The sequence below is a fragment of the Ricinus communis genome, chromosome 5 (assembly GCF_019578655.1).
Source record: "Ricinus communis isolate WT05 ecotype wild-type chromosome 5, ASM1957865v1, whole genome shotgun sequence".
Classification (NCBI taxonomy): domain Eukaryota; kingdom Viridiplantae; phylum Streptophyta; class Magnoliopsida; order Malpighiales; family Euphorbiaceae; genus Ricinus; species Ricinus communis.
Window position 1 is genome coordinate 18,116,783 of NC_063260.1, and position 72,089 is coordinate 18,188,871.

Here is a 72,089-nt window from a genome sequence, read left to right on the forward strand (position 1 = left end):
ATTAATAAAAATAAAATCTAATCAAGTTTATAGGAAAGCATAAAAAGAACTAATTTTGAAAGATGATATGGATGATGGTGATGCTGGGGAATCCTTAGGTTGTCACCGCAGTTGGTTGTTTTGTGAGTCTTATGAGACGATGATGTAGTTGAATCAAAAAGCAGTTGAGGATCCAGTGCTACTTTGAGATATGAAAAAGCTTACGTCATTCTCTTTAAAAACTTTCTAATTCTCTTAGCTCTTTCTTAGTGTCTCAACTTTCTCTGTTTTTCAAAAAGTATATCGACTGCTAAAAGCTTCTAAACGTCAGTGTGAGTAGCTGTAGCTTTTTGGAATTGGTATCCCCCCTTAGACCTTGGAATTAAGTATGCAATTATAGAGCTAGGGTTTGGAAAACCCTAGAAATATATCGATATGTTTTAAGTTCTTTTGAGATTATCTTTGATAAAATCAAATAGAATTCCGTATTTATCAACAAAAATCCTTCTAAAAAGTATTTTAGATGTTAAAATGCCAAGAAATAATGTCGGAACAAGAAAACCATGGATGGCATTATGTAGAGTCGGTCGTCTCGGCAAAAAGCTGATTTGGCTCTATGATGAGCCGAATGACTTTAAAGAGCAAAAATTCAAAAAACGTTTGCAATTTAGTTCATGAATTTGTAAAAATCATCGTTTTGACTAGGGCTGAGCACGGATCAGTCCAATTCGGTTATTTATAAATCACCAGTACCATACCAAACCTCGGTTATTTTAAAATTGAAGGTACCAATACCGTACCAAACATAAAAGGATCCAATATCGTATTGTACCAATTTTACGGTTCAATACAGTTCGGTTCGGTGCTATTTTCGGTTCTAAAAAATTTAAAAAATACAACTTTAATCTCATCTTTAATCAAATACATTTAGAGAAAATATGATTACCAACCTAAAAAAAGTAGTATGAAAATCTGAATTAAAATTGCAATCACATTCTTGAACAACCTGTTTCGCAATTCAGTCACTTGCAAATACAATAATTCATTCAATATTCAAATACAAACCATTAAAATATATATTACTGCTAGTATAAAAATATTTTACAGATGACAATCATTAAAATAAATAAATTTACAAACTTTATGTAGCACTAAAATAAATGTCCAAAATTAGCAAAGGAATGTTATTACCTCCCCTCAAAATTAGCTCTCCACATTTAATCTTGGCATAAGGGACTCACCAATCTCAAGATCTTGAATAATTTCTACAATAAAAGTAAAAGATTACGTCAATAAGACTTAACAGCATCAACAATAAACAAATATATGTAAGAATTAAAGAAATGTTACCTGACTCTATGCTTTCAATATCCTCTATTGATTCTTATAGTTGGATAGGTTTATTTGAACTTCTAATCCAATCTTGATAACAAATGAGGACCTATGTTGTTGTAAGAAGTAAAGAACTTCTATATTGTTAAAAGATATTTTGATAATTTTTTTTCTCAAGTTTTGTTTGATCCTTTTCAAAAAAAAAAAATAATTTATAAATATAATTTAATATATTTTTTATATTTTAATATTAATTTATAATATTTTAAAAGTTAATAAATTAATTATTTCTAAATATTTATTTTTTTAAGTTTTATTAGTATAATAATATAAAAATTATTTTATAATATTTATTTCTTAATTTTAATATTTATATAAATTAATACTTTTAGTATAATTAATATTATTATTCTTAAAATAAAAATATTATATAATTAAAAATTAATTTATTAATAAATATAGTGTAAATAATATTATATTTATATAATAATATCTTTTTATAAATCTTACTAATTTATATAAATTTTTATTAAATTAAATAATTTTTTAATTAACTTGTCAAAAATTTCTAGATAGTAAATAAATTTTAAATCTAGATTTATAGTATGTATACTAGATTACTAGTATCAATATACTATGTGATATATTAATATATAACTTATATTTTTTATAGAGTATAAAGTATATTATAATATTATAGTTATTTTTAATATGTATTATTTTTTGTATTTCGATAGCAATTGCTTGAATTATATAAATGATAAATATAAAATAATTTTTTATAGAGTATATGTATTATTTTTTTAATATATGTATTATTTATATAATATAAATAATTATTTATAAATATATGTAAAAAATTCGGTTCTACGGTTTGGTCCGGATCAGTACAAGACGGATCGGTTCTGGTACGGTTACGATACGGTTTTCACTAAAGAACCAATACCATACCGTAATAGTAAAAAAATTCGGATCGGTTCAATTCGGTTATAAAAACTTTCGATTTTTTTCGGTTCTGGTACTTTTCGGTATGGTTATTCGGTTCGGGCAGGAATCACCGAGATCCATGCTCAGCCCTAGTTTTGACCCTTAAACTTCACTTTTCTTAACAATTAAATTCAAATTGGTTTCAGAAAGATAATTTTCATTAGATTAAAGTCAACCTTAACCTCGGATTCGCCTTCCGAGACTCGAAAACGACAGTAACTTTCATTATAAGGTATTTTGTAATTCTCTCGCTATCTAGATCCAGAAAATGGATGTTGACAATGACCCATTATATTATATTATTACTCGAGTAATAAAGTTTCAAAAAATATTTGATACACTTCAGTATGAACTAACTATAATAGTCGTTCCAATGATTTAATATTTTTTATTTATAATTCCTAATTGATCATGACTAAATTGAATAAATTTATTACAAACTAGTCCGTCTAATTCAATTACAAATTAATCCATATAATGACTACCTGATCATTCCTAATTTGACCTAAAACATTCTATTATTACTCGATCAAATAAAATTTTAAAAATGAATTGTCTAGATCTTTTATTGTAAAACTAAAAATAATTTTTCTAATGTACATTATAGAAATTAAATACAAATTAAGATAACATTGATATATGTTTTTAAGAGTAATTAATAATAAAAAGAACAATACAGGAAGAAAAAATAAGTTTAAATTATATTACTTTCTATATTACAATTGTGATTTTTCTTTTCATTTATTCCTTTTCCCATTAAGGAGCCGTTCTTTTGATAGAAAAATAAAGTTAAATTTATAAGTTATAGAATTTTATAAAAATTGGTTATTTTCTAAACAATGTAAAACAAGAATTTAAATTCTTAAAAAAATAAATATATGAAAAATATAGTTTTTAAAAAGTTTTCTTTTAGAGTTAGAATTCTTCAGTTTTAGGTGATTTATCTATAGTTAAAATCTTCTAATATTTTAAAAAGAAAATAATATTAAGTATTTTCTTAACCCATTCAGTGCCCCTTAAAAAGCTTTGAGACCTTAACTACTTATAGACACCTCTTTTTCATTTTCTTGTCATTGTCATTGATGGCTTTTCTTTATCGTTGACATTAGTTAATTTTAATTTTTTACTAGTTTTTTTTTATAAATATTTTCTAGGATCTTATGTTAGAATTATTTTTGTTAGTTGTTTGTCAATTTTATTGATAAGATATTATGAGTTTTTTATTTTGTTTTCCTTGATAGAAGTTTTTTTGTTTTATGGAAATTTATTTGTCTTTCTTTTATGGAAGTTTGTTTATCTTCCGTCATACGAGTTAGAATGAATTTGAATTTGATATTTAAAATATCAAACTCGTTTAAAGACTCGTCAAATGACAATAAGTTGATTTGTGGTTCAGTATAACAACCAAGTAGAATGTGTTTTTTTACCAATGTGTTAATCGCAGCTAAGGTATTACATATAATTATTCCATCAACACATTCAATAAAGCTCAAAGGATCATCTTTATAATAAAATTAATATGTATTTATTGAATGTAGTCAGGTGAATTTCTTTATCATAAGTTGTATTTATTAATTATATTAATGAAAGACTTTTTTAATTTAAAAAGAAGAAAAAGAAAATAATATTAATATCATTTTATTTAAGTAAGTTTTTTTTTTTTTTTTTGAACTTAAGACAAAAATGATATGGATCTTTTATTCATCAAATGTAAGTTTCAATTTTAAATACTATAAATGCTACCAGCCGTATAGCACCTCTATTTTAAATTTAGTAAAAGAAGAAGCTGAAAGTAAAGTATAAATTATAATTAAAAATCACAAAATACAAATTATAGTGAGTAAGGTATTTCTAAATCTTAAATAACACATATTTTATTGTTATTTAAAATATTTATTTGCTTAACTCTCATTCATAATTTCATTTAAACTTGAATCCAAATGAACGGAGTTATCTAAATAAAGGAATTAGTCCAAATCCAAAGCCAAAGATTATATCTCATATATCCAAATATAATATTACAATATGTTCATGGGATTGCTTAACTAAGTTATAATATTAGTAAGTAATACTATGTTTCATACATATGATAAAGGTTGAGCTTAATAATCTCAAAGGCTTAGCCAATTGTTTGGTGGAAATTTTGCTGAGCGTGCCACATATGTAGGTATACGAACTATTGTAATTAATGAGTTTTGTGTTTGACTTTTTAATTAAATTTTTTATAAATTTCTAAGCTTTATTGACAATTTATTTAGATTCTCAAGAAACACCACAAAAATTAAAGTTAAATAATAATAAATATTTACAAATAAATAAGTTGAAGGACTTTTATTTAATTTAAATCTTTTTTTGTTTTGTGCTTCTGCTCTTTATAGAGAGTCCCAAATTTCACTTTTATTGGAGTTTTGCTTTCGTCTTATGTGTCGTAGAGCTCTATTATCTCTTTCTACTTGAAGAGTGGAGATAACTACTACATAACTCCTCCCATTACTTGTTTTACATGTGTGTTTTTAACTATTATCTTTAATTATCAATTAATTAACTAACTAATTAATTAAATAATTAGATTAAATATCTTGGGCTTATGGTATGAGCTGTCATTTTATTTATTTTAGCTTGAAAAATAATTATAGACCAAATACTAATCCATGAAATCAGTCTTATATAGATTTTTATATAATTACTACATAACTCCTTCCATTACTTGTTTTACATGTGTATTTTTAACTATTATCTTTAATTATCAATTAATTAACTAACTAACTAATTAATTAATTAGATTAAATATCTTGGGCTTATGGTATGGGCTGTCATTTTACTTATTTTAGCTTGAAAAATAATTATAGACCAAATACTAATCCATGAAATCAGTCTTATATAGACTTTTATATCTCTAATAAATTATCTCTAATGGAATTACTAATACTATAAACAATAAAATTCTATTTTCTAAAATAACAATAAATTACATTGACTATCCTTTAACTATGAGGTATTATTAATTTGTACCACAAAATTCTTTTAACTTTAATTTGAGTAATAAAAAGCTCCCTAATGTCAAATAATTTTTAATGAAGTAACAGAAAAGACACTTAACAGTCATTAAACAAATCCCACGTTGCTGAAAAAAAAAAAAAAAAACAAGTTCCACTTCTTCTCCCTTTACTTTTTCCCTGACCTCGTTTTATAAACTCAATCTCTATTCTTCACCTCATTTCCACGGCGAGGTGCAGTTATCATCGCAGCCATGGCCGCGTTGCAGAGGTCTAATTTCGTGCCATTATTGCTTTAAATAACATAAAGAGAAGTTGAGGAAAAAGGTCAAGGAAAATCCTCTTCTCTTACTCTAAAAATTGTTTTAAAATTTTGTTGTTAAAAATGAAAAGCTGTAAAACCCAAATAGCAAGATCAAATATTTCAGACTGAGTGAATGGAAATCGGAAGAAGAAAAAGAAAATCCAAAAATCGAGTCATCACACAACTAATGGGTAAATAACGTGGTTTGATACTAAGATCTTAGCCTATGTTTTCAATTGGTACCGATGCTTTAATTTTTTTCTTTTTGGTATCAAAATTTTAATTTCTATTACAAGCGACGGTACCTATTAGGAATCTATTCAATTTTTGATAACGTGGAGGGTGGAGCTCCACATTAGTATTCTACTTAATTCCACATCAACTTGATTTTGAGTAAATTATCTACTTAGTACTAAAATTTTTCCACTTATATCAAAAATATACCAATTCTTCAATTTGTTTTCTTTTAATACCATAACCATTATTTTTGTTTCAATTTATGGTGTCTATTGGGATTCTAGTGTTTTTTTATTGATATGTTAATTAGTGACTTGCTTAGATGAACTTTTGGCTACCATGTCAGTAAAAAATACCGAAATCTCAATAGGTACTGATGTCACCAAGAGTACAAGATAACAATAGTGTGATTTATTTTAAGTCAAAGTTTGAGGAACAGTGTATTAGTATTAGTCTCTCATTGAAATTTTAGGTGAGTATAGGAGAAGTGCCAATTATTTTCATGTCTGGCGAGATCTTAAAGATCAGGAATTCCGATCTCTCAAGAGTAGTGCTTTGTAGATGTGTAGAATGGTAGTTCGCCTATTGAGTATGTTAGTGGTTTGGACGGACTATCGAGTATTAGCGAATTCTTAACTCACATGGGAATTCACCTTTAGATAAGTTTCTATTAGCTAGCATTGATTAAAATAAAAATAACTTGTGGTCCTAAAAAGAAAAAAAATTAAAGAATTAGTACAATTTGGATATAAGTGGCAAAATTTTAGTACCAACAGGGCAATTTATCTAAAGTCAAGCGTGACATGGACAGTGAGTGGAATGCTGATGTGGAACTCTGCCCTCCATGTCATCAAAAATTGAACGGATTTCTAATAGATATCATCGCCTGTAACAAAAATTAAAATTTTAAACTCTACACAGGTGTGGGCTTACAAGGGCTAGGGCTTATAAACGCTTTCTTTCATTCATCAATAGGGCCCTGGTCGGTAACTTTTCCGGGCCGGGATCGATAAGTGGAAGTCATAAAAAAGAGATGTTTATATTCGCACCTCAGATCAAGAAGAAGGGTAGCTTGTCAAGCTGGCCTATATTTATATCCTTATATATATTAATTTTTTTAACAAAATTAAAAAATTAAACTAATTAAAAATATAAGTCAAAATTTTTGATACCGCTGCATCTATTACCACTAATCGTTTCACTATAAAGCCCAAATAAACAACAACCACCGAATTTTCAACTATTCCACTGTCATTCTTACGAATTTCTAAAGCCACTACCCAGTTGCCATTTCTTGGTGGTAATTAAGTTATTCTCTTTTAGTATGGATTTTTTGTTTAAATTGGGACTTGTTGCAGTATCTAAGTGCAAGAGATGGCTGGATTTGAGATATGGCCATAATACTATCACCAACAACAAAACATGAACAACTACTCCTCGTTTTAGTTGAAGAAGTTTCTCTGGTGAATCATCAAGATCAAGGTTGACGGTCATGAGGCAAAGTGGAAATGAGATGATGACAGCGATAGCAGTGACTCAATCTGATTTACCCATCAATTTTTCCTTTCTTTCTAGAAGCTTTATGCGTTAATGAGTCGGCGGTGGCAACAGCGATAGTGAAGCCTTCTAACATGGGTCTCGAAGAAGAGGCACAATTTGTTTAGCTGAGAATGTGCATGATTTGTTGAACTAGAAGCTGGTGTGTCTCTTATTATGATAAGGAAATTAAAGAAGAAGATGTGTTGAAGAACAAAAGCAAAATATTGAAGAACAAAAGCAAAAACCAATAGTACAAAGCCAACAGCTAAGGACTGGAGGTCAAGGCCTCAGTTTCTGTCATCACAGGCCAGAAAGCTGACACTAGGAGCATCCTTTCTTCCCTAAGGAAGAAATGTCACTTCCACTAATCTCAGTATAGTCAGAAGAACGCTGACATAGAGTTAGGGTCTAAGAATCATAGCAATAAGACCGTTAATCTCTAAGTGTATATATATTGATCATATTCATTCATGTAAATCTCAGAATCCAACATTGTATATCATCACAGATTAATACCAACTTAAATTTATGTTTCATATGGTATCAGAGCAAGTTTGATCCTGTCATCATCTACCCTTCAATCACACAAAAACACTTCTTCATCATGTCTCACAACGACATTACCAAATTAACCAACATCACATTAAAAGGTAACCAAAATTATTTTGAATGGTCAAGAGCAGTGTATATCGGCCTAAGTGGTAGAAAAAAATTAGGGTTCATCATAAGAACCCGGAAAAAGCCACAGCCAATCAACCCTAATGAACCAATGAAAGAAGAAATTGAGGCAGTAGAGGAGTGACAAATGACTGACCATATGGTCATGTCACTACTCACCAATACGATGGAGCCTCAGATAGCCAGGCTGTGTATGCTGCTGGCTTCATCACAAGCAATTTGGGACAAAGTAAAAAATCTATATGGGCACGAGCGAAATTATGCTTATATATTTAATTTGAAACAGAAACTTGCTCAAATAAGACAGGGGACTTGGATGAGCACGAGCTATGCCACAGAGGTTTTGACTCGGTGGGAAGAACTCCAGAGTTACCTCCCACCAACCACAGACCTAGAAGAGACGAGAAGAAGAGAGGAACAAAATTTAGTGCATACCTACCTGGGGGGGGCTCGATTCGAGCTACAAGGCCCTAAGGTCTCAGATTTTACTGTCAAGTAGCCTGCTTCCAATTGATGTTGTTATAGCCATAATCCAACAGGAGGAAACAAGACGAGCAATAATGAGGACTATAAGCAGTCTAGACAGCACCGAAAAGGCGTACAACTCCAGTCTCTCGCACCCCCGCGAGACGGCTCGAACGCGAGGGGTGCCTCCTAGTGCTGAGAGGTGCAGCTACTGCCGAAAGTAGGGGCACACTCAGGAGCATTGTTGGCACCTCCATCCTCATCTTCGGCCGATTCTCAACGGAAATGAGAGAGGGAGAAATAGGAGACGGGAGAAGGAAGGAAGAAACAAATTCGGCGGAATGTCTAACGTACATAACCCTAGTGGTTATGATGCGGTGTGCAATATGGGTCGGGTTATGAGTAACGGGTCAGACGTGCTTAACTTAATCCGGCCCGACTCCAACATCCTAACCTGGCCCGATACCACCAACCTGACCCAGCCCATATGGAGCAACCCGGTCCGACCCGGTTCAGGTGACACAGCCCAACCCGATTCGACTCCTTCAATTGGACTGACCCGAAATCAATAGAAAAATCCCAGATTTTTCAGCTTATATCTCAACTTCAGTCTCTTATTCAGCCTCAGCAGCCTCGTGGGACAAGTTTGGTATCGCAAAATTGCTCTTTAAATAACACATCAAATTGGATAATTGATTCCGGGGCAACGGATCATATGACATGGGATGCCACAAAATTGTAAAATTTTATTCCCATTAATTCCAACCATGTGACCGTTGCTAATGGACACCAAGCTAAAATCTCTGGTTTTGGCTCCTCAAAATTATTGCATAATATTTCTCACAATATTCTTCTTTTACCAGACTTTAAATCAAATTTGTTATCAGTTGGTAAGATCACAAGAACTTTAAATTGCAATGTTATTTTCTCACCATCTACAGTCTTATTTCAGGATCGAATCACAAGAAAGACGATTGGTGAAGGTCGATTTGAGAATGGCCTCTATTACCTTATTGATTCCCCCAACCAGTGTCTAGTCTCTACCAATCCTGTCAGTTCAGACCTTTTGATCCATCAGCAGTTTGGGCATCCGTCTGATCGAGTTTTAAACTAGCTTTTTTGTCTAAACATAAACACTAGTTTTTGTGATTTCTGTAAATTCGCCAAACATACTAGATTACCTTTTCCTGTATCTTCTACTATATCAGACAATATGTTTGATTTAATTCATTCCGATATTTGAGGACCTGCCCCGTTACTTCTTATAATCACTTCCATTATTTTATCACCTTTATTAATGACTACTCTCGTACCACTTGGGTCTACTTATTAAAAGGCAAAAATGAAGTTTTTACTTGCTTCCAATTTTTTTTTCATTTTATTCAAAATCAGTATAATGCCAACATTAAAATTTTTCGATCTGACAATGGCATTGAATACATAAATAAACAATTTTTGAATTTTTTCTCCACTAAGGGAATTTTGCACCAAACCACCTGCATTTATACTCCCGAACAAAATGGAGTTTGTGAAAGGAAAAACCGTCACCTTCTTGAAGTCACCAGATTCCTGGCTTTTCAAAATAATGTTCCTCATATCATTTGGTCGGATGCCCTCCTAACTGCCGCTTACCTCATTAATCGCCTACCTAGCCCAAAACTCAAAAATCTCAGTCCCCTAGAAATTCTCAAGAGTAGAAAAATAGAGCTAGGGCACATTCGTGTCTTTGGATGCACAAACTATGTTCATGTCAAACGTTCTCATAAACTTGACCCGAGTTCTGTCAAAACAGTGTTCTTAGGGTACTCTTCTGAAAAAAAGGGGTATAGGTGTTATGACTCATGCACACACAAGACCTATATCTCCAGGGATGTGTCTTTTGATGAATGCACCCCTTATTTTACTGACTCTCACCCCACTCGTGGGACTTCTATTTTGTTATTTCTAGATAACCTTTCCTTTGTTGACAGTTCAGTTCACACTACTCCATCGACCGAGGAGCCGCTTCCCGAGGACAATCCTGATGCCACCTCTTTAGGGGGAGCTAGTATCATTACCGAGGCCACTTCTTCAGGGGGAGACAGGTCACAGGTTGAAGAAGTCGCCCCACGAAGATCATCTCGGCCTATCAGACCTCCGGTCAGACTAAAGGACTATGTGTCCCACAAGGTGACGTATCCCATCCAACATTCTATTAGTTATCACAGTGTATCCAATTCATATAGGACCTACCTAAATAAACTCACCACTCATACTGAGCCCTCTTCCTTCTATGAAGCTAACACCGATCCTAACTGGTGCAAAGCTATGAAAAAAGAGCTTCAGGCTCTTGAGAAAAATGACACCTGGGAATTAACCCCTCTACCATAAAATAGAAAACCTGTTGGTTGCAAATGGGTGTATAAAATTAAATATAAGTATAATGGAACGATTGAGCGATATAAGGCCAGACTGGTAGCAAAAGGGTTTACCCAAATATATGGGGTGGACTATCAAGAAACTTTTACCCCAGTAGCCAAAATGAGCACCGTTCGCATTTTATTATCTGTTGTTGTTAACTCAGGATGGAGCTTATTTCAAATGGATGTTAAAAACGCATTCCTCCAAGGGTCCCTCGAAGAAGAACTCTACATGACTTTGCCTCCAGGTTACAAACCTATAGCCGATCAATCCCTGGTATGTAAGCTAAAAAAGGCTATCTACGGATTGAAACAATCCCCGAGAGCATGGTATGCCAAGCTAAGCCACTTTCTCTTAACAATTAATTTCATTAAATGTACTTCTAACTCTTCTATATTTGTTAAACACACTCACACATGCACCGTCATTATCCTTGTATATGTTGATGACATCATCATAACAGGTAACAGTAATAATGAAATTGAAGAAGTTAAACAAAAACTAAAAAAGAAATTTGATATCAAAGATCTCGGTCAGCTGTCTTCCTTCCTTGGAATAGAAATAGCCAAATCCCTTAAAGGTCTATTTTTATTCCAAAGAAAGTATGTTTTGGATCTTTTAAAGGAAACGGGAAAAATAAGGGCTAAACCTATAAATACACCAATGGAGACTAAAACCAAACTTAAACTAGAAGATGGCGATCCTTTAGATGATATAGGGCACTATCAGCGCCTAGTAGGAAAACTAATTTATCTCACTATCACCAGACCTGATATCACTTATGTGGTAAGTATGGTAAGCCAGTTTATGCATGTCCCCCGCACTAGTCACTTAGATTCCATCGATAGGATTCTTAGGTATCTCAAGGGCACCCCCGGTCAAGGTATTTAGATGAAAAATAATAATACGACTGATATAGTTGGTTTTTCTGATGCAGATTGGGCCGGAAGCTGTGACAGAAAATAAACTTTTAGATTTTGTACCTTTGTAGGAGGCAATCTAGTAACGTGGAAAAGCAAAAAATAAACTGTAACTGCAAGATCCAGTGCAGAAGCAGAATACAGAGCAATGGCATTAACGTCCAGCGAACTAATATGGATCAAGCAAGTCCTTGCAGATATGGGAATTAAATCCAAAGGACCATTGAAGATGTACTGCGATAATCAAGCAGCAAGATACATTGCTTCAAACCCTGTATTCCGCGAATGCACCAAGCACATCGAAGTAGATTGCCACTTCATAAGGGAAAAGGTCCAGTCTGGACAAATTGAAACCCCATTTGTCAGAAGCAACGAACAATTGGCAAATATTCTCACGAAAGCCCTGAGCAAATATGATCATAAAAACCTTCTTAGCAAGATGGGATCGGTAAACTTATTCGAACCCATTTTGATGGGGAGTGTTGAAGAACAAAAGCAAAAACCAACAGTACAAAGCCAACAACTAAGGACTGGAGGTCAAAGCCTCAGTTTCTGTCATCACAGGCCAGAAAGCTGACACTAGGAGCATCCTTTCTTCCCTAAGGAAGAAAGGTCACTTCCATTAATCTCAGTATAGTCAGAAGAACGTTGACATAGAGTTAGGGTCTAAGAATCATAGCAATAAGACCGTTAATCTCTAAGTGTATATATATTGATCATATTCATTCATGTAAATCTCAGAATCCAACATTGTATATCATCCCAGATTAATACCAACTTAAATTTCTGATTCACAAGATGGAGCTGACGTAGCGATAATGTTTCTATAGGCAAGGCGGGGCGGCATGCTTGAGCTATATGTTTATAGTCAGTAGGCGAAGGGCGAGAGAATTGTTAAAAAAATTAATTGGATTACAAGTTTGTTACCTAGATTAATTGGATTCATGAAATGATAATTTTTAGCTTTGTGGCATTTAGATTGATTTTATTGTTAATTTTATTATTTTTATTCTTAGAAATATACCAATAAAACATATTATTTTATTAGTTTTGGTTTATATGGCGATGTGGTGTGTAAAAATGACATATATTTTTTAAAAATATATTAATATGTGAAATGGTACATCATTTCTCTGTTTGCTATTTAATGAAAAACTAATATGAAAGAGTTTGGTGATACTCTAATTTATATTTAAAGAGTTTTTTAATAGAAATTAAAAATTAGGAATGATAGAAATATTATAGAATAAATTTGAAGGACTGTCAATATAACTTATTCCTAAAATAGTTTTGCTGTTTTTACTTTATTTATTTAAAATACCTTTATATAACCTGTTTTCTTCTCACTTTGTTGGCTTTTTAGTAGAAAAGTTTAACTAATTAATTTTTCCACCAAATGTATATAATAAGTTTAATTTTTCACCAAATTAATTAATTAATTTTTTTTGCCTTTACATAAAATGACCATAATAGTTTAATTTTAAGATTTCTTTTCTTGTACTTATATATATGATAAGTTTTATTAAAAGTCTGTGATTATTTTTTTATCTTAACTGCACAATGAATTTAAATTATCATTATTTTAAATTTAAAAAAATTATTTAAATTCACTCAATAAAATATGTGATAATAATCTAAATAAAAAATATTTAATACTTGAGAGTGAATATACCACCTTTGGACTTGTTAATAACAAAGATTATTTAAATGTACTAGGTGAAGCCCTAAAATTTTAAAGGGCTCAACCTAATTCACTCGCACAGTCAAAAGGGACAGAATTAAGACTACTTTTAGACTACATTTTGAGTTGTTTAATCACAAATATTATTTAATTGCACTAGGCCAAGCCCTTAAATTTGCATCTCTCAACGTAATCAGCTCCTTCTCTATAATGTATACTTCCAAATTATATTATTAAAACATTATGCCACCAACATCATTACTTGTTAATGGTGATCCATTAACTGTGTGAGAAGGGGGTGATAACCATAGCAGTGTAGGAGAAATCTAAACTTATTAAAATAATAAACTTAGTATAATATCATTTTATATTTTATATTTTATACCTCAATTTAATGTAATTTAAGTATGAAATAGGTATTCTAAATGAAATCTGTGATTAGAGTTTTGGAGTGGCCTTACTCGACTCAATTTAATCTAATTAAGTATAAAATAATTAAATATAAAAGTATAATTAAAATTTTGAAATGACATTGTTCGAATCAATTTAATTTAATTAAATATAAAATAATTTATTTTCCATATAAATGTGTGACTAGGCTTTGGAGTAGCCTTGCTTGACTTAATTTAATCAAATTAAGTATGGAATAATTATCTTTCATGTAAACATATGATAAGTATTTTGGAATAGTTTTGAACGACTCAATTTAAGCTAATTAACTATGAAATAATTCTTTTAAATGTAAACATATGTTTTAGAGTATTGAAGTGACCTTGCTTAACTCCATTTATCTAATTAGTTATGCAACAATTATTTTTTATGTAAATATGTGATTAGGATAATAGAATGATCTTACTTCATTCAATTTAATCTAATTAAGTATGAAAATTATTTTTCATGTAAACATGTGACAAGAGTTTTGGAGTGGTCTTGTTTAACTCAATTTAAACTAATTAAGTATGAACTAATTATTTGAAATTTTTTATTATAGTTACAAAATCGAAAACTCAAATTCCCAAGCTGGTAGGGCTCAACTAGGACCGTCCAAGTAGACTTACTTTATTTTTCATGTAAATATATTATTAGAGTTAAGGAATTAGAAACTCAAATTCCCGAGTCAGTGGGCCCGACTATGCAATTTGTGCAACCAGATGTACAAATAGTATGCATGGGATTAGCTAGGACCAATTAAATAGGTTTGTTTCATTTTTTTTTATATAAATATGTCGATTCAATTTAAGCTAATTAAGTATGAAATAATTAATAAATTGAAATAAAATATCACTATAAAACTAATTTAGAATTCCCTTTTGATTAATATAATTCTTTTTATATGCAACTGCATTAGATTGTAACCTTAAAAACTCAGGACTTGATCTAATGCAATTACTCTTCATATTCTTATAATTTTCATTTGTTCAAATATTAGGATTTCACCTAATTAAAGTTTTAGAAGCGAAAAACTCAAATTAATTTTTCACTAATATTTCTATTAAAATTTTGATGTTTGCTATCAATTTGCAAACACAAATCATTAGTCCTTGTATGGAAAAGGTAAAATATTAGACGATCAAAATTGAAGGAAATTTGATATTAATGAAGGAACATAATTTCCTCTATATTCTGCCACTAAATCTATTAAGGGTATTTATATTTATTTGTCATTATTAATTACTTACACTTAATAAGTTTTGTACTTATCATAATACCTTTATTTGATCCGAATCAATTTAATCCAAACAGCATTGAGTATCATTTTAACATAAGTAATTTTATGGTTTAACCAAGTTTAAAATTAAATGTAATCATTAGAATTATATTATTGTCAGGAAAATATAATAACTGAATTTAAATTTTAGATAAGTCTTTGAAAAAGTAAGTGATAAAGAAAAGGCTTTGAAAAAATAAATAACAAATGTAATAGAACCTCGATAAATTAATATTCGATAAATTAATAATCTCGATTAAATAATAATTTTCTCCGGTCCCGATTTGAGCCAATGGGATAAAATAATAATTTTGCTAAATTTATAAGATAATAATTTTTAAAAAATTCATCGGGATCTTGATTGTCATTATTTGGCACACCCATTACTCCTTCAATAATTTCTTTATCTATTGGTGATTCCATTAAAGTTTCATTTTCACTAGGATAATTTAAAATCTGCTCAATGTTCATGACATTTCTATAGTGCATATTAGAAATAACTTCTTCAAGTCCGTGAATCCCTTCAACATCACCAATTTCTTATTCTAAGAGGCATACCTTCCTCGGATCGAATTTTGCAATGTTTGAAACAATTTGCAATAGTTGTTGTCTTCATATATATATTCCAAGTAACATTAATAAAATTGATAGCATCTATTTTTCAGGATTTATTGCTCCTATCTCATAGCCTTCCAAAATGCTAGAATAAAAACGACGCCGATAATAAACCTTAAGTCTTCGAATAATTCCAGCATCATATGGTTGAATTTTTTTATGTTCTATTTGAAGTCAAAAAGAATAATTCAACATTTTTCAAGCTTTCGATAACTATAGGATGGGCTAGCAATTGCCAATATTCACATTTTTAAAGCATCTGGAATTAGCAAACTTACCAATAATTCATACAGGTACTTTATCTGAACCACCCCATTAAAACAAACAGCAATAGTAGCTAGTGAATTATCAGCTTGCAAATAATAAAATAATCTTGTTTCATCCATATTATAAATATCCTTCCAATGAAACTTGTCCAATTTAGCTTGAATTTCAAGTAAAGCATTTTCAATATTTTTCATGACAACTGAACCATTTTTACCGAATTTTCTATAAGACTTAATCTCATGTCTCCACTTGAACCGCTCTAGCCAACCACTTGAAAAATTAAAGTCTGAATTTGCATTACCATACATTTTTTGTAGAAACTTTTACTTTAATTTGAATCATTTCTCCGGTCATGTTTATTTTCTCTTGATATTGGAGAAACCACTCGTACAATACCTTTTCTAATTCGGGATATTTGACTGATTTGTGCCTTTTAACATTGTTATTTATTATATCTTTTAAAAAATGTTCTGCTGACCTTTTGAGAGTATTTGATATTGTTCCTTGGCTGAGGGAGAGACCAAAATTTTATTGAACCTATTGTTGCAAATCTTTTTAACTTGAAGAATGATGCTTATTTTTGTACTCACATAAAGCTTTTCACATCTCATCAGTGTAGATTTTTTTACACCTTTCAAATGAGAAGTCATGGATAGACCTGTTCATGGGCCTGGGTACTCGCCCAGCCTGCCTAGGTTCGTCCTCTTTGGGCCGGGCTTGGACAAATTATTTGAGTACAAGCCCGGCCCGAGCCCGAGCCCGACGAGAAGCCCGAATTATTATGGGCGGGCTTGGAATTTTATATAAAAACCCAAGCCTGGCCCGATATCTAGTATAGTTACTAAAAAATAGCGTTAAAATAGATATGTGGTACTCGTAGCACTCAAACCTATGACCTTCTTCTTATAATTAAGTGTCTTATACCACTTAGCTAGCTATTATTTCTGTTTATAGTTTTATTATTATTAATAATATATAAATAAAAATAGAAAATCCTAAATATAATTAAAATTTGAAAGAAACCCATCTCACCATATTTCTTCTTCTCTCCTTTCCTTTCCTTTGTTGCTTGCCCAAGCCCTAAATTTAGTATATTACTGTTATGAAGTTTCAAATTAGAATTTCGTTTACAGGTTTAATAGTCGGGCGGGCCGGACTTTTTAAAGAATTTAGGGCTTAGGCTTGGGTAGAGGGATATTAAAAAATCTTCGGGCTTGGGCGGGCTCGGACTTGTTCAAAAAAAAGTCAGGCCTGGCCAGAGCCCGCCTACGCCCGACCCATGAACAGGCCTAGTCATGAAGGAGAAGATATATATGAATTTTTATATTTTGATATATGCAATTAAAGTGCATATTTCTATTTATAAACATTTTATTGTGTACTTGAAAAGACTTCATATTCTAATGTACGTACATATATACATTGCATTTTAAACCACATCATTCCCAAAATTAGCTTTGATATAATGCACCATCGTCCATCATGCATATAGAATATCAAAAATTATTTCTAAATTCTTTAGTTTCTTCATTAATTTTATATGAATTTAATAAAAAATAATATATAAAATATTAACTATTTTCTAAAATAATAACTATTAATTTATCAATAAATTAATAAAATATATTAATTTATCCATAAAATAATAACCTCTATTTTCTTGGTCCCAAAATTATTATTTTATAGGGGCCCTACTTTGATTTAATGTTAGTAACATAAAAAGTAAGAGAGTCAATAAATTAACTAAATTTAAATTTAAATTAATTGTAAGTAAAAAATTATAATAAAAAGTAAAAGCTGTCAATAAGATATTTGTAAAATTAAGATGAGTGAAAAGTCTTATTTTATTTGAATAGATTTTTACTAAATAGATATTCCGTCTTAAAGAATGGTTAACTAACACCACTAAATTATGTCAAGTTATATTAATAGATTTTTATATTTTTAATAATTATTTTAACATTCATGATAATCACCTCCAAGCTTTGTATGTATAAATCTTTTACAACTTATTTATATATTAAAAATATAATTAAATTATAAACTTTTTGACTTAATATTAATTAACTTGATTAATTATAAAAAAAACTATCTTATAGAATTCTTTTTATTTAATTTTATATAAAGTATTTTTTTAATTAAAGTATCTTAGTGCAAATCTTGATTTTTTAAAATTTCTCTAACAATTATAACTTTAACTTCTAAATCTAAATATTAAATATAGAAGTGTTAATCTAATAAAATGTATTTTTTCATTTAAAATTTTTAGATTATAAATTTAGGGTAATTATTTGATATTTATGAGATGAATATTAAAATTATTTATTAAAAATAGAGAAATCTATTAGTACAATTTGATAAAATTCATGACCGTTAAAATATCTCTATTTATAAGGATAGTGATGGTATTTTAGATAAAAATAACGGTTGACTAACGAAAAAATATGACTGAAGAATATAATAGTTAATTTCATCAAATGATAAAGATGTTACAAAAGTTACTAGTGTAATATAAAAAACTCAAAAAAATTTAAATATTTAAGAGTTCAACATATATATATATATATATATATATATATATATATATATATATATATATTAATTTTGAGATTTAAAATCTTTTTAATATATAGATTTTTTTATATGTGTTCTTATTTTTGACACATGAAATTTAAATTTATGTGTGACTTTATAATTTTTTAATTAATTTATTGATTAATAAGTTACATTTCTAATTAAACACTAATTTTGATTCTAAGTAATCAAATATTAATTATATTTAATAAATAATTTTTTAATATGATAATAATACCAATTTTATTATAAGAAATAATATATTAATTATATTTTAATTTTATATTACCTAATAAAATAATTTTTTTAATTAAGTAGTAATTTTAATTTTAAAATAACATGTTAAATTAAATTTTTAATTTTATATTCAATGATAAATTAAATTTTTAATTATATAATAAATTTTAATTCTAAAAATAGTTATTATCAATTATATTGATAGTATTAATTTATATAATATTAAAATTAATTAATAAATAATTTTAGAATAATTTTTATTTTTTAAAAATTTTAAAAAAATTAAGAAGAATATTAAAAATTTATTATTATTTTAGAGATATTATAAATAAATATTAAATATTAAATTATGTTTATTAAAATTTAAGTTTATAATTAGAATAATAAAGACTGCAGTGCAATATCGAAATAATAAGTAGTAGATTATAATTTAGGAACGGTAAAAAAGATATAACTTTGCGTTTTCGGAGGAAGAGTTGGGTCTATCTTTTCCTCTGGAAGCTCGTTGGATAAGTAATGACAGGAAATGTAACAACCAGTTGTCAGGGTAAGAGATGACAAACCACACGAATGTAACAGCCGGTATGGTTCCTTCCTTATTTTTCACATGTTAAGGCATCTTTTTGTAATTGTGGTCAATTAATGTGTTAACATATATTCAGATTTTCTTGCCAAAATTAGATTCAAAAGCCTATTTAGCGACACTTGCTTGGCGTATCTGTTTATTCATGGGATGACAACTCTCGAATTCTGAGTTTTTTACTTTTCATATAAATTATTCACGTGTAATCTATTATTTTTTTGAATATATTTATCTCTATTTATTATAACTACAATGAGAAATTTATAATTTTATATGTTGAATTGGATTTATTTGTAAATTTATCATAATTTATTACAACATACTAGTTCTTAGAAAACATATTAATTTTGAATAAAAATTTATATTACTTATCTCGTGTCAATATCATTTAATATTATATACCATATAATTAGTTTAAATAAGAACAAAACTCTTCAATCTCCTTCTAGTCCAAATTCTTTAATTTCAATTTGACTTTTTAATATGGATAATTAAAAACAATATTCAAATAAATTTTTTAAAATAATTTGACTTGTGAAAAAATTAAACAATGTATGTAAATTTTTAAATATTTGAGTATTTTTAATATAACTTTAGATCCCATGTTCAGTCTTAAATAGTACATGATTAAAGACTTAATTGTAATTAGAGACAAATTAAAAAACTTAACATGAATCATGCAGCCAATGACTCCATTCAAATATTACTAATCTAATAACTTAGTAGTATGTATTTCAAATAAATAATATTTAAAAAAATATGTAAGTTATGTTCTGGGCCACAAAATTAAGTGCAAGTCAAAAAAAACCAAAAGAAAGAAAATGTTATACTAATGTTTTTCTTTTGCAGTAGAAAGCGAAAATTATCCAATAAAATAATCCTTACCTTGAACTCAATGACTTTGATGCAAAATTGTCAGTTTGCTTGCAGTTTTTCTTGCTGGGCAGTTTCTAATTAAGAATTTATTTTATTTGAAAAACATAATAAGATAAAATATAAAATTAAAATAATAAAATTTAAAAAATATTTAATATAATAATAAAATATATTAACTTATTAATATAAAATTTATTTTAAAATTTATATATTTTATTAAAATTTAATTAAAATATATTAATTTTATGCAAATATGATAATGTATATAATCTTAAATAATCTCTACTTTATTCGAAACACAACATTAAATTCTATATTTTCTGCCCATTAAATTCTAAAATTCCTTAGTTAATACTTATTTAAAATAGGAAATCTAATACTGATATTGATCATTTTTTATTTTTCTAATTGGATTCTAATTTATAGTGGCCATTAAATGTAGAGCCGAAAATAAGCTTCTCTCTGCTCGTGTTCACATTCTTTTGACGGGTTGACGGTGGGGATTGACTAATATCAAAGTCTAGACCTGTTTCAAAGAGAAAATCCAAAAATTGCCTCAATTTTCTGTTCAACCAAACACCAAATCACGTGTTGAAAAAACAATGTTAAAAAGAAAATAAAAATGTTTTTCACATAAACAAAAATATACGTGAAGATTCCGCTGACTATTCATAATCCTCGTGGTGCCGTGCCTCAGCTCTCCGCACACATTGTTGCACCGTCCATCCATACACCCTATATTTGGAATCATGTTCAAGAAAGTTATTAATTCTGAATTAAACTCGTGAATTAATCTATTAAATAAAGGTTAAGCTATTCCAGAAAATAGACACATGGTTTAATTCTACAAAATGTAACTGTTGTATAATACCCTAGAAATCATTATTCATTTGTTGGAAAATGGCATAATTAATATTCTTAATTAATTTAGTTTTAGATATTTTTATTAGCTGTTTATTATATATAAAAAATAATAATTCTAGAATATGTAGATGAAATAGTAAGAATTTAATTTAATTTAATTAAGATTTTTTATTAAAGTAGAAAATCTATAACACATTAAAGTTTTTGTAATAGAGTTTTGCAATATGTAAAATCTTTTTTCAGTGTGCTTTATATTAATTAGTGTTAGAGTAGTTCTGAATACAAAATATGGTCTTTATTTTTAGCACTTCAAATTTTGGAGCTTATTCATGAATCGAGTAATTGATTTACTCAGAAGAATTTCTTTTGGGAAAATATATAAATGTGACATAATCCCATTAACTAAAAACATAACAAAATTAATTAAGAAATACGCCTAGAAAACTAGTCCACAAGCAGGGCCACCAACAACAACAGCAACCCCCTCCTATTCTATATAAACAATTTCTGTCTTCCTTTCTTTCACCCATCATTGCTACTGCTCACTGAGTTTCTCACTAAATTCTTTCACTTTTCTTTCTTCCCAATCAAACACCCAGCTAGATCATTCAACATGGCTTATTCTTCTACCTCTTCCATGAGAGCTCTCTCTTCTATGAGATTGACCAAACCATCTGCTGCTGCTGCTGCTGCTGCTTCAAGATCAAACGCTCCCACCAAATCACTTTTGCCATTCAAGATTGCAAACCCATCATCACCTTTTACCCATAATCCAAGACTCCTTCTCTCAAAATCTGCTGCTTTCAATAACTTCAATTTACCCAAAAGATCTTTCTCTTGCAAGAATCAAGCTGCCCCATCTGATGATAACTCAAGACCCAGTTAGTTATCTCTCTCTTCTTTTAATTCTTTTGTTTCTTGAGTTGATTTATCTTGTTGGGTCTTTAATTTCCTTTTTGTGATTGAGTTTTGCTGCAGCTGAGGTTCAGGAACTGTGTGTTTATGAGATCAATGAGAGAGATCGTGGAAGTCCAGCTTATCTCCGTTTGAGCCAGAAACAAGTCAATTCTCTTGGCGATCTTGTTCCTTTTAGCAACAAGGTAATCTTTCTTCATGCGTCTCTCTTTTTTCTTCTTTCTTTTTTTAAAAAATGTTTGTATCTGTATAAAATCTAGCTTTCTCGGTCCTTAATCTTGATTCAAGAATTTTCCCTGTTTACAGTTGAAAGTTCATTTCTTACTGTGAAAATCTTTCTTTATAAAACGTTCTTTTCTGCTTAAAAGGTCAAATTTTCAAAGTTTTTCTATTTGTGGAATTTGCTAGAAAACAAATACTATATTTGAAAAATGTAATAAATATTAGAATTTTTTTGTTTAGACAGAATATTAAAAATAAACCTACTCTGATATTTGAAAAGTTAAATTCTTTTCTATTTTTGTCTTAATTAAGGTATTACAAATTTTTTCACAAACTTTTTAGTTCTATTTTAATTCTGTTTTTATTGGTAAAAGTAAAAAAGAGATTATTAATTTATATAAAATAAAAACAAAATATAATTAATTTATTAAACTTTCTTACTTTTTATATTTAAATATTTTTATAATATTTTTTATTATACAAATAATGCCTTTTAAATAAAAAGTAGTATTGGAGAATCTGAAGCTACTTATTTATTTATCTATTTATTAAATCAGATAATTAGGAATTCTCAGGTTCATTTAAAACAAATATTAGATAATTTTTTGTTAAACTCGATTAATTTTTTTATATTACTAATAAAAACAGAATTATATATCTTGTAAGGGACTGCTCTTAAACGAAAAAAAAGGATTTGAGAGTAGAAATTTATAATCTTTTTATCATATCATAAAAAGAAGATTATATTATTTCCTTTCATTGAATGCAAATGACATTAGTTCATGGGTTCACTCACTTCACTTGTAGAAGTTTGTTGCCATTAATCTAATATATTGCCTTTCTGTGTTTCATTTTTTCTTTTTTATATATATTATTATAGCTCTACACCGGCGACCTGCAGCAGAGGATAGGAATAACAGCAGGGATATGCATTTTAATCCAAAACAAACCGGAAATGAAAGGTGACAGGTACGAGGCAATCTACAGCTTCTACTTCGGAGACTACGGTCACTTGGCTGTGCAGGGACCTTACTTGACTTTCGAGGACACGTATCTTGCTGTGACTGGTGGGTCAGGCATTTTTGAAGGAGCCTATGGTCAAGTTAAACTCCAGCAAATTGTTTTCCCATTCAAGCTCTTTTACACCTTTTATTTGAAGGGTTTAAAAACTGATTTGCCCGAGGAGCTGCTTAGGAAGCCAACTGAACCACACCCAGCTGTTGAGCCACACCCTGATGCCAAGGCCTGCCAGCCTCATGCTACTGTTGCTAATTTTACTGATTAGGTTTAATAATTACCGTTGTTAATCATGTTTTATGTTTGTGGGTAGTTTCTTTTTTATTTTGTTAATGATGAGGTTCAGAGAATTTGATAATACTAATATTATAGGACTTCTGGTTATTAGTTTTTAATGTCGGTGAGTGGAATGGTTGGTGGATTTGATAGTTCTTACTTTTTTATTTGTAGCACATGGATGGATTTTCTATTTTTATATCGTATAGCTGTCACTATCATACTAAAATTATAAAGTGGTCCAATTCAATAAGTGAAAATGCATTCATAAAGATTTAATTATCTTTCCTGGTTTTTGCACCTGATAGTAAGTTTTTAAAGACCATAAATACATCTTTTATCAATTGACAGATTAGGCATTTAATTTATCGAATTTGAAATTTTTCTCTTTAAATATGTGGTTTATTTTTAATTTTATATAAATAATTTTTCTATCTGTTTTATCATAACACCCTAATCATATTTTCTATTAAAAAACATTGATATATATAAAAAGAAAATACTAATTGCATTCTTATAAATCCGGATAACATTAAAGAAATAAATAGTATAAACAACAAAAGTCACTACTCTAATAAAACTAAACCTCACAAAATAGTGTTTAGAGATTGTTAAAATATATATCTTTTTTAAACAGTATCATCATATATCAATAATGTGAGAGTGTGACGAAATAAATAATTAAAACAGAAAAAAATGTCTCTCAAATAATATGATCTGACTATAATAGAAGCATTGACTAATGAAGATTAAACTGGTGAATGCAAATATTTGTTGTTTGATTGCTTTAGAATGAATTTTTAGGAAATCTTAAGCTGGGGGATAGAGACATAAACTACAAGAACAACAATAGTGAATGGCAACAATGTGATGTCGTTTTCCCTTTTATTGCTTTCTATATTTTGCTTTTGGTGGGCTGTTTGTGGGAATGTCGGGGTGTCATAATGCGCAGTCAGTGGCAAGGCGAAAGCAAAAGGAAACTTGTTTTAGGAATGCAAAATTTCTTTTAAAGAATTACAATTAAAAGAAAAGGAAAATTGAAAAAAAAAAAAGAAATATATTTAGAAGCAGTTGTTCCAATTTTAACAGATTACTTAAAAGTACAAAATTTACATTTAGCCGACTATTTTCTTTAATCTATCATATCCCTCAACTTCAATTCTTTTTGCCTTTCTTTATCTCTCAACTTTGTTTCTCGACCTCTCAATTCAATGCATTTTCAAACTGGTTCCTAAATTGTTTTTCTTTTTTACTCAAATATTCAATCTACTCTCAGATTATGATGGTCATGGAGAAGTTCAAAAGACACTATAAAAGGTAGCAAATTAGTGGGTGAAATTTCACAATTAAATACACGATGCACCAGTATTTTATTTTCTTTTTAATAATGTTTGAACTTAGGTCCTTTAAAACCAATAAAACATTTGAACTTTGGAATTAATCTTTAAATAATCTTACTTTCTAAGGGGATTTGAAAACCTTCACAACCGTATTAAATGTTAAAAAATTAATAATTGGTTTTCTAAAATTATATCGTAGCATAAAAATATTTGTTCTAAACTCCACCAATTTTTTTTGAAATGGTTCGACAAAGAAATTTAGGTCTAATGAGACGGTTCGGTATGATACTGGACGGAAAGATAGAAATCAAAATTTTCTATTTTTAAATAATTAAAAATATTTTTTTACCGTAAATCAATTGTACTAAAATTAATATAAAATTATATAACAAAATATTAAATCACTATAATTACATTATACTTGATTTCAACAACTACATAATAGAGAAGTTTATTTTCAATCTACCAAGCTAATAAAAAACTATATATTAAATAAATATGTATTTAATAGTTTCAATCCATCAAACTGAATATTTATAATATTTTATTGTCCGACTGATAAATACATTTCATCTTACCCATCTAATGCAATATAATATTTTTTTATTAAAAGACACATTATTAGTAAGAATTATTTTATTAACATGATTAATGTTATAATAATACTATATCATCATAAGTTAATAAATTAATATGTTTTTAATTCTAGAATAATTATTCATTATTAAGATTTAAAAAATATTTAGATTCTATATTTTTTAATTAAATAAATGATAAAAATATAAACTTGTAACTTTGCAAAAAAGTCGAGATAAACTTAGTAAATAATTAATATTATAATACAATATAAAACTTGATGCTTCTGTTTTATATTTGGGCCAATAACCTTAAATTTTTATTAGAAAACAATCGTTAAATTTGTATTTGGCAAGATTTCTTATACTTGAATTTTAACTTTGAGCTTAAGATTTAGACTTATTTATTATAAAAGTAATTATATATATATATATATATATATATATATATATATATATATATATATATATTAAATAAAATTTTAAATCTGTTCTAGTTTCGGTTTGGGATAATATGGGATGGTTTGGTACGGTTCTCGGTATGGAGAACAAATGAGATCCAGAATTGTACCCAAAATTTTTTTTGGCATAATCCGATTTAGAGAAAGTCAAATGGTCAACAGATATTCTCTGTTTTGGATACTTTTAGTTCGATTTTTCAGTATGATTTAAGATCTCTGTATCCCGTGCTCAGTCTTAACTATTATGAATGACAATTTCGTACATTCTTCATCTATATCCACCTAAATCCTATATAATCAACTCGGATATTAAGTTATTCAAGTTGACTCACTATAGATAAACTTATACTCGAAAAAGATATATCGGATATGATGAAGGTACTAATGATATTATACTTTATCCCTAATTGTACTTATACCCTAACTAAAATATTTGTTCGTTTAGTTTAAGTATATAATATTAGCAATTTTATAATTGAGTACATTAATTTTGACTGTTTAATAAATATTTTGTATTCGGAGAATTAAGCAAATTATTTAATTATTCAATAATGTTTTAGTAGTTTTTATTTATTTTTAGTCTCTTAATATAATCTATTTATATATATATATATATATATTATCGTAGATAAATGAGATTATAGGTTAAAGTTTTTGTATTTTATGTTTTGATTTACTTAAGTTTTTTTATTTCTATAACAAAATCTTAATAAATAAATAACTTGGACTAAATATACAATCTTTCTGCCCTATTCCAGGCCAATATACTATACTAATAACTGCATTAAATGCATAAGATAATAATATTTTTAAATATTATAGAAGGTAATAAAAATATAAATTAATAACTAATCAAATAATAAAAGTAATATATAAATTCATAATATTAAGGTATTTTTTTAGAAAACTTTCAGTTTCTTAATTCATTATTCAAATATAAGATACTCAACAAATTTTTAAATCATGGTCCTTTCCTATTACAGGCAATATATGTAAAACTTGTGCTTTCAAGAGATTTTCTAATTCATTCTTTTTTTTTTAAAAAAATGAATTAAGAGCCACATTTTTCTCTGTTTAAATTTAATAAGGTGAAAGTGGCTCATCAGTATATTATATTATTTTTTTCTTACTTTCTTTTATCTTTTATTTTGAAAGTCACATTCTCTCCTTACTCATTTCTTTCTAATTTATTAATAAAAAATTAATTAAAAAATTAATTAAAAAATAAAATAAAAATATTATTGAAATACACACGTGTTTCATAATAAATTAAAATAGATAATTAATTATTTATAATTTAATAGAAATATATATAAAAGTATAATTGGGAATGAATTTAAATAGATAAAAGAATAAATAATATAAAAATTTGTTTGAACACATTATTACAGATTTTTTGACCCTAGAGGGATGCACAGTTCTATAGTCGCTAAATTATTTTCCTATCTCATCGTTCAATATAGACATTTTTTTTACATTTTTAATATGAAGATCTTTGAAGGAAAAAAATTTAATAATTATAATATTTTAGAATCTAAAAGTAACACTAATAACTATTTATAGAATTCAATTTGAATTGTAACACTTTAATGCATTATTTATTTATGTAGTTTAACCCGTTAGATTTTCAAATTTTTATTATATGGTCTTACATATTTAATAACAATTATATTAATAGCTATTTTATTAGTGAGCTTATTTAAAGTGATTCATTTATGTATAACTCATGAACTTCTGAATTTTGGTATGGGTTGGGTGGATACCATTTTCTAACCTATATATGCTTAATGAAATCTTATTAGGTTAGCAAATAAAGACTCTTAGATTATGATTCTCAATATATCAAATTATATGGTAACTTTTATTCTCTACCTATCAGAAACAGAATGCAAGAAACCCCAAAGGATTTAGAAATTTGACTGAAAAAAATCATATCTATTTATTCAGTACTCATTTGTCATTCATTCTTGTAAAAAATTTAATTGTTATGATGGAGATAGATATTTATGGCTAAACTTCCTTAATAATTATGATATGGTAGTTTTGGATATTAGAATTTGATAATCAATATGAATTTTGATATCTATGATTTGTATGTGGTCATAGATGATTAATTGACTATTATTATAGATATAAAATCAAAATTATTACGATTAAAATTGGATTCTTTCACATAATTGCGTTTGATTTGCATTATGAGGCCTTTCAAATTCATGAGTTTTTAAATTTTTTAGTTTGACAATAAACTTCATTCTATCTAAATTTTTAATGTATATGTATGAAATTTTACATATATTTAGGTTGTATGGTAGTATCATTGGAATGTTTAAATTTTGTCAAATATGCAAATTTATGGTTTTACATGCATTGGCTATTATCAGCATTTCAAATTAAGAATTGGAATATATTACAAAGTAGCAACTGTTATATAAAATTAATATAACTTGAAATATAAAGATTTTACGTATTCATTGTTTATGCAAATATTGATCAACATAAAGGAGGGTAATATTTGGCCAAACAATAAGAATACTTGCAATGATAAATATTGATAATTATACAATTGTTACTAATGTGAATGATAGTTGCTCCAAAGAGGCTATTGTTTGACATGATTTATTATTAATATTTAATTATTACGTTAAGAGTACCATTTACAATTGATATTTTTGTGCAAACACTAAATGCCAAGGTGTGCTAGGTATCTTATTTGTCACTTTTATGACATGTTTATTAATTGTGTGATGTTTCTTGTTTTCTATTAGTTTTAGCAACTCCAAGTAATGTTTTTGTTAAGATTATGTTATTCATATGCTAAATGGTACAAACTTTAAGGTTTGGAAAGAGAACATAGAAATCATCATCGGTTGTATGGATTTAGACCTTGCGCTAAGGACGAAGCGATCCATTTTAGCTGAAGATGCTTCAAATGAAACTAAAGTTGAAAATCTGGATCGTTCTAGTCCCATGAGTCTAATGATCATAAAACATTCCATACCAGAAGCGCTTCGGTGCTCTATTTCCGAGAGCAATAATGCAAAGAATCCCTTAAGGCGATACAACAATATCTTACCAAGAGTAAGAAATCAGAAACAAGTAATCATTTGGTTGCTATGATTTCTATGAGGTATAAGGAAAAAAGGAACATAAGGTACATTATGGAAATTTCAAACCTTGCTGGAAAACTAAAGGCACTAAAGTTAAAGATAAATGAAGATTTACTTTTGTATTTAGTTTTTATTTCTCTTCCTACATAATTTAGTCAATTTTAGGGCAAGTTATAATACTTAAAAGGATAAATAGACTTTTAATGAGCTCATTTCACAATGTGTGCAAGAAGAGGAAAGAATCTAGATGGATAAAACTGAATGTGCTTATTTAGCATGAACCTCTCAAAATAATAAAAAGAAGAGAGCTCAGGATATTGCAACTGGAACACCTTTGTAGAAAAAGGCAAAGAAGTAAAGTAATGAATTCGCTTATTTTTTTTTTTCGCAAAATGGAAGGACATATGAAGAAAGAGTGTTCCAAATACACCACATTGGCGTGCAAAGTAGAGTAAAGTTCTCACTTTAGTTTATTCTGAAGTTAATTTGGCTTCTGGAGTTACAGACACTTGGTGGTTAGATACTAGTGCTACTACTCACATAATTGTGTCTATGCAGGGCTGCCTCTAGAGCAGTCCGCCAATTGATATTGAAAGGTTCATCTATGTGGCAAATGACAATAAAGTTCCTACGGAGACTATAGGATATTTTAGATTATTTCTAAATACTGGCTGCCATTTAGATTTAGTTGAGACTTTTGATTCTTTGTTATTTAAACATAATTTAGTTTCTATTTCCTCTTTGGATAAATGTGGATACTTTTATGGTTTTAGAAATAATAAAGTTAATATCTCTCTAAATTCAAGTTTTATTAGTGTTGATGTTTTAGTTGATTGTCTTTATATACTAGAAACTATTGCTTTCCATAATGAAAATCATGTATACTATTTCAAAAGGTACAAAGTGTGAATTAACTGAGAATTTTGCTTCTCTATGGTTTAAGCATTTAGGCCATATCTCTAAACAAAAAAAAAATAAAGGCTTGTGTCAACTGGACATCTTAATTCCCTTGACTTAAACTTTCAAGTTTCTATTAAATGCATTAAAGAACATATAACAAATATAAAGAAATCAGGTGTCAATAGATGTACAGAATTCTTAGAACTAATACATACAAATATTTATGGTCCATTTCCTATATCAAAATGGAATGGTCAACATTACTACGTTCATAGATGACTACTCAAAATATGGCTACCTATATTTAATAAGTGAGAAATCTCAATCTTTAGACGTGTTTAAGTCGTACAAAGCTGAAGTTAAACTTCAACTTGGTAGGAAAATTACAACTGTCAAATCTGACCATGGTAGAGAACACTATGGGAGATATAATGGATAAGGTGAACATCATCCAAGATCCTTTGCTAACTTCCTAAAGAATGCAATATCATCCCATATACACTATGCCAGACAAACCCAGCATGAATGGTATTATTGAAAGACAAAATATGACGCTTGAAGACATAGTAAGAAGTATGATCAATCATTATTCTTTACTTCAATCTCTTTGCGGAGAAGCATTAAAGACTAAAATATATATCATTAACAAAGTACCTAATAAAGTAGTAGCTAAAATCCTATATGAATTATAGACTGGCAAGGCCTAGAATAAAGCACTTACATATTTAGGAATATCCAACTGAAGCAAGACCTTATAGGCATAATGAAAGGAATTTAGACTCTTAAGATAGTTAGTTGCTACTTTGTAGGATATGTAGAACGCTCTTGAGGATTTAAATTTATGATCTTATAATTGGATCTTTCTTTGAGATGTAAAATGCTAAATTTCTTGAGGATATAGTGTCACGACCCCACCCGTGGGCCCGTGACCGGCACTAGGGAATGGGTAGGCTTAAGGCCACCGAAACCCATAGTAAGCCTGACACTCACTGATTTAAACAAATCTCATCTCAAATTAATATTATTAAAGCCACAAATTATCTTAAATGCTACATTTTACATAATTTAATCGGTTTGCCAGAAGAACTAGGCGAGACCTGAAACTCAGAAAATTTACAACTGATACATCTACTATTACTACTGCGGAGAATCTAAGATTTACCAGTTTACATACCAAATCAAATACATCACCCGATGATGAAGGAGTCGGGTTACTGAATAAGAGTCGCGAGAGGACTAACAGTCACGAATCTGAAAAACAATAAAAATGAGACTGTCAGTCTCGAGAGTGAGTTAAAATCAAATAATCTGGGGACTATTGCATTCTTCTCAGAAAACATAGATTGTTCAAATCAGTATATCAAACCATGCACATAAATACAATCCATATTATAATCATACCATAATAAATTAATAAATAAATATATAAAAATATATTTTTACTTTTACGGGACGAGTGGCTCGGTAGAACCCTAAACCCCAAAATCTAGTAGCCATTCGGCTCTCTTAATCCAATAAGACTGGCGCCCCGAGAGCAATGCTCGACCAGGGACCTTACCTCAAGTCTGGTCACTTAAGTATCCAAATAAGAAATCAAGTAGTCATTCAGCTCTCTTAATCCAATAAGACTGGCGCCCCGAGAGCAATGCTCGACCAGGGACCTTACCTCCAGTCTGGTCACTTAAGTATCCAAATAAGAAATCGAGTAGCCATTCGGCTCTCTTAATCCAATAAGACTGGCGCCCCGAGAGCAATGCTCGACCAGGGACCTTACCTCCAGTCTGGTCACTTAAGTATCCAAATAAGCCGGCGCCCCGAACTTTTCCTTACTACAATTTGGTCCCTCAACTTTCTTAATTACTTACAATTTCATCCTGCAGAATTCCAATTTAACCCCCAAACTTTCCTTTAGCCTTTCAATTAAGCCCTTAACTAATTAATTTGGGCCAAATCCGAATTATTGAAAATACACAATTACAAAAATACCCCTGACCGACATATTTATTTACAAAAATACCAAGCTCACAAATTTCCATTAAAACCCCATAAAAATAACATTATACTTTCAATCCTTATTCCAAAATAAATTTCCAATTTAGTCCTAACACACAATTAAATTAAATAATCAATTTCCAACTTAAAATTTAATACTACTAATCAATTATAATACCAATTTTCCCAAAATTCTTTTATATACATCCTTTACAATTCTACCATAATTTTCCAATATATAATTTTACTTATATAAATATGCATTTATAAAAAAAAATTGAATAACCAAAATATAATCATTTCTCGAATAGTTTACTTAATTACTCCTTAAAAATCAAACTAATTGGATATGAAAAATAACTCATTTATTTATCTAACATGAACATTCAAAATTTGTATTTAAATCATTCCAATTAAACCGAATAAAAATAAAGCTAAAATTAACTTAAATAAAAACTCATTATTAAATATAAAAAAAATTCCGGGTGTTACATATAGGGTTTATAGAGGAAGAATCAATGAATGTCTCTTTTGATAAAAGAATTATCTTTGAAGAAGATAAATTTGTTTCTCTTCCTAATATTGTTTTTGATATTGATCAAGCAATAATTCCTAACGTTATTCAAGAAGCAAGTCTAGTCCAAGACAATAATGAAGCTCTTTCTATAGTGCAAAATCAACACCTCAAGAAGTAGCATTAAGAAGCTCAACTAGAGAAAGGAGGAATGCTATTCCAGATGATTATTACGTATTCTCCCTGGAATAAGCAGATTATGCAAGCTTAGCGAAAGATGATCCAATGAACCTTCGCGAAGCTATTCAAAGTTTCAATTCTAAACATTGGATCAATGCCATGCATGAGGAGATGAAATCCATGAAAAACAATGACGTTAAGGATCTTGTTGAATTTCCTAAAGACGCAAAATCCACTGGTTGTAAATGGATATTTAAAACCGAAAGGGATTCAAAAGGCAATGTTGAAAGATATAAGGCTCATCTAGTTGCTAAAGGATTCACTCAAAAGGAAGGCATTGATTATAAAGGAACCTTTTATCCAATTTTATCAAAAGACTCTTTTAGGATAGTAATGACACTTGTATCTTATTTTGATTTAGAGCTAAATCAGATGGATATAAAGATAATGTTTCTCAATGGAGACATTGATGAAACAATTTATATGGTTCAGCCAGAAAATTTTAAATTCAAATATTCAAATTCTATGGTTTGTATATTAAAGAAATCCATCTAGGATCTAAAATAGGCTTCTCGCCAATGGTATCATAAATTTCATAAAGTGGTTACCTCATATAGTTTTGGGATAAACATAATTGATGAGTGTGTATATTACAAGCTCAGTAACAGTAGGTTTACCTTCCTTGTGTTGTATGTTGATGACATACTGCTAGATAGTAACGGTATAAGCTTATTGCATGAAACTAAAAAATTTCTCACTAAGAATTTTGAGATGAAGGATATTAAGGACGCCTCTTTTGTGTTAGGCATACAAATACTATGAGACCGCTCTTAAGGTATTCTTGTCTTATCACAAAAGGGCTATATTAAAAAGGTGCTAGTAGATTTATCATGAAAGATTGCTCGGTAAGAGATACACATGGAGCTAAAGGAGATAAGTATAGTCTCAAGCAATGTTCTAAGGGTGACCTTGAAATAAAAGAAATGCAAAATATTTCTTATGGTTCGGCAATTGGAAATCTAATATATGCTTAAGTTTATACTAGTCCCAATATAGCATTTATAGTGGGATTATTAGGCCGATACCTACGTAACCCAAGAATGGATTATTGGAAAGCAAGCAAATATGTTATGCGATTTTTACAAGGAACAAAGGAATTCATTCTAACATATAAAAGATCAAATAGTTTGGAATTCATTGGATATTCTAATTTCAATTTTTTGTGGATGCTAAGATAGTAAATGATCTATTTCGAGCTATGTTTTTATGTTAGCTGGAGGAGCTATATTATGGAAAAGTGTCAAACAAACATTCATAGCTTCTTCAACCATGGTTTTAGAGTTCATAGCTTGTTTTAAGGCATCTAATAATGGGATATGGTTGTAAAGTTTTGTCACAAGGCTGCGTGTAGTTAATGACATTATAAATCTACAGTTTTATATTCCAATAACAACAGAAGCACTATAAAGTAAAAAAATATTAACATCAAATTTCTATCTGTTAAAGTGAGAGTTTAGAATGGTAAAATTTGTATCGAACATATAGAAACAAACTTTATGATAGCAGTTCCGTTGACTAAGAGATTTTCACCTAAGGCCTTTCATGAGCCGCTCATATGGGTGTAAGCATATTTAATGATACCCTAATTTAGTGAGAGTTTTATTTTTGGATGTTTTGTGGATTGATATATGTTTATATGGTTATATTTATGCATAACAAAGTTTATGATTCATTTCAATTTTGTACCTATGAATTTGATTCTAATTATAAATTGATCTTTCTAAAGAATAAAATAGAACCAGTTGAAAACATACATGTTTTGGATCACATTACATGTAATTTCTATCCCACTCATCCATTAAATATATTAATGAGCATGGAAGGTTTATTCACACCTGTATACGACGAAAGCCGCCATAATCTCATATTGATATAGAAAATGGACCATATTGTACCTAAGGAGAAGTCTAAAGAAATAGAAAGACAATATACACTTAAAGAATTTCATTTGATAAAATTATTTAGGTTTCATATGTAGCTCAAGTGGGAGAATCGTTAGGTTTTTTTAATTTCTATTATGTAGGCTTACATATTTAATAACAATGATATTAATAGCTATTTTATTAGTGAACTTATTTAAAGTGATTCATTTATATGTATCCCATAGACTTCTAAATTTTGGTATGAGTTAAATGGGTGGATACCGTTTTCTAACCCGTATAGGCTTAATGTAATCCTACTAGCTAGATTAGTATATAGAAACTTATAGGTTATGGTTTTCAATACGTCGAATCATACTTCAGCTTTTATTCTCTATCCATTGGAGATAGAAGGCAAAGAACTCTAAAAAATTTACAGATTGAGTGAGGAAAGCCATATGTGTTGATTCAAGCACTCGTTCGTAATCCATTTCGCAAAAAATTTTATTGCTATAATGAAGACAAATATTTATAGCTAAACTTTCTTAATAGTTATGACATGATAGTTTTGAATATTAGAATTTAGTGGTCAATATAAATTTTGATATTTATAATTTTATGTGTTTTGTGAATGAATTACATCATGCCATTATTATAGATATTAAAGACTAAAATAAATTACATGTATTTTCAATTTTAAAATTTTTATCCATTGTTATAGATATTAAAGTCTACCATAAACTACATGTATTTTCGTTTTTAATACATATAACATCTACTGTTCTTTTATATATATATATGTATATCACAACTTTTAAATTCTATACCCATAAACTTTTGAATACATTTTTATTTATATAAAAAAAAGTCTTCTTAAAATAATGAATTTTTATTTATCAATAAATTACTCATTTATTAATAAATAAATAAATGTCATAAAATAATATAATTTTATTTAATTTTGTTAGTATTATTTTATAAAAATATTATTAATTTTGATAATTATTTGAGTACAGATTACTAATAAATTATATGAAATTTTTTATTTTTTAATATCAAATTATCTAAAATTTTATAAATATACGAATGAATTTAATATTTATTATTTAAATAAATATAAATACAAATATGAACAATTTTTTTTGAAAATATAGGTTAAAATATAATACTGTCCTTTCTATTTGCGATTGCTAAAATCTTCACCTGCAAGTGTATAAGGTAATTGCAGTATAGAATAGTGAATCAAAGTCGAACCAATAGAGACAACTCAATTGATATTTGTTAAAAACTTATATAAACTAAAAGAATCAAATTGTAAAGATTAGGAATTGAAGTAACAAAAGAAATTAATAAAAAGGATGAAACTTTAATAGTTAAAAACACTAAGGATCTAGATTTCATTTAATGGCAATCATCATGGAAATCAGATCAAATTCTCAATTCTTAAATGCAATTGTTTCCAAAATATTTCAATACTCTCTCAAGCTATTAGATGGTATTTAATTAAGATATCATTGATTCTCAAGGGTAATAAACATAATCAAACCCATTAAGCAACAGTTCAAGCATCATAGTCTGTTAGATATATTTCTTTACCTAAAACCATTATGTTTAACCTCCTAGATCTAGATCTATACTTCTTCTTTCAGTCCATCATACAAATCCTAGAACATAAATACTATGGTGATCAGTCATAATATCCACAATAAGCACAAGAAGATTAAATCAAGAACTAAAGAGAATTATCATTGAAGTCCAATAAAAAATCCATTAAACTACATCATTCACTCTAGTAGAGAGATTAGTTACTCATATTAGAAAAACAATAAACACAATAAATAACTAAAGAAAACATAATTAAGATTGAGAGTTAGAAAAGACACTACTTTAATCTCCAAGGAATTTATGAACAAGTTTGAGATAGAATTTTATGGAGTTTGTTGAATCTTTCTTTTTTTAATCAAGAACTTGATTTAATTACTTTAGTTTCTAAAATTAAATCTTATTTTGCTTTTATGTATAAATCATTTATAATTGTAAAATTCATAGCTAATATATTTGGTAAAAGTCAAGCTTGCTTAACAAGCTTGAAATCAATCCGAGCTCAGGCTGAGCTCGTCTATATAAACATCGAGCTAATAATGAGTCGAGTTCCAGTTCAGCTCATTTATATATACTATCGAGCTAATTACGAGTCAAGCTCTAACATATCAAAATTACAATAAGCCGAGTTCGGTTCTACAATATAAAAAATTATCGACCTCGAGCTAAGCTCGAGCTCAATTGAACTTTTGCGAGCTAAGCTTAAACATTGAAAAGCTCAGCTCGGCTCAACTCGTTTGCATTCCTAATCAACCTACCCATATTGGCCCTAAATGTGTACCGACTAGGTGTTTTCCATCATCCCCTTTATAAGGAAAGGCAGCAAAAGAAGGACCAACCACGTCTATATTGATATGCCTGAACTCGAATCTGAAGTTGATTATGTATATGAACTTGAGACCCTTACCAAGTGGTTCTTGCCAAGTTGAAAGTCTTTCTCCTTTCAATGACCTATGGATAGTTGTTGTTGTTGTTGTAGAACAGTTAATATTATTAATATTGTATTACATATGTTGTTCTTATTCTTGTTTTCAGAATTGTGTTTTCAAACGAAGAGATATAAAAATACAATCGGTTCTTAAGATTAAAAAGCGATTCTTTGGATATGGCAGAGCTTGAATGTGTTTGGATATGGTCATTTTCTTCTTTCAAGAGGTTTATTTTTGTTTGCCCCTTATAAACCAAGAATGAAGGAGAGGTTGAATTGGTGAATAGAAAAGGATATAAAATTAAAAAATTTGGTTTGAGAAAAGACTGAAAGAGTATAGAGAATGAGACACAAGAATTTATAGTGGTTTGGTGTTAACAAATCCTATATCCATCCCCAATTCATAATTGGAAATTTACTATACTATCAATCTTACAATTTTGAGTTTTTCAAGTTCACTCCCAACTTGGTGTTTTAGGCTCACACTAAACCTTATACTTTGTGTTTTACTAGCTAACAAACAACTCTTACAAGAGTTTTTTCTAGGCTAACCTTTAAATCTCATTTCAAGTGTTTAGGCTAATATTCAAATCTCACAAGAGCATTCAAGCTCTTACAACAACCAAAATAGAAAGAATTAATTACAAGAATGAGAAAATATTGAATGCACAATACTATGGACATTTGGAGGATGTTGATTAACCATAAATGGCCATTTGATATGGTTTTTATAGCTTAAAAACCTCAAAGAGTTGTTACACATGTGTCCTCAAAAAATCACCATACTTTACTTTAAAACAGTGCATTAAATGCACTTGTCAAAATGCATAATCGCGGTTGCAATTCTTTCTTTCCAGTCGCAAATCTTAAACTACCACCAACGGCTATCTGATATGGTGCTATGGCATTTGCAGCTATTCAATGTTGTCATTAGCGGTTACTAATAATTACTCTAAACTTCAAGTTTCGCAGTCGCGCCCACTTAAGGTGCGGTTGTGATTCTGAACTTTCCAAGCCATTTTTTTTTTTTTGCCTTGAAACTTCTGCTTAGTGGTCATACCCATCCTGGTGCGCTCACGATTTTGAGCTTCTGTAGACTTGAAGTTTCTGCCATGAAAATGTTGCTTTTCACAGTTGCACTCTCTTACTATGGTCGAAATTTTGGAGCAACCTTTCTTAAATTAAGCTACAACATTAATACTTGAATAACCATTAAATTAACACTTCAATTTATTTGTTAAGATCAAAATAATGGATTAAGCCATGTGACAAGGCACTTAAACTAATAATTTTTCGATGCTTTAATTTGTTATTGTCATAAAGATGGTGCTTCATTTTCGATTCTGCCTTTTTTGCCTTATGCTATCGTTATATGTTCGAATTGGGCTTAATATTATTTTTTCATTCAAACTTTATCCATATCACGATTGTCTTTTATTTGGTATTCTTTGATCGTAACTTTATGTTAAAATTCTATAAATTTCTCTACTTGTTTTAGATGACTTAAATGAATTCCTTTGTAATTGCAATAAAAAGGATGTAGGAGCGAGAAAGAGAAAATGACAGAGAAAAGAGTGATTCTTTAATACTGATTTATGTTTTTAATAATTTATTCTCTTTTGATCAACTATAAAGGGTTAAAATTGGACTCACTTGACTTGCTAAGTTAGCAATTGTCTAACGGATGTTAGCTCTGTTTAATCTCAGTTAAAAAAGAGTTTATATTACAGGTTTTTGACAAATTTTGTATCTTTTGAGCCAAAAATTAGTTTAAGGGCAAACATACATCTTGCACTAAATGTTAGGAGTAAAAATGCACCTTCTCCCTTATCAAAACTTATTTACAAGTTAATTTATTTATTTTTATATTTAATAATTTGATCATATTATTTTATATCAAATTATGTAGAAAACATATATTTTATTATATTTTTTTTCTACTTTTCTCCAAAGAAGTTACTTTTTGTTATAATATTTATTTTGCTGAAAAAAATAAATATAACAAAATAGAAACTATATTATTTCTGACATAATAAAAAAAATAAACTAATTAAAAGAAATAAATTAAATATAAAATTATACAGTTGAAAAACTATACGACCTGCTATATAAATGGCACTAGATTAAGAAAAAAAAGATATGTATACAAGGTTATTGATTCCGTTCCGTTCCGGCGGGGATGTCTCATTTTATTAAGAAAAGGAACAAAAATGCCTTTTATTCTGTATCAGCAAAAATTTCGGCTATCTCGAACCGAAAGGACTGAGATTGGGCCAAAATGGTTATTCCGGCTGAAATTAAGGAGATAGACTAAGATGAGATAACTTTATAAAAAAAAATTTATATTCTTGAATTGCATTAAATAGTTCAATAACACTTAACCCTAACTTAATAAAATCTTTTTTCTCTCTATCAATAAAAGTAAATTTAAATCTAAAATTTCAAAATAAAAAATCTAAAAACACCTTGTAATCATCTTTCTATCTTTATCTATTATTTTATTTTATACTTTACAGTTTAACAACGTGTTTTTCACTAATTTATTAAAATATTTTTATTTAATCTTATATTATTTAGTAATAACAACTCAAAATTTATATAATTTGATTTTCATGACTTTATCTCATAAGATATTATTTTGCACGATTATATTATAGAAAGAAATTTCAGTATTGTAATTTTATAATAAAAAAAGTTAGCTATATCTTTGTTTGTTGCTTTCTAATATACTATTTAATTAGATTATAGATAATGATATTTGTAGTATTTTAATAATTTAAAATTAAATAATATATATATATGTATAAAATTCGAAACAGTTCAAATGGAATGCCAAAATATTTCGATATTTCCAATTAAAAAGAGTTAGTTATTTCGTTGAAATGGAACTCGTAACTTTGAATGTACAAGCTCTTAGTCCTGTTTTATATAATTGATGATACAAATTAGTTATCTAATTTAATTAATTATTAGTCCTTGGATCCCCCATCAACAATGCTATTACTACTTCATAACAAAAGAACAAACAACATATACCAGAATCACATAACCAAAACAAAAAGGAAAAGCTTTCAAAAAAAAAAAAACAGAAAGGGAAAAAAAAACTACCCCTGAATCAATGTCCTAAAACAACGACAACAGCAGCAACAATAATTTTCAGGTTGTTTTCCTCTAATGGTACTTGTCCAATCTTTAAAACTCTCTCTCCCTTCTTCTTCTTCTTCACTTACAAATTCTTTCCTTTTCGAACCAAATTCACTTTCTTTAGCTTTAATGCATTCTGATTCCTCTATTTCTCTCTTTCCTTCCCTTTCTTTTCCTTCACTTTCCTCTCTTCCAAACAAACCTCAAACCCTAGTCCCTTCTCCTTCATCTTCTTCATCTTTTATTATCCTTCAGCAGAACACCCCTGATAACCCTACCGTTCTCTTTCTTGTTGCTGGTCCTTATAAGGGTGGGTCTCAGATTCTTTTTAGGTTCTTTATTTTGCAAGATCATGTTTTTACTAAAGTTAAAGTTGTCTGTACCCAAGAGGGACTTGAGTTTGATCCGAAGTTGGGAGTTTTAATGGATGCGAACCATGGAGTTTCTATAAAAATTGTTGGGTCTGTTAATTTCTTTGTTATGTATTCTGTTTCTAGTAGGAAAGTTTGGGTTTTTGCCTTGAAGCGTATTGGTGATGGTGATCGTGATGAGGTGAAATTGATGAGGTGTGCTGTTATTGATTGTTGCCTTCCTGTTTGGTCTATTAGTGTTTCCTTTGGGTTCTTGATTTTGGGTGAGGATAATGGAGTTAGGGTTTTCAATTTGAGGCAGTTAGTGAAGGGGAACGTTAAGAAAATAAAGATTTCTAATTCCAATGGGAATTTGGATATGGTAAATGGGAAATTGGAGAGTAAAGGATTCAGATTGCCAAATGGAATGGTTGGGAGTGATCATCATAGTATTTCAACTTCTTGCAATGGCTTCTTGGATGGGAAGATTGACAAGCATTCTATCTCAGGTAAGCACACTGGGTTCGTCAGCTATTTGTTTACATTTTGGTTGTGTTGATTACATGCAGCTGATTTTCCTAGAGATACGTGGTAGTGATGGAGTAACAAATATGATTGTGCAACTTTATTATTGTGGAACTTAGTAGCTTATGTACCTGCTATGCAAACTCATTTTAGTATAATCTTGCTAGCTGCATCATATTTTGGCTGTTAATTTACTTTATGCTGCAATTGGTAGAGGTGATTTGAAATGGAGGGATGCAGTTGTAGTTTGGTGTTTTAAATTACTTGAATGAGCTATGAATGCACAAGTTGATTAGAGTTCATAACTGTGGATGGATTAAGGGAGCAAAAACTATTTGGCTCAATACATTTTTATCTTGGTTAGCAGTCTAAATTTTTATTAAATTTCAAAAATCTCAAATTCAAATCCTAGAATTTAATTTTCCTTTCCAGTCATAATCATAGAGGAATCCCTACTAATTAGAGCAGAATTGCATCCATTTTACTTTGGCCATGCATGTAAGAATGTGGTGTACTGAACATTCATTTAATTGCCTCCTTTAATCTAGGATTTCACGCCTCTGCTAGAATTTTGTTTCTCAGTCCTATTTAACATGTTGATCTTGCAATGCTGTAATAGACTATTAAGTCCAGTTTAGCTAAGGACCTTCTAAAGTAGATCTCTCGGTCTCTTTGGTTAATTTTTAATTGAGAAGTGTTTATATGTAATTTTGTCGCAGATTCTTCAATGATTGTTTTGATAAATTCAGGCCTATAGGTGACTAATTCTGAATGCAGAAAACCCAGATTTCTAGGAGGCAATTGGGTTTTTGTAGGGGGTGTCACATGATTGTTTTCAATTTTCAGTTCCCCTACTCCCCTCCTCTCCCCACCAAACCCCAAACCCCAAACCCGTCCATGTAGTTTCATTGAAACTTTTAGTTTGGCCCTCCCAAAATTTAGATTCCCCTCCTTCCTGGCACTGTCATTGTTTGGGGGCAAAGAACCATTTGTTCTGTTTATTTGTGACAATATTATGATAATATCCGTGAAGAAGTGAAAATGGAATTTTTGGGAGTTGTATAGAGAGTGCTTATAAGCACATAGTTTTTCCTATAGGAAAATAGAAAAGGAATCGGAGTGGGAGAAATGGAATTCTTGTACTTGGGTGTGCTCCATTTGTTTCTTTTAATGAATTTGCTTTGCATAAAATTGGGAAAAGGTAGCGAACAGGAACACTTATGCTCATACCATTTACAAAAATGCCGGGCGCGAATGTCTTCTGTTTACTGCTATTGCAGATGCACATTGTGAAGCTAATTTAATGTTTTATGAGTCAATTGCGTCTTTAGGTGATCAAAATTTCCCTGTTTTGTCCTTATAACCTGCATGTATTTTAAGCTCATGGTTTACTAGGAACTTCTGATGATGCTTTTAGAAGAGCTCAGTTTCAGTATTACTTGCTTAAGCAAATACAACATTGTAGTAACAAACTTGTGATAATATTCAATGTCATTTGGGCATGGGTTAAATTGAATACGGGATATTATCAGAACTTTCTTAGTTTGTATAAATTGGCGTACGGAACTATGGATTTTCAAGGAAGATTTACATTTTCTGAAAGAAGATGCAATTACATTTTGATAGACATTTGACATATCAAGAAAGAGGCCTTCACTTTGGCATATTAAAATTTCAGACAGCTGATTTTTCTTTCTTGTTGGATGGGTGAATCTATTTTGATTAAGTCCTAGCATTTCAAATTCTTTTTATCTGTGAAATGAGAGACAAAATCAATCATAGATCGTGGAATCTCCACTTTAGTGTCAATTAGTGTATTTAAATGGCAAAAATTGTGGTTTCTTTTCCTATTTAGTGGGAGTCTAAACACGGGAAGTACAGGCCCTTCTTTGATTCCTTTTGTTAGTGAGGGATAATCAATGCAGAATAAGGTCCTAAACTCCCAGCATGCCATCAAAGATATAACTGAAGGCGTACCAATTTTGAGAGAGAATAAATTGAAGGATTTATAACAGATTGCAAAGGAGCCAATGTTCAACTGTGGTTGACCTTTAGATTTAGCGATGGTTATCTTTTTCTTCCTTTCTCTTTCCTTTTGTTTTTCTCTATTGTACGAGTCATTTTTTTTATTTTAACTTTAAATTTTAATTTAGTTATTGTTAATATCACAGATCAGCATCTTGTCTTGTAGCATACTTTTCACAAAATTCACTTGTGTGATATGTGTATTCTCGAATCACATGTCCAAAATTTCTCTGCATTGGAGTGTGCTCTGACAGATTGTGCTTAGGAGTTTCTTTTTGCCCAGGTAATGGTGCCAGGTGCTGTCCTTTGGTATAATTCATAAGGATGCCTCCAGACGGTAAATTACTGATTATAAGAAATTTATCTTGGTTTAAGGGCCTTTTTTGCTTCTTCTCTACCTATTCTTGGCATTTGGATCTTTGTGTATTAGTTGTTTCGATAGTTTTGTGGTTCTTGTTCATTCTGAGTTAAATTCTAAAGTTAACTATAAGTGTTCTTTTTTTCCTTCTTTTTTCGTTTTTTCTGTAGACATTGAGATGCATAAAATTTTTTTGATGGCCATTAACATATGGAACTGATTATTCTTTCCAACTTGCAGTAAAGCAGAAGTTTGTTAGATGCAGACAAGATTCTGGTGAAGGTGGTGCATGTTTTGTGGCATTTGAGAGCAAAGAGGTTGAGGGCTTAAAATTAACTGTGAAGGCAGTTTCCATCCAGGCACTGTCTTCCAAAAAGTTTATGATTTTGGATTCTAATGGAGATTTGCATATCTTGTGCCTGTCTAACCCTGCTGGTGGATCAAACATCAGGTTTCACATGATGCATTTGCCTCACAGTATGAAAGTGCAAAAGCTGGCTGTTCTTCCTGATATTTCTTCAAGTATGCAGTTCTTATTTTTTTATTACAATGATTTTGAATTTACTTGAATATTAAATAAAAAAAAATTGGTTTTGGGACCAAAGAGAAAATGAGATCTGACAAGAACGAACTGATCAAAAGGCTGGTACGTATGTGTGTTGATGAGTGATGGGCACACAAACCCTTTAGTTTTCAGGTTTCATTCAGGAAGAAAGAACAGGAGTTTCTTGTCAGGTTTGATGACATAAATGAAATCTTCAAATAACTAAAAGGAAGCTTTAATGTTATGCATTTATCTTTCACTTTACTCAGTTATGTGATTAGATACAATGTCCTTTTTTAACTTCTTTTAATTGAAAAAGCTTGTGGACATTGGTTTTCTTCTTTTTATTAAGTTGTCCTTAACTGAGGCAACTTGCTGTGGTTCTGCAGGAATGCAAACTTTCTGGATATCAGATGGACTACATTCAGTGCACATGATGATGGCGTCTGAAGTGGATGTTGCTGTTAATCAAAATCATGGAGATGACAATCAGGAAAATCAAATGGAAACCTCGGGTATTTATTAACCTCTTGTTACTTCTTTAATTTGATTTAATATTGAATTACAACTCGGCTTATTGCTTCATCAGTATTTGGACAAATTTCCACCCTGTATATGTATTCTATTTCCATTTGAGCAATTGTTTGTCAACGTTTGACTGATATGGAAAATTTGGTCCAATAAACACTTTGAAAACTTTTTAACTGTTTCAATGTTTTAGCAGGTTACAACTTTTTTTGTTTGCATAAATTCTATATTCTGGCATGATCTCAGTTCATATATCTTTCCTTTTCTTCATTTTCAGGCTCTTATATATATATATATTTTTGTTTTATCTCCTAGTTATTCAAGCAATCTTTGCTGGTGAAAAGATACACGACCTTGTACCAGTGAGTGCAAATGCTATTCTAATTCTTGGACAAGGTAATATTTATCTCTCTTCATTCTAGCATGCTACTAGAATAAAAAAGTTAGGATTTTTTTTTTCCAAGGTTTATCTGCTTCTGAAAAGAGAGGACCTATTTCCTGCAAACTAGGAACAGGTTAAGGGGAAGAAAAATGTCCAGTGTTGTTTTGGGGCATATGATTGATAACCCTTACATAATGTCCACAGCTTGTGTCATGCTCTTGGTCTTTGTTAGCAAAGAGTCCTTAGATTTAAATAATCCACTGAATGATTCTATAATTTGTTGTTGTACAGCTATTGAAGTATTTTTGGGTTCTATTGGCGTATAATGCAGTATCTTTTTATGTCCAAGTGATTAAATTCATTGACAAGCATAGAAAGCATTTCCTGAATCTAATTGGTTTTCACTTCTAAATTTTTTGAAACTGAAAGTAACCTTTTTTTTTTCCTGCATTGCTGAAGTCATTTTTTGCTGTGTCTAAAATTTTGCTGATAAATTTTCTTTGTCAAGCAGCATACATATTTGCATATGCAATGCCCTGAAGTTACTTGCAGTATCTCATTTTCAGCGGTGAGGATATGATATTGTATATCTTCTCTCAAATATAAATCTTGCATCTGTAGTTTTGTACTAAAATAATCTAAGTTTTGTAGGAAGTCATTTTCCATCCTATCAGATTATTATCACAATTTTAAAGGATTACTGATCAATGCTCTCGTATGGTGAGTATCTCTTTTACCTATTTCCTAGAAAAAGTTGCATTTTATTAATGTCCCAGTGCTATCTACCATTTCACCATTGTCACTTTGGTATTTAACTTAATCACATATCCAGTATTTCAGTTGGACATCTTTTCTCTATTTACCATGGTTTTGGTTGTCCTTGTGTTGCCGAATTCTTGAGCTGCAGTAGTTTCATACTTATATTGATGCATGAGAGCTTGAGGGGACACAGCTCACTATTGAAGGTAAGCAATCATTACCTTTTTCTTTTTTTTTTTTGTTTTTGTTGGTCCCGTTTTGTTTCTGTAGGTGGTACCAGAATTTTAGTAATAAAGTAACTTAAAACACAAAAGGTGAAAATACATTAGCATTTGGAGAACATACTACATTAGGATTATATGTGGAGGCAGGCATTGCCATATGCAAAGGTAGATGTTAAACATTCAATGCAATTTCTAAACCAGTCATAGTTGGGGAATCCATTTGTGTTTTGGCTAGCTGAGTTGCACGCATGATTATTCAACCTCAAATGCCAGGTAGAAAGACACTGATCTTAACCAATGGCCAAGTTAACTGAGATCACCATGTAAGACTGATTACAGACATGAAATGATGCATGGGTAAGACTGATTACAGACATGAAATGATGCATGGGTATGTGCAAGTAATCAGTGCTTTTAGTACCATTTTTCTTTCGGCTTAGGTGATTGAATGAAGAGAATTTTGGAAGTGAGTGGGTAGCTAAGGTGAGACTTTGTGCAGCAAGAGTGCTGCTCTCACATGTTGCATATGTGGAAATTGTACTCACGGCGCCTTATTTATGGGGATGCCGATAATCACACTTCAGAGGTGCTTTCAGTGGGTGTGGCTGTGGCCAGGTCTAATCCTTATTGGCTTATTGCAATCAGTCTTTCTTCTCCGTGTCCTGTTCGAAACTAATTTAATTATCTTTTAAATCAAATTGCTTATTTCTTCTGCTGCTATAACCATTTAGAAATAATGCATATTCACTGTCATTTTTTTTTATCTCTTAATTGGCTTCATTGAAATTTACTCAACCTCTTCAATTCTTTATTTTTTCATTTATTATTATTTTTTCCTTGTGTTCTTTAAGAAGAAATCGGAAGCAATTGGATGCATGTCATGGAGTTCTGGAGCTTCAGTGCTGAGTCTATTCGGCAACTCGAAGCCACCTCCGCTGCACGGCTAGCTTCCATGAATTTGAAGAAAAATTTGCTGCAGCCTAACGGCATAGCTGTTTTGCCCTCTTCGGAGTTTTTATTGTCTTTTCTTTATCAGAGGAGCAAAACAGTTGTGAAGTAAAGGTCATGAAAATGGGGGACACTTCGGAGTTGATTTTGTGTTACAAGACTCATGATTTGAGTTGTATGAATATCAACATGTAGACAGGCGGATCCCCTACATAAACATGTAAGCTCATTTCCTGCCTAAAGTCTGAAGGTCTAGTAACTTATGCTTGATATCATATTTTCTCATTATATTCTTACTTACCATCCTAATCTAATGTGGGTTCAGCAGATTGGTTTTATATAGTTCTTTAAGTTAACAGAAGCAGCTCTTTCAGAATTTGGAAGTTATGAACGTTTCGAGCATTTTAATTTGTATATCTTTCCAACATCTTGCATCTAATTGGATCATTTTTTTGCTGTCACGCTATCGTTTTTAGAAGCATGCTATGTTATCTTTGTTTTTTTAATAGAATTATATCCAAACAGATACAAAATCTATTTGGACTAGGATATTATTTGGAATGCTTCTTATAGACTTGCCAAAATATTGAAAAATAACGGCTATGATAAAATATTATGGAAGTGATATTATTTGAGACAAATACTAGCTTATATGCTTCTATTGATATTACAATTTGCTGATAAAAGAAGCCAAAAAACTTCCTACAGCTGAAACATCCACAAACAAATAGCAAAATAGAGTCAACTCCTTCCAATGGTTACAGAGCAACGATTTTACCTTGAAACGCAAACAACCCACCAAAAAAAAAAAAAACACTCAAGAATAAAGTGCAATTTGATCACACGGGTTCAAATTAGTTGTTTTTTAATTATGGAATTTTAAGTCTAAATTTTTGTATATTCAGTTATAAACAATTAAAAAATAAAAAAATAAAAAAATAATGATATTATGATACTATTTGAAATTATTTTATAATTTTAATATAATTAATGTAATTAAGCAATAAGTAATTATTACTATTATTATTTTTACCGAAACTGCTTTTGTCTCCGTTTGACTTTTGATGTTATTACTACTGTTCACTGTCACTATTAAAAAAATAAATTAAAAATATTGTAGCAATATTTATTTTTTATTATATTTTATTTAATATCAATATATATTTTTTAATTTATATAAAAATTAATATTTTTTATTTTTTAATCTATCCACTCTCCTAGAAAATGTGTAATTCACTCTTTATTTTTTTGTAAAAAATAAAACTAATTTAAACTAAATATATAAAAGTTTGATCTAAAATATCTAATTTTTTTTAAAAAAGCTAAATTAAACTTGACGAATAACCTTGACCAAATTGAATTTTATTCTCAAACCCAACCCTATAAAAATTCCTCATAAACCTTAAAGGGTATTTAAATTCATCATGGCGATTGGCAACTTGGTTTGCTTCATTTACAGTTGTATTCAAATTCATGATTTGGGTTCCTCAATGCTCAACCTCCTGTATATCACAAATTCAAATTATAAGATGGATCCCATATGTAGCTTTATGGTTTCAGGTTCCTTTTATTTGTATAAAAATTAGTGTTTTAAGTTTCACACATGCGTTAAATGCTGATAGTTAAATTTCTTTTTGAAAAAATAATTTATATTTATTAAATTTATATTAGATGTTCATTAAATATATGTTAAATGTTCATTATTTGTTAACTTAAATTTATTGAAAAAAATATGTATTACAATATCAATATTTATAATATAACTTTAGCTTGATGTTCTCTTAACCAATTGTGTAATGGCGATTTAGGTTATGTTTATATTATATATATTCATTTGAATGGATTAGTGTGTATGATTTTCATTAATGATGAATATCCATTGATAAACTAATGAATATAAGGCCTACAAATGATTCTATCAATTATAATTTCTTTTTTCAATATGCATTTCGAAAATAATGAAAGCTTTCGTAAATAATCAATATTTTTATTTGAAAATATTGATAAACATTATATATATAGATAATGAATATTGCAGAATCAGATAATAAATATTAATATTAACACTGATGAATAATACATGAAATAATATGGATATAAATATTAACTGTAATGAATATTAAATTCATAAATAATGAATATTTAAATACATAAAATTAATTATTATGGAATATTACATTTAATGGACATTATATATATAGAAAATGCACATTTTAGTACATATAAATGGACAGAAAATTATTAATATTTATCTGGTTTAATTTTTTTTTTGACATGTGTTACTATATTCTGATAGATATGATTTTTTATTTTGACACGTGTACTTTTGATTGGTACATAGAATTTAAGTTTATGTATAATTTTATAGTTTTTCTATTAATTTATTGATAATTGTCATATTATTGTATTACTAAACTCTTAAAATATAAAGTAATAACAAAGCCATTAAAAATATTTAATTTATTATTATTTCTTAATATTTTAAATAATTATGATATATTAAAAAATCTATTTAATTTTATATATAAACTTAATTTTTATTATTATTTATAATCAAAATAATTATGACGGTCATACAAGAGATGTGTAAACAACTAGCTTTCATAAATATATAAAAAATTTTAAAATATTATTTTTAATATTATATTTATTTTATACTTATTTATCATAATTTTAAAAAATAAAAATCTCATATGTCAAAAATAAATACACATATCAAAATAAATAATCTTTAAAAGTGACAGTAAAATAATTACAATAGTCGTATACCACGCGAATAAACAACTAGTTTTTATAAATTTATAAAATTTTGTTCAATATAAAATTAAATATAATATTAATCTTTATCAATTTATTTTTTTATAATTTAAAAAATTAAAAAAATAAATAAAGCAGAGACAAAAATTCTTACATGCTTTATACACTTTAGAAAGAAAATCAAATATTTAAACGGACAAAAATCCTCTCTCACCACTTACACGACTTTTATGGACTCCGATGCATATAGAATTATCAACCGATTCATATTATAACAATTTCCAGTATATGGCCCTCATAGAAACATTGCAATGTCCTCATCTCCATTGGTGGTAGACACCTCTTGCTCAACCATTTATCATGTCATTTGAAAACCGTCCTAAAAAAGAAAGATCAAGGCTAGATTTCAATTTTCAAATTAATTAACTAAAACAATAAATTTTAAACGCCAAGTTCAATATTACCTCAAAACAGCATCTCTAAATTTTTCTCCTTAGATTATTATTAGTTCTTAAAACAAGCATTCGCTCACGCTTTTTATAGTTGCATTACACAAATGTATCATCAAGAATCATACAAGCTATTTCATCAATAAGAGTGTGTTCTCCATTGTTTGGCTAATTGCTGGGACCTACATCATTATAATTTCCAGATGTGATTCTAGGGTTCTATTAGCAAAAGAAATTAAAGAAAACGGAAAGCAACTCAAGCCTAATTAAAGCTGTCACTTAAAATTTCATGTTAGAGAATGAAAATTATTTCATTATTGTCAGTATCCATTTTCCGGATCTAGATATCGAGGGAATTATGAAAAATCAATGATGAAAGTTACTGTCTTTCTCGAGTCTCGAAAAATTAAGGAGGGACAAATTCGAGTAAAGATTGAGAATAATTAGACTTAAAACTACTTTTTTACAATCAATTTGGATCTAATTGATAGAAAAAATTAAGTTTGAGGGGTGAAATGATAGTTTTTACAAGTTCAAGGACTAAATTGTCAAAGTTCTTGAAACTTTTGTCCCTTAGAGCCAATCGGCTCAACGTACAGCCAAATTGGTTCTACGTACAATTGAATCAGCTTTAAACAGAGCTAATCAGCTTAGCATAGAGCCGAATCGACTCTGTATATAGTCGACCGGCTCTACACAGTACCGATTGACCATTTTTTCAAATTTGATAACATTTTGTGTATTTTTGACCTAAAATGGAAAAATTGATAAAAAAACAAGTCTCTAGAAGATATTAGTGATAATTATTGAGATTTTAAAATATATTTAGTGATAATTATTTAAATTTAAGAGATTTAAATTTATTTTATTGGATATTAATCTTAAAGGACTTAAAATTACCTAATAAAAAGAGAAGATGAATGTTTAAATAATTAAATAGTTATTGGTTCCTCTAGGGTTGCCTGATCCATTTGCCAGAACCGAGGGGTCTTTCTGTGGAAACCTCCACGAGGGTTAGCAGCTGGAGATATTAAGCTACACTAATTAATTATTAGAGAAATATTAACATATATATGGAGTTAGTTTTTAGCAAGCCGCTAAGAAAGAACCCTAAATTAGAAAATCCAATTAGAATGTCAGAAGTTTTCTAAACTCAAGCAGAACTAGATTCTCAGTCAATCTTTGATTGAACTCCTTCATTGTCTCTTGAGACTCACTGAATAGCAACCTACAGTGACAGTTTGAAGGTTCTCCTACATCCACATCATTGACATTCTTTTTTCTCAACTGTTTTTTTTTATGTTATGTTTGTTTATGAATCTAGAAACATGATTAGATTTACTTTTTCAAATAAACAAACATGACTCACATGATTAGAATAAAATTTCTTTCCATTTAATGTAATACCCAAGATTTTTCTTTAATAAAAGATAATATTAATAATGATTAATAAATGAGTTTTTATTTAAATTAATTTTATTTTATTTTTATTTGGTTTAAATTGGAATGAATTAAGTGAAATTTTAATGTTAGACAATTAAATGAGTTATTTTTCTATACCCAATTAGTTGGATCTTTAAGAAATTAATTAAGTAAATTATTTGAGAAATAAATTATATTTTGGTTATTCAAGTTTTCTCCAAATATACATATAATATATATAAATAAAATTATATATTGAAAAATTATGGAAGAATTTGTAAAGGATGTTTTTTATAAAAGAATTTTTGGAGAAATTGGTATTTTAATTAGCTAATGGTATTAAATTTTAAGTTGAAAATAGTTAGCAAATTGATTAATTAAATTAATTGTGTGTTAGGACTAAATTGGAAATTTATTTTGGAATGAGGATTAAAAGTATAATTTTATTATTATGGGGGTTTAATGAAAATTTGTATGTTTGGTATTTTTGTAAATAAATATGTTGGCAAGGGTATATATGTAATTGTATATTTTCAATAATTCTAATTTGGCCCAAATTAAATAGTTAGGGGCTTAATTTAAAGGCTAAAGAAAAGTTTAGGGGTTAATTGAAATTTTTGCAGGATGAAATTGATAGTAATTAAAAAAGTTGAGGGAACAAATGGTAAGGAAGAATATTTCAGGGACCTAATGTTGATATTGGAAGGAAAGAAAGAAAGAAAAGAGAAAAGAAATCGGGGAGAGAGAGAGAAGGCCGGGAAAGAAGAAGGAGGGAGGCGTGCGCGCGATGGCCACCAATGGCCAGGCAGTGCAAAGGCGGCTTTGGACGCCATTCCATTCCGAGGCCTTGTCGGCTGATTCTAGTGGGGATCGACTCCCCTCGGCGAGAGCTTTCTTTTGGCGGCAGCGGCGAAGCCAATGGTGGCCGGAGACGGAAGTTCGCGGTGGAGAGAGAAAGTAGGGGCAACCGGCGTTTTCAGAATTTTCCGGCGAGTTATGGATGATCGGAGGACGTATCTGGACTCTCCTCAACTCAAGCTTCGCAATGGCACCGGTTTCGTGGCGATCAGACTTCGTTTGCAAATCAACGGCCGAGATCGTCCGGAAATCTCTCCGGATGATCGGGGGTCGGATCGGAAAATTGGAATTAGGGATTGTCATCAGCATGTCGTTTCGAGTCTGATGGTGTGTTCGGATCGTCGATCGGACTCCGGCGGCTGGAGGCGAATTGACCGAGCGATCAAGCATCTCGGTAATTTTTCTCTGGCCCGTTGATTTTGGAAATTCTTTGGTATAATTATGTGTTTATTGAATTGTGTCGTGTATTAGAAAATATTTGTGAGTTAGAATAATTGTTTGTCGGACTGACTGCCATAGTAGTGAATTGTACTGTGTGGGGGAGTCGGGAAAAATAGTGAAGTCTTGAGGACTCGACTTCCGTTGTATTAAATTGTTGAATATTTGAAGTATTTTTCTGGCAGGTCCTGGACCCGTTTTATGGGGGGGTAAACATCCGTGTTTTAGGGGAGATTCTACCGGATTTTCGGTAGAATTCTTCAGAGTCGAGATTCTTAAACAGTCAGTCCTAGGAGTCTAGACCTAGGATTAAATTGTCAATTGTTTCAATATTATTGATTAATTATTTTCCATGATTAGATAATCTGTTAGTTCGGCTCGCTCCACCCAAGGCATCGGAGCAGAGTTAAGGGTCGTCAAAGCTGTGAGTTAAAGTCATATATCGGTTATGCACGTGTCATGCATAATTTTTGAATAGCTACTGTGATGATTTGATTGCAAGTTTAAATTATTCATTTAATTATTATTTCATGTGTATCGTGCTTTTTGATTACTATTCATATATATTATCCTTTCCTTTATTATTGATATTATTATTGCGTGATGATAAGGGATGGGACGACAGTAGAACATAATAGTTTGATGAGTGTACCGGTGTATATCCGAGAGTGATGGAAAAAGGGTAAATTTAAAAAGGAAAGTTTAGGACTTGCCTTGGTCGAGCATCGCTCTCTGGGCTTTGTAGAGTGTGGTTGCCGGAGTAAAGGTCCCTGATCGAGCATTGCTCTCTGGGCGCTGGCTTATTTGGAAACCTAAGTGACCAGACTGGAGGTAAGGTCCCTGATCGAGCTTTGTTCTCTAGGCGCCAGTCTTATTGGAATAAGAGAGCCGAAAGGCTAAGGGTGATAGTGAATATTAAGTGACCGGACTGGAGTTAAGGACCCTGGTCGAGCTTCGCTCTCTGGGCGCCAGTTCTGTTGGAATGAAAGAGTCAAGATGTTAGAGTTGAGATTAGTCGAGATGTCAGTGTTGAGATTGACCGAAATGTTAGTGTTGAAATTAGGGTTCTACTGAAGTACTCCGTCCCGTAGTATATAAGAAATTATTTTATTTAATTTAAGCATGACACGACACGTTTATTTTTGCATAACTTAGTATTTATTTTAAATTAAATAAATGTATTATTGAAGTGTTTGCAACTGTTTTTAGATATATGATTTTAACTCACTCTCGAGAGTGACAGTCTCAATTTTACTGTTTTTTTTTTTCAGATCTGTGATTGTTAGTCTTTTCTCGGCTCTTATCTAGCAACCCGACTCCTTCATCATCGGGTGATGTAATTGATTTGGTATGTTAAATTGTAAAATCTTAGATTCTCCGCAGTAGAAATAGTAAACTTGTTTGTTGTAAATTATTATAGTTTTCGGGTCTTGCCTAATTCTTCTGGCAGACCGAATTAAATATGTGGAATGTAATGGTTAAGAAATTGTGGCATAAAAAATATTAGATGATTTAATTTAAGTCAGTGAGTGTCAGGCTTACTACAGGATTCGATGGTCTTACGCCTACCTATTCCCTAGTGCCGGTCACGGGCCCACAAATCGGGTCGTGACATTTAACATGTTGATTTTATTGAATTTTGAATATGATAATAGGAACATGTAGGATTTTGAATATGATATTGTGATTTTATTGGATTTTAAATGTGATTAGATAAATGATAGAGAAATATAATTAAATTTTATTTGTTTGCATTATATTTCTAGGATTATATAATTGAAATTAAGATCTGCCTTAAAATATCATATTTGTTACTGTCAAGTTTAATTTCTAGAGTTTTATATATATTTTAGTTTTTCTTTATCAAATTTTATATTTTTTATGTTTTTAATTGCATTTTATATATTTTAATCGTTTTTCTTTCTTCTATGTATGTGAAAATTGGCTTTTAGGTATGGAAAATTGAGAAAACTCACAGAACAACCACTTAAGCCTCCCGAAGCTGATTGGCTCTATGCCCCAGTCCAATGCGCATTTTTGGGCTAGATTTTGAAGTTTTCTTTTGTAGTTTTCATTAATTTATGTACTCTATTTAGTTTTAGGTGTCTTCTTTTTCAATTTTCTTAATTGTAGGCAGGTTGTAATAGTTAGATTTACTTTCTCCACTTTATTTTTTTACTTTATTTTGGATGAATGTCAAATATATGTTGTATGATTGCTTAATTAAAACTGGACCTATAAACATTGGGCCTTAAATATGGACTTAGCATGAAAATTATAGTCTATTAGGTTAATTAATAGTAATTGAACTTTAATTATAAAATCAACATAGACCTAGTGGGCTTTTCCATATGTTAATTGCGTTAATTGAGTCATATTTAGATTTAAGATCACCTAATTCGACTTGATTATAAAAAGTAGTCCATTAGGCTTAAAGGTTGGAATCCAAAAGCATAATTTATAATTAGGCTAGACTAGGTAGGCCTTGTACGTAATTGACTAGTAAATTATGTTAAATAAACTTTAAATATGGATTGGATTTAATAAAAATAGACTAGACTTATGTGGATTTCACATGTTATAGTGCTTGATGTATAAAAATATAAATGTCGTATTTATAGGGAATAGTTTATTAAACAATAAAATAAAAAATAAAGATACAAAATAAGGCAGTTGGCTTCTAGATCCATCTCTAGATTTATGGCGTAAGCTTGCTTATGAAATAAAAAAACCTCACTCATTAGTAAAAGCGTCCTTGTGAATTACCCGAGTGGTAATTTCTATCTCCGCGCTAGTTTCCATGATTAGTTGGCGTGTTTTCTATTAAGTCTTGTAATACCGTAGTCACTAAAAACACTTGAGTGCGCATTTAAAACTGCCACCCATAATTATCTAGCGTGGATGTTTTAATTTTTTATATTATTTTTAACAACGTTAGGAGCATAAATTACTTGCCCATTAGGACTATCAAAGAAGTCCCGCAAGCGATAAAACATGAAAAATTTTATAGGACACGAGCTTTTTCAAAATTTTTTACAGTACTGCTTTTCTTTCTTTTATATGGCCTCTTTCTTTCTTTTTTATGATATTTTATTTTATTTTTTATTACTTTTTTATGAGTTGCCGCTCTATTAGAGTTCTAATTTTCCAAAAAAAAAGTTCAAATAATAAAAAAATGAATGTAAATATATTAATAAAAAATTGATAATTAATTATTGGAATTTCTTTTATTAGAAAAAAAATTATTCAATAAAGTTAATAAAAAAAATTACAATCTTTTTCTCTACAAGACCTATTTGGGGGAATGAGTCGTCTTCCAAGCCAAAGTGAAAAATAAATCTTTATTTTTGAAGAAAAAAATGGGATAGATGTTTGATTGAAGAAAAAAAATGGAAGAAAAAAGATTGAAAGAATGAGAAGAAATTAAAAAATGGAGAATGGTAGAAAAGAAAAAAAAAATCTTTACTTTTGCTTGTATGCCATGTGTGGCATTTCTTTAAGTGTTTTTAGTGTGACATTTTGTATGCATCCTATATGTCTTTTTATTATTTCATTTGCATTAGATGTGTCATATGTCATATTGCATTGCCGTATGTATTTATTTTTGGCTTTTGTTGTTTTTCTATTTTTTTTCTATTTGGTTTATCTTTTGCTACAAATCAATATTTTTATTTTAAAAAATATATATTTTGGTTTATTTTAGTTATGCTATAATTTACCTTTAAGTATTTTTTTTGGGTTTATTTTTGTAACAATTTAACATTTTTCATTTATTTTGGCAATAAATTAGTATTTTTAGTTCATTTTATATCATAGTGTGGTTTATCTTCCAATATGTTATTTTTGGTTTACTTTTAGTCTTTTTCTTGTATAACATATCAATAATATTATGGGTTTGCTCTTTATCATTTTTCTTAAGATTTGATCCTATGAAATCCACTTAGATTGATTGATCATCTTCGAAAGCTCCGTAAATATATTGATGAATATTAATTGTAGAGATGGTAATTTACCTCGTATCCGTGGGTAAACCGATGCAGGGACGGGTTTAAGCCACTCGGCCCCGTTCCCGCCTCAAACTATACCATATATATATATATATATATATATATAGTCTCATAGTTGGTATCAGAGCCAATTGGGTTCCAGGAAAGAAACATCATCTGCATATAAGAGATTTTAAATCATTTTTAATCTGCATCATATCACTAATAAACAAACTTGTTCATTTATGCACAGTAGTAAGTCCCGTTTGGTGTAAGGGCAGCAAATCTGGTGGCTTGGTTCATGTTTGTTTAGAAAGTTATCTTGATTTATTTTAAAAAATGAATTTAGAACCTTTTTTCTGCAGATCTTCTTCTTTCTCAAACTCTTCTACTTCTGAGTCTTCAAGGTATAAAGGTTTAATAATTAGTGAGGAAATCACTATTGAAGATTTTTCAAAGCATATTGATGATTGGGAAATACCCAAGGTTCAAAAGAAACAAATTTATGAGTTTTCAAAGTTTCCTCTCTTCAAAACTGATTTTACTATCAAAACTAAAGAAAGAGATATACAAATTTCAAAGTCTTTTGAAGAAATTTATCTTTTGAATCCAAAGACCCTCCAGAAGCATAAAGAAAAAGACTATAAGTATATCCATATAGGCCTTGTCCAGGTAGAAATAAAGCCCCTTACCATAGAAGGTTTAGATACTTCCATCTTAACAGTCCTTAGAGATGCTAGGTTTACAAATTTCTATGATTCTTTGTTAGGTACTGTTGAGTCAAGCCTCAATAAATGACTAATTTCTTTCAATTGTTTTCCTAACATTACAATTTCATTAAATGATAAAAATATTTTAAAGAGTATTGTTCTTCAAATAAAGACACATAATTACAAAATGCTTGAAGGATCTATTCCGATAGCATTGATTTTCAAAATACATTACAAAGCCATGATTTCTGCTTTTAGATCGAAACACAAACTCCATTCACCAAAAGGAGAAACCTTATTCCTACAAATAGATCTTTCCAAATCCAATGCAACTATTCCAAAAACCATTCAATGGAAAGATATCACTCTTCCAGAAGAATGGATCCTTGAAGGTGCAACCCAACCTGAATCACCAAAGCAAACAGAGCCAAATACAAATCTCGAAAACATAACCCAATTTCCAGATGGAAAAGTAAAGCTTACATTCAACAGGAAATCAACCTCTTCTAGATTTTCTGATGATGATTCTTCAACATTGACCATAGATATTGGAAGGGTGTCAAAAATACCTTATGTTATTTATGCTCCTTACAAAGAACCAACTCCATCTCAAACACAACCAAGATTTTTAACATTTGATATACCAAGCTCAAACACTATATTACAGAATGTTGATTACCAAAGTAATATCCCTAGACCCGTTTACAATGAACCAAAGAAAGATGATAATGATATAGAGACCGTCTCTACCCCATCTTCACCATCATCATCTGCAATAACACAAAATCTAGAAGCAGAAATCAACATGATTTCAAAAGATTTTCAAATCAATAAAAAGCTTTTACATGAAGATTTCTATTCAAAGAAAAACCATTCTAAAAAACTTTAATTTTTTAAGCATTTTTTACAAGAAAAAGACAGTATTCAAGAGAGATACTATCAATTTTGCATAAAAAACAAGATCCAAATTAAATTTTTTGATTGGTTCCAGATTTATTGCAAAGAAAATAGCATTCTTTATCCTTTCAAAGAAAAGCTTATTAGTCTTGTTACTGTAAGAAACAAGACTCCAGAGTGGAAGGTCGGGAAAAACCAAACCATCCAGTCTGAACATCCTCCCCTTAGGAAAATAACCATTCCTTATGGAGAGAATGAAATAGAGGCTACACCTTACAAATTAATAGGAGAAGATCTTGAGAAAAATGTCAAGAATATTGTTCAACAGAACAATTTCTTGAATACCTATCTTAACACAATAGGGAAGCAGCTTGTTAGGATAGAAAGCCAAATCCAAAAACCTCCTGTAGTCTTCACCTCTCCAATCCCCAACACTGGTCATCCAAAAGAGATAAGCCAATCAGAAAAGCTTAAAAATCCAGTCTTCAAACCCTACAAAATCTCAAAGCCTAGCCAAGATCAATTTCAGAAGCAAACTGAGTTTGCTAGAGCAGTCAGGGAACAACTTAGCAAATTAGCCACTTCTGAGTCCTCCAAAAACCTAGTGCCAGATACTCCTCAAAGCAGTAGGAATATTGATAAGCATCATACTACACATGTTTTCATGCCCGATTGTTTACATTTTTATGCATGATTATCCCGTTTTATGCTAGAATCACCTGTCTTTTGTTTCCTTTCTCGTTTGAGTCATTTCGAAGGACACCATCAATAATCGAGGGAAATCACGTGTGATTACGGACCAAAATCCATCAAATTGGGTGAGAACTAGCACCAGGGTTAACGGCCCGGACTCGTACGTCTTGAATTACTAAGAGGCTATCCCCAATTGTGCCATTTGACGACTTGGTAGCCACCACGGCCTGTGGTGGCCAGGCACGGCTTGGAAGGAGTCGGCCTGACAGACTCCACAGATTGACCTTGCACGGACTCGTGGTCTTTGAATCATCAAACTGGACTCGGTGTCTTGAATCAACTATATGGGCAATTTTGAGTTCTTTGAGTAGTGGAGGGGAAAAAGAGTGACATAGAGCCCTGGAGGCTGGTTCGGTTTCTGTACAGTATTGAGTGCAAGAGAGAGTTGCAGTGAGTAAGAATCCCGAAATCGCAAGGTTCCGAGTGCAAAACAGTAGTGAAGCAATTCAAGAGGCAGTTTGGGAGATTAATCAAAGTGTAGATCCAGATTTGAAGCTATTCATCCAATTCGAGAGAAAAGGGTGTACATGTTTTATTTTCATTATTCTTTCATTGTAATTGATTTCCTAGATTGTTTTAAACATGAACATGTTTAGCTAGACTGATTTAATTCATTGGGATTTCTTTACTATGTTGGCTTGATATTATATTGTTGGATTGTTTAAGTTGGTTTTGTATTCTTCTTGTTTTCAGTATTAATAAGATTATGCATTATTCATGAGACGTTGTGAATTATGATGTTTAGATTGCTTTATGAGATTGAGAAATCCGTTTGGCAATTGGAATTTTGAATAACAAGAACTGGTTAATAATCGCTTAGAGATAAGGATAATTAACTAGCCGGATTAAAAATTAACAAAGCTTAATAGAGGCGGATTAAAGCTTAATGCTAATTTAAGAATCAATCGTTAGGAAGAGATTCCAACTTTAGGTTATTAGGTTTAGGAATTCGGTTATCTCGAGAGAGAAACCGAATTGATTAAGAATAGATCCACGGGTAGCATAATTAGACTCACTGATCTTTTATCTTTTGTTCGGTTGCCAACTAGTTTAGATTCCCTTTGGGTTTGTCTTCTTGTCTTGATTATTTCATTTATCAATTACTCCTGCATCTCCCTCAGAACTTAGCTTGTAGTTATTAGTTAGTTTAGAATTTATTCATTATCCATTTTAGGTTAATATAACAAAGAACAAAGGAGTAACTCTGGGCTTTCACTTTCCCGAGGAATACGACCTTGATACTCGCCATTAGTGCTAGACTGCATCGGTAGGTTCACTGCCTTAGGTGTAGGTTGCATAAAGAGCCCATCAAGTTTTTGGCGCCGTTGCCGGGGAATGTTTGAAAACTAGAGTGAAATTTGCTATTTGTTAATTTAGCCTTTTTTTTTCTTCCTTTCTTTCTTATTATTTTATTTTATTTATACATATTTATTTAGTTTAAGTTTATGATTCAGATAGTGAATGATAAGGAGGTTCAATGCTAAATTCAAACTCTTTATATGACACATTGGAAAATGGGATCAGGAACCAAGAGAGTGCTAAAAATTGGGATGCCCGTGCATCTTTAGATGCTCGAGTGGAATCGTTTTGCAGGGCTACCGATCAACTCTCTTCTCCTATCCTTTCATCTCAAGTCTTTTGTGAATTTTGTTGTGGTTTACATGTGTGTAATGATTGTCCATTGTATAGTGATGTTGCTCATTGTTCTTATAACTGTGAACATGTGAATTATACGGGAAGTTGGCCAAATGACTCGTATGGAAGCACCTACAATCAAGAGTAGAGTACTCATTCACCCTTTGGATGGAGCTTAGATGGCCAAGAACCACTAGGAATTCAGCAACTACATCAGCAGCCTAATCTTGCACCTTCAACTCAAGATGAAGAGTTAGTGTCAGAGGAGCTGATAATGAGGTTCATAACAAGTCTTGAGGAAAGATTCCAATAAACAGAGAGGGTACTTAAAGGTCAACAAGCCTCAATTAAGAACATAGAGCATCAAGTAGGCTTGATCTTTCAGTTACTAGCGGCAGAACAATAGGAAACTCCATCAAACGCTACTGAATCCGAGGAGCATTTGAGCGCCATCACTTTGCGTTCAGGTGAGAATTTTTCTGGTTTATCTACTATGTTTGACGATAATGCCTTACATGCGGGACGATTTCTTGAACATGGAGATGGAACCAAAAAAGGAAGAGGCAAACATAATCCCTCTGAAAGACTACCAACTGGAATGTACAGTTGATGATGCTGAGTTGCAGTTAGAGGAATTGTTGGTAGATTTTCCACAAGTTCCTTCGATGATGGAAGATGAGCACGAGTTATCCAATGAAGAAGTCTTGGAGGAGCACGAGTTTCTCCTAGCAAGTGAACCAAGCCAAGGACTGAAGAAAACCATCAACACTCCTGAAGAAATTGCCCAATCACGATCCTTCCAATTGTTGAAACTCTAGCTTTCAAATTGGAAGAGCCCCTAGAAACATCATGACTACGTGTAAATATATGAGGAGCGAGTTTTGCCCATCATCTGGCGACTTGCTTGGTATCGGGAAGAGGAAGTTGACGATTATCCCTCTAAGCGGATATTTGAAGCCATTTGCTCGGAAGAAGGATGGATGGTCGCCAATCCCCACCGTTTGCTTTTCACCATGAGTCCAGCTAAGAAGACTCATCACATCAAAAAGAAGCACTTTTGGGAGGCACCCCAATTTTTATCTTTAATTTCTAATTTTTTAACCTTTTTGTTTTGAAACATTTTATTAGTTTTAGTTTTCATATTTTCAGTTTCGATTTTATTTCTTTATTTTATTATTTTCAGATTCTACCGAGGAGGCACTGAATTTCCACAACATCAGCCTCGATGGATGATCAGGGCAGTCCCCTAGATCTTTTTATTTTTCTGCATTTATTTACTTTATTTTTCATACATGTCATGCACTTGTATTTTATTGCCTTTGTTCTCTTAATTGAGCATTCCATGCGGGGTATCCATAACATTTTACACTGAGGACAGTGTGTTCTTCAAGTGTGGGGTGCTTATGGGTAAACCTTAATCTCTCATATGGATTTTTAATATATCTGAAATTGCCATGGCTAGGTGTTGTGTATTTTTAGGGGATGTTAGGATACTGTGTTTTTATGCACTTGAGTATGCTATTTTTGAGCTGATTGATGACTTGATTTATAGAATTGTAGTTACTTTTCTTTGTTGTTCATTGTCCTTAGAAAACAATTTATGGTGTTTTACACATCAACCCTGCCGGGTTAAATCGATGTTATTTAATTGTTTTTTCAAATTGTCGAATTTTAACTTAGAACGTTGATAATATCATATGCATGTGTTTCTTAAGTAATGATTCAATTAATGATTTTGCGAACCAACTGCACCTAATACCACACCTGAAAGTGAGATTTTGAGCCAGTTGAGCATTCATTATACTTATGCTCTTTATATTTCTTGTTTGAGTGTGCTTATACTTAACTTTGCTTCTAGAACTTGCTTTGTAATGCGTGTTGAAGTTACATGAATATTGTGAATACCGTGAGATGATTTGGGCGATTTAGGATTCACCACATTTGACCAAAAGCCTATCACCTTATGTTTCCATTAGTTAGCCAGTTTTTGAGCCTTAACCTTTTCTTCATAATCTACACCTATACACTTCAATTATACCATTCTTTACATTTATCTTTCCTTTACCCTTATACTTTGGAATTTCTTTCCGTGATTTATTCAACTTTATGTGGGATTAAAATGCTAGTTGCTATGTTGGTGAATTCACTAAATCTTTTGATATTTTAAATGCTCCCTTTGATCCAATTTGTATTTGTTATTCTTTATGTTTATTCGAGTTATACGCTAATAAGTCGCTAGTTCATTATTATAAAAAAAAACAAAAAAAGAGAAAAAAGAAGAAGAAAAAAAAAGAATATATAATAAACAAATCTCTTTAATTATTTATCTTTTTATTGGATTTAGAGCATTTGCGAGCGTTATTCTATGAAGTAGAGATTTTAGTGAATGATTCTTTTTGTGATCTTAGGCATTTAATCCTTTGAGCATATACTATTATTTATCGCACGAATTCCAGCACTTTCACACTTCTATCCAAATCTCCGTACCTTTATCTTAGCCCCATTTCAACCTTGGTAAAGACCCTTTGATTTTGGTATTTACTTATTCACAGTAGCGAAGATATGATTTATGAGCAAGCTTATGGTGAGCGGGTCTTGTGCATTTGCTTTGAGGGATTTGTTATTCACCTAATATACACTTTGAGCGACTTGAGTGATCCCTGTGAGGCATTGGTTCATGATGTTTGTGTTGAGTTATCATTTAAGTTACTCATGCATTAATATCATTTCCATTCTTTGTTAATGATTTGCAATTTGATTTATGATTGAGTATCCTTTGAGATGTGTTGAATACTCTCTGTTGTGGACTAGGGGCATAAACTGAAAGGAATTGCTAACTGTAGTTTTATGGGGTGAGTTGTTAATTGCTTGAGGACAAGCAATAGCTTAAGTTTGGGGTAATTTGATAAGCATCATACTACACATGTTTTCATGCCCGATTGTTTACATTTTTATGCATGATTATCCCGTTTTATGCTAGAATCACCTGTCTTTTATTTCCTTTCTCGTTTCAGGTCATTTTCGAAGGACACCATCAATAATCGAGGGAAATACGTGTGATTACAGACCAAAATCCATCAAATTGGGTGAGAACTAGCACCCCGAGTGTTGAGCACGGCCTGGACTCCGACCGTGCTGAATTACTAAGAGGCTATCCCCAATTGTGCCATTTCAGCATGACTTCCGTAGCCACCACGGCCTTGACGCTGTGGTGGCTCGGCCACCGGCTTGGGCATGGCTTGGAAGGAGTCGGCAGACTCCTGTGTTCGTTTGCTTGGACTCGGCCATCTTGAATCATCACGACTGGACTCACTGTCTTGAATCAACTATATGGGCAATTTTGAGTTCTTTGAGTAGTGGAGGGGAAAAAGAGTGACATAGAGCCCTGGAGGCTGGTTCGGTTTTTGTACAGTATTGAGTGCAAGAGAGAGTTGCAGTGAGTAAGAATCCCGGAATCGCAAGGTTCCAAGTGCAAAACAGTAGTGGAGCAATTCAAGAGGCGGTTGGGAGATTAATCAAAGTGTAGATCCGGATTTGAAGTTCATCCAATTCGAGAGAAAAGGGTGTACATGTTTTATTTTCATTATTCTTTCATTGTAATTGATTTCCTAGATTGTTTTAAACATGAACATGTTTAGCTAGACTGATTTAATTCATTGGGATTTCTTTACTATGTTGGCTTGATATTATATTGTTGGATTGTTTGAGTTGGTTTTGTATTCTTCTTGTTTTCAGTATTAATAAGATTATGAATTATTCATGAGACGTTGTGAATTTTGATGTTTAGATTGCTTTATGAGATTGAGAAATCCGTTTGGTAATTAGAATTTTGAATAACAAGAATTGGTTAATAATCGCTTAGAGATAAGGATAATTAACTAGCCGGATTAAGAATTAACAAAGCTTAATAGAGGCGGATTAAAGCTTAATGCTAATTTAAGAATCAATCGTTAGGAAGAGATTCCAACTTTAGGTTATTAGGTTTAGGAATTCGGTTATCTCGAGAGAGAAACCGAATTCGGTTAAGAATTCATCCACGGATAGCATAATTAGACTCACCGATCCTTTATCTTTTGTTCGGTTGCCAACTAGTTTAGATTCCCTTTGGGTTTGTCTTCTTGTCTTGATTATTTCATTTATCAATTACTCCTGCATCTCCCTCAGAACTTAGCTTATAGTTATTAGTTAGTTTAGAATTTATTCATTATCCATTTTAGGTTAATATAACAAAGAACAAAGGAGTAACTCTGGGCTTTCACTTTTCCGAGGAATACGACCTTGATACTCGCCATTAGTGCTAGACTGCATCGGTAGGTTCACTGCCTTAGGTGTAGGTTGGATAAAGAGCCCATCAAATATCAGTGCTATAGACCAAGCCCAATGCGATGAATCCAATGATTCAGAGCTTGAAAGTGTCATTGAAAAACCCTCCAACATCAACAGATTAGGATGGCAAGCCCCTAGATTGACCTGGCATACTTCTAGGAATACTGCTCCAGATCTAGGAATAGAAAATAGGAATAATATCCTAACCCAATCTAGATTCAATGCCTCTTCCGTCTATGAATGGAATATAGATGGAATGTCAGAATACAACATTCTTGGTCTCTTACAACAGATGACCATGGCAGCTAATGCTTACAAAACTCAAAGTAGTACCTCTGATAGAGAGCCATTGATGAACTCCTTATAGCTGGATTTTCTGGCCAGCTTAAAAAATGGTGGGATTACCATCTCACACAAGCACAACAGCTCCAAATCCTAGGTGCTATCTAAACCACAATAGATGGGACCCCCATCTTAGATGAGCTAGGAAATCCTATCGAGGATGCTGTGTCAACCTTAATCTTGACGATTTCCCTCCACTTCATAGGAGACCCTTCTCTTCTAAAAGATAAGAATGTTGAGCTTCTTAGCAACCTAACCTGTAAAAAGCTTAGCAATTTCCAAGCTTAGAAAGATACCTTCCTGACCAGAGTCATGCTTAGAGAAGATTCAAACCAACCTTTCTGGAAAGAAAAATTCTTAGCTGGTTTACCTAAGATACTAGGTGAAAGAGTTAGGAATACTATAAGAGAAGCCCATAATGGTCAGATCCCTTATGATTTCTACACTTATGGTGAATTAGTTAGCCTTACCAAGAAAGAAGGATTGAAGATTTGCCATGACCTTAAACTCCAAAGACAACTCAAATGGGAAATGAAGAAGACTAAGCAAGAACTAGGTAGTTTTTGCAACCAGTTTGAGTATAATCCCATAGAGCCTTCCCTTACCTGCAAAGGAAAATGCAAAGAAGATTTTTCCAAATCTTTTAAGAAAAAATGATTTTTCAAAAATAGGAGAACTCCCAAAAACAAAGAGAATTTCTACAAAAAGCCATCATCCTCTAAATTTCCAAAATAAAATTCCAAAAAAGATTTTAGCAAAATTACTTGCTATAAATATGGCAAAAATGGTCATACTTCAAAGTATTAAAAGTTTTCTAAAAAACTTCATGAGCTCCAAATAGAAGATGAAATTTTGAGCAAAATTTCAGCTCTTCTTGTTGATTCCTCTGAATCAAAATTTTCGAATAGTGAGGCAGAGTTTCAAATTGATAAAATCAAAACCTCATCCGATTATTCTGAATTAGATTCTGATGATATTCCAAAGAATATTAATATGCTCACTAGGCAACAAGAAGCTCTTCTTGAAGCCGTCAAGCATATTAATGACCCCCAAATCTAAAAACAAGTTTTGAAAGAAATCTTAAAAACTGAAACCCTTGTCCCCTTTTCTAGTAAGAACACTTATGATCTTACTATGATCTAGGATAAAGGAAAAAAGTTAAAAAACCCTCTTCCTACCGTCCAAGAACTTCAGAAAGAAATTAAAGCCATCAAAACAGAGCTCAAAGATTTGAAAGAAAAACAACAAAATGATTCTGTTTTACTCCAAAGCTTGATTCTCTAACAAAATAGTGATTCTGATTCTGAAGAAGAAAATGATTTTTAAAATCTTGAGGTTTTATGAAAATGTTCCAGAAAACTTCATTAACATTTTAAAAGAAATTACCTCAAGAAAATATTTGATCCAAATAAAACTCATTTTCTTTGGTGATTTTCAAATAGAAACTATCGCTTTATTTAATACAGAAGCAGACCTCAACTGTATCAATTATGAGCTGGTTCCTAAAAGGTATCATCAAAAAATAAAATAAAGGCTTACCTCAGCTAATAGTTCAAAGATTAGAATTGGGGGTAAAACTGAAGCTGCAATTCTAAATAACAATATTGCTTTAAAAAATATTTTCATTCTTACAAAGGATTTACAACAAACAGTTATTTTGGGAACCCCTTTTATCAATTTAATTACTCCTTTCAAAGTAACTATTGCTGGTATCATTTTTAAAGCTAAAGATTCAAAGATTGTTTTTCCTTTTATAGAAAAACCTAAGAAGAGAAATCTCAATCTTATAAAAGCCCACTCAATTTATAATTTTGAGATAAATGCTTTGATTAAAGGAAAACAAACCCAACTTTTCCACTTGAAACAAGATATGGGTTTGAAAAGAATCCAAAGTCAAATGCAAAATGATTTTGTCCAAAGGAAAATCTCTGATTTGCAAAAGAAGATTGAAAATGAAGTTTGTTCTGATCTTCCTAATGCCTTTTGGAGAAGAAAACACATATGGTAGATTTACCATATGAAAAAGATTTTTGTGATAAACAAATTCCCACCAGAGCAAGACCCATCCAAATGAATAAAACCCTAGAAAGCCATTGTAGAATAGAAATAAAAGATTTAGAGCAAAAGGGTTTGATTACCAAATCCAGACCCCCCTGGTCGTTTGCAGCTTTCTATGCCAACAAAAATAGTGAGATAGAAAGAGGAACACCTAGGTTGGTGATTAATTACAAACCGTTGAATAAAGCTCTAAAGTGGATTAGATACCCAATTCCAAACAAAAAAGATCTTCTTCAAAAGCTTCATTCTGCTTTTATTTTTTCAAAGTTTGATATGAAATCAGGATTTTGGCAAATCCAAATTCATCCTAAAGACCGATGCAAAACTGCATTTATAGTCCCATTTGGCCAGTACGAATGGAATGTAATGCCCTTCGGATTAAAAAATGCTCCTTCTGAATTTTAAAAAATCATGAATGACATTTTCAATCCTTATTCAAAGTTTTGCATTGTCTATATTGATGATATGTTAATATTTTCAAATTCTCTAGAGCAACATTTCAAACACTTGGAGATATTTTTCTATGTTGTTAAGAAAAATGGTTTAGTGGTTTCAAAATCCAAGATATCTTTATTCCAAACAAAAATTAGATTTCTTGGCCACTACATCTCCCGGGGAACTATCACCCCAATTAACAAAATTTCCAGATAAAATTTTGGAAAAAAATCAATTGCAAAGATTCCTTGGCAGCTTAAATTATGTGATGGATTTTTATCCGAATTTGAACTGTCTAGCAAAGCCCCTCCATGATAGATTAAAGAAAAACCCCCCTGCATGGACTGATGAGCATACAAAGATTGTCCAAAGCATTAAAAAGCAAGTTTCTGAAATGCCATGCTTACACCTAGATGATCCATCTGCATTCAAAATTGTTGAAACTGATGCATCAAATTTAGGATATGGTGGGATTCTTAAGCAAGTTCAAAACAACAAAGAATGTATTGTCCAGTTTACTTCTGCACACTGGAATGATACACAAAAAAATTATTCAACTATCAAAAAAGAAATTCTTTCGATAGTTTTGTGCATTTCAAAATTTCAAAGTGACCTTTGGAACTAAAAATTCCTATTAAGGATTGATTGTAAATCCGCCAAAGAAGTTTTACAAAAAGATGTTCAAAACATAGCTTCAAAACAGATTTTTGCCGGATGGCAAGCCATTCTTTCAGTTTTTGATTTTGAAATCGAATACATAAGAGGAGATTCGAATTCAATTCCAGACTTTCTAACCAGAGAGTTCCTTCAAAAACAGGAGTGAAAATGCCAAGAAAATCGAAAGCAAAAGACAAAGAAGAAAAGTTGACAGCAAATTCAAAGCCTGTTCAAAGTCCAAAAAAAGGAGATTTTACCCTCCTCTTCAAAGCCTATCAGAACCTGGACCGAAATCATCCAGGAAGAGATTGACAAAAGCAAGGAAGATAAGGCCCAACAACAATTACAAATTTAGGAGTGGCTTGCTCAGCAAGATCTTGAATTTCTAAAAAGAGTCGAAGAATATTCAAAGCAAATGATACAACTTCACCCCGAAGTCTCTCCAAAGACATCCTCTCCAAAGACATCCTCGTCTTCCAACAAAGGTAAAGGTATACTTTCTATCCCTTTTTCAAAACCTGAGATAGAAATTTTCCCTCAAAACCTATCTCAGAGCTCTCGAAGTATTTCAAAGTCCAACTCTCAAGAAATAGTTTTGTCACAAATAAAACTTTTCAAAACCAATGATTATATAGAAAAGCAAAAATTTCAAAGCATTTTAACTATTGAGGAAGGATTCTGTACAAAAAGCCCCTCAAAACTGATTTCAAAAATTTTCCCTCCAATATGGTACTTTAAGCCCTGGAATATATCAAAACCTCAATCTTACTACCAGTCTATCCTTGAGGTAACTGGTTCTGCAAAGTTTAAACACTTTAAAAAACACAAAGACCATAAAGACCCTGCATATTCCACATGCACCATACAAAGAATCCTCCACCCTTCAAATTGGGGAATGGATTTACTTTTCATCAAGATCTTTTCCAACTTCCCTCCAAAGAACCTACCCATCAAGCCTAAACACTTCTTTTAACTATTGGGATTACCAACAAGCTTCGTTTAATACCTTTCTTCTTCAAAATGAAGGACAAAGCCATTCTTGGCTTTTCTACTTCGACACAAGCTCAATCCAAACTTCAAAGATCCCATATTGGTTTAAACAATGGTGGAATTTTTATGGCAATGTTCCTGAGACCATAATTTTAAAAGTTCTACCTCTGTTTAATCTATTCAAAGTCCACTATAAACCAAACAAAATAGAAAGACGTTTTCCCCTTTTACTTCTATTTTGTTCAAATTCTTTTCTCCCCTGGATATGTGTATGGTATTTCCATTTCAACCAAGCAGTAGATGGAGAAATCATCCTTGCCCGAAGATTCAAAGTCAAATGGTGGGATAAATTTAACCGCCAAGAAAAATTATCTCTAAAGATGGTACAAAGTTTTCTTTCAAAGAATAGCTTCTTGCCACCTCCGAAAGAACATACCACTTTCCTGGCACAGAAGGCCTTCATTATTCCAAAGCTAGCGATGGCTCAAACAGAAAAGGATTTCTTACAATTGATCAAACAGTTGTCGGAAACCGCCTCTTCTAAAGGAAAATCTAAAGCTTCATCTTCCTCTTCTAGCACCAGCTCAGCAGTAATAGACCTAGATGGTGACTCGAACGAAGATGACTGTTTTGGGATATTCAAGCCCATCAAATGACACCTCTGTAAAGCCCTTGGGTTGAAAACCAGAAATGGCAGCCCAAAATATTTATGTAATGGGCCAAATACCCAATATTAAAAAAAAAAAGTCATTTAAAAAGAAAAGAAAGAAGACAAAAGACTCTTTAAAAAAGTAAAAGATTTTTCACTAAAGCGTGGCAGACAACTTCTGCAAAAGTCATGGAGCCTCTTACTCAATTGTCAAAAGCATACAAAAGACGTGGAGTCCTTCATTCCACTATGAAGAGCATCCAAAGAAGAGCATCCAAAGCTTCAAGGCTGAAGACCTCTATAAATAGAGGAGTTTTCCAAAGAAGAAGGCAGACTGAAAAATAACAAGAGACTCTTGTATTCTTCAAGTCATACCATTAGAAATATAGTGAGAAAAGAGAGAGTGTGAGAGTGATAGTGAGAAAACTACCTTCCTCTTGTATTCAATTACTCTTGTAAGTTATATTTCTTTTGTTTAAAGCTTTCATTTTAAAGCTCTTATTCCAAAGTTTGTATATTTGTTCATCTATTAATAAAATTTATCATCTTATCTTCCATTCTTGTTTAAGATTTAACAAGCGTATGCTCTGTGCTTGCCTTGTCCGAGGATCCTGCACACCAAAACTTGTTAGTCTAGTCATATATATATATATATATATATATATATAAAATTTTTATTTATAAAATATAAATAAATAAATATAGTTTCTTAAAAAATATTAAATATTATTTAAATCTAGACTTTATTTCTTCGAGTACACTCAATAATATTAAAAAAATTAATAAAACTATATTTTTAGTATAAAAATGTATAAAATAAATATAGTGGGTATTACCTGAACCCAGCTCGACCCCGCTTTAAATTTCTTTTCTATCTTGTACTTGCCTAGGTCCTTGACGAGGCAATGGTGGGAAGGCTAAACCGCCCCATTGCCTTTCCTAGTTGAGTGGAAATCGACCAAAACAAATAAAAATTTAAAAAAAATAAAACAACTTTGTGAGATTTATAATTTTATTTTAAAGATTCGAAACTAGTATTTATTTGGATATAATTATTGTTTTTGGCTTTAAAATCTATTCTAGAAGCAAAGTTTCATCCATCTCTTTATTTATTTTTTATAGTGAATTTGTGTTGATTTATTCTTTACTTTTAGGTTTTATGCCTATTTTCAAAAATTTAGATATTTTTAATATTGTTTTTAAAAATTTAGATATTTTTATAATAAGTTTTGGGATACAGTATTATTGATAAAAAGTGCACCATTTTCCATATTTGTGAAATTTTCCCATAAAACATACTAGTATTAGACCTTAATAAAGTAAATGTAGAATAAATTGAATAGACGGTCCCTTATTTTTGAATCATGTATTATAATTATCCTTAAATTTTAATTTATATCACTAAATTTTTTGAATTTTAATTAAAGTATCACTAAACTTCCTACCCTCTATTTTTACCATCTATTTATGTTTAAGTGATAGATGGAAAGATAACTTGACACGACTTGTTTGTAATTAAAAAGAAAAAAAAGAAATACATGTCAAATAAAACTTTACACCTCACCTCTTTAATAGTTTTAATCTTCTTCATGACTTTCCTCATTTCCATATTTTTCTACCTTCTCTATCCACAAGAGTTTAATAAAACAAAATTTAGTAGTCGAGAGTTAAATTATGTATTTTGGCTAAAAAACAGCATAAAGTATATGGATATGTTTACACTAAAATTTAGCATTAGTAATTTGGGCAG

At 30.5% G+C, this 72,089-nt stretch overlaps 2 protein-coding genes across 6 annotated transcripts; both read left to right on the forward strand.

The window, feature by feature from the left end:
- The first annotated feature begins 21,742 nt into the window (after positions 1–21,742).
- LOC8287246 (allene oxide cyclase, chloroplastic) lies at positions 21,743–23,817 on the forward strand. Its single transcript, XM_002530338.4, has 3 exons — positions 21,743–22,123; positions 22,221–22,342; positions 23,260–23,817. The coding sequence occupies exons 1-3, from the start codon at positions 21,856–21,858 to the stop codon at positions 23,662–23,664; spliced, it is 795 nt and encodes a 264-aa protein (XP_002530384.2). The 5' UTR covers positions 21,743–21,855; the 3' UTR covers positions 23,665–23,817.
- A 16,166-nt stretch (positions 23,818–39,983) lies between these two features.
- LOC8287239 lies at positions 39,984–47,438 on the forward strand. Of its 5 annotated transcripts, none has more exons than XM_048374420.1 (8): positions 39,987–41,193; positions 43,833–44,114; positions 44,526–44,651; positions 44,980–45,060; positions 45,558–45,614; positions 45,698–45,766; positions 45,879–46,011; positions 46,881–47,438. In XM_048374420.1, the coding sequence occupies exons 1-5, from the start codon at positions 40,365–40,367 to the stop codon at positions 45,584–45,586; spliced, it is 1,347 nt and encodes a 448-aa protein (XP_048230377.1). In that variant the 5' UTR covers positions 39,987–40,364; the 3' UTR covers positions 45,587–45,614; positions 45,698–45,766; positions 45,879–46,011; positions 46,881–47,438. The 5 variants fall into 5 exon arrangements, with proteins under 5 accessions (XP_048230380.1, XP_048230377.1, XP_048230376.1 ...); XM_048374419.1 differs by having other exon boundaries at positions 46,884–47,438; XM_048374422.1 differs by having other exon boundaries at positions 45,954–46,011.
- The last annotated feature ends 24,651 nt before the right edge of the window (positions 47,439–72,089 follow it).

Coding starts and splice junctions, on each gene's coding strand:
- LOC8287246 (XM_002530338.4), top strand. CDS start 21,856: ATGGCTTATTCTTCTACCTCTTCCATGAGAGCTCTCTCTTCTATGAGA. Junction 22,124..22,220: donor TGATGATAACTCAAGACCCA/GTTAGTTATCTC, acceptor GTTTTGCTGCAG/CTGAGGTTCAGGAACTGTGT. Junction 22,343..23,259: donor TTGTTCCTTTTAGCAACAAG/GTAATCTTTCTT, acceptor ATATTATTATAG/CTCTACACCGGCGACCTGCA.
- LOC8287239 (XM_048374420.1), top strand. CDS start 40,365: ATGGTACTTGTCCAATCTTTAAAACTCTCTCTCCCTTCTTCTTCTTCT. Junction 41,194..43,832: donor TGACAAGCATTCTATCTCAG/GTAAGCACACTG, acceptor TCCAACTTGCAG/TAAAGCAGAAGTTTGTTAGA. Junction 45,061..45,557: donor TATTCTAATTCTTGGACAAG/GTAATATTTATC, acceptor TTTGTCAAGCAG/CATACATATTTGCATATGCA.